The sequence below is a fragment of the Salvelinus fontinalis genome, chromosome 1 (assembly GCF_029448725.1).
Source record: "Salvelinus fontinalis isolate EN_2023a chromosome 1, ASM2944872v1, whole genome shotgun sequence".
NCBI classification, from domain to species: domain Eukaryota; kingdom Metazoa; phylum Chordata; class Actinopteri; order Salmoniformes; family Salmonidae; genus Salvelinus; species Salvelinus fontinalis.
Window position 1 is genome coordinate 90,592,266 of NC_074665.1, and position 66,340 is coordinate 90,658,605.

A 66,340-nucleotide genomic window follows, 5' to 3' on the forward strand; every position below is an offset into this window, starting at 1 on the left:
TAGTACAGTGGTGAACTTACAGGTCTTCACTGTGTGACAGGTTAGTACAGTGGTGAACTTACAGGTCTTCACTGTGTGACAGGTTAGTACTGTGGTGAACCTATAGGCCTTCACTGTGTGACAGATTAGTACAGTGGTGAACCTATAGGCCTTCAGTGTGTGACAGGTTAGTACAGTGGTGAACCTATAGGCCGTCACTGTGTGACAGATTAGTACAGTGGTGAACCTATAGGCCTTCACTGTGTGACAGGTTAGTACAGTGGTGAACCTACAGGTTTTCACAGTGTGACAGGTTAGTACAGTGGTGAACCTATATGTCTTCACTGTGTGACAGGTTAGTACAGTGGTGATCCTATAGGCCTTCTGTGTGTGACAGGTTAGTACAGTGGTGAACCTATAGGTCTTCACTGTGTTACAGGTTAGTACAGTAGTGAACCTATAGGCCTTCAGTGTGTGACAGGTTAGTACAGTGGTGAACCTATAGGTCTTCACTGTGTGACAGAATAGTACAGTGGTGAACCTATAGGTCTTCACTGTGTGACAGATTAGTACAGTGGTGAACCTATAGGCCTTCAGTGTGTGACAGGTTAGTACAGTGGTGAACCTATAGGTCTTCACTGTGTGACAGGTTAGTACAGTGGTGAACCTATAGGTCTTCACTGTGTGACAGGTTAGTACAGTGGTGAACCTATAGGCCTTCAGTGTGACAGGTTAGTACAGTGGTGAACCTATAGGCCTTCAGTGTGTAACAAGTTAGTACAGTGGTGAACCTATAGGCCTTCAGTGTGTTACAGGTTAGTACAGTGGTGAAACTATAGGTCTTCAGTGTGTAACAAGTTAGTACAGTGGTGAACCTATAGGTCTTCACTGTGTGACAGGTTAGTACAGTGGTGAACCTATAGGCCTTCAGTGTGACAGGTTAGTACAGTGGTGAACCTATAGGTCTTCACTGTGTGACAGGTTAGTACAGTGGTGAACCTATAGACCATCACGGTGTGACAGATTAGTACAGTGGTGAACCTATAGGCCGTCACTGTGTGACAGGCTAGTACAGTGGTGGACCTATAGGTCTTCAGTGTGTGACAGGTTAGTACAGTGGTGAACCCTATAGGTCTTCAGTGTGTGTGACAGGTTAGTACAGTGGTGAACCTACAGGTCTTCACTGTGTGACAGGTTAGAACAGTGGTGAACCTATAGGCCTTCAGTGTGACAGGTTAGTACAGTGGTGAACCTATAGGCCTTCAGTGTGTGACAGGTTAGAACAGTGGTGAACCTATAGGTCTTCACTGTGTTACAGGTTAGTACAGTAGTGAACCTATAGGCCTTCAGTGTGTGACAGGTTAGTACAGTGGTGAACCTATAGGTCTTCACTGTGTGACAGAATAGTACAGTGGTGAACCTATAGGTCTTCACTGTGTGACAGATTAGTACAGTGGTGAACCTATAGGCCTTCAGTGTGTGACAGGTTAGTACAGTGGTGAACCTATAGGTCTTCACTGTGTGACAGGTTAGTACAGTGGTGAACCTATAGGTCTTCACTGTGTGACAGGTTAGTACAGTGGTGAACCTATAGGCCTTCAGTGTGACAGGTTAGTACAGTGGTGAACCTATAGGCCTTCAGTGTGTAACAAGTTAGTACAGTGGTGAACCTATAGGCCTTCAGTGTGTTACAGGTTAGTACAGTGGTGAACCTATAGGTCTTCAGTGTGTAACAAGTTAGTACAGTGGTGAACCTATAGGTCTTCACTGTGTGACAGGATAGTACAGTGGTGAACCTATAGGCCTTCAGTGTGACAGGTTAGTACAGTGGTGAACCTATAGGTCTTCACTGTGTGACAGGTTAGTACAGTGGTGAACCTATAGACCATCACGGTGTGACAGATTAGTACAGTGGTGAACCTATAGGCCGTCACTGTGTGACAGGCTAGTACAGTGGTGGACCTATAGGTCTTCAGTGTGTGACAGGTTAGTACAGTGGTGAACCCTATAGGCCTTCAGTGTGTGTGACAGGTTAGTACAGTGGTGAACCTACAGGTCTTCACTGTGTGACAGGTTAGAACAGTGGTGAACCTATAGGCCTTCAGTGTGACAGGTTAGTACAGTGGTGAACCTATAGGCCTTCAGTGTGTGACAGGTTAGAACAGTGGTGAACCTATAGGCCTTCAGTGTGTTACAGGTTAGTACAGTGGTGAACCTATAGGCCTTCAGTGTGTGACAGGTTAGTACAGTGGTGAACCTATAGGCCTTCAGTGTGTGACAGGTTAGTACAGTGGTGAACCTATAGACCGTAACTGTGTGACAGGTTAGTACAGTGGTGAACTTACAGGTCTTTACTGTGTGACAGGTTAGTACAGTGGTGAACTTACAGGTCTTCACTGTGTGACAGGTTAGTACTGTGGTGAACCTATAGGCCTTCACTGTGTGACAGATTAGTACAGTGGTGAACCTATAGGCCTTCAGTGTGTGACAGGTTAGTACAGTGGTGAACCTATAGGCCGTCACTGTGTGACAGATTAGTACAGTGGTGAACCTATAGGCCTTCAGTGTGTGACAGGTTAGTACAGTGGTGAACCTATAGGCCTTCAGTGTGTGACAGGTTAGTACAGTGGTGAACCTATAGACCGTAACTGTGTGACAGGTTAGTACAGTGGTGAACTTACAGGTCTTCACTGTGTGACAGGTTAGTACAGTGGTGAACTTACAGGTCTTCACTGTGTGACAGGTTAGTACTGTGGTGAACCTATAGGCCTTCACTGTGTGACAGATTAGTACAGTGGTGAACCTATAGGCCTTCAGTGTGTGACAGGTTAGTACAGTGGTGAACCTATAGGCCGTCACTGTGTGACAGATTAGTACAGTGGTGAACCTATAGGCCTTCACTGTGTGACAGGTTAGTACAGTGGTGAACCTACAGGTTTTCACTGTGTGACAGGTTAGTACAGTGGTGAACCTATAGGTCTTCACTGTGTGACAGGTTAGTACAGTGGTGATCCTATAGGCCTTCAGTGTGTGACAGGTTAGTACAGTGGTGAACCTATAGGTCTTCACTGTGTTACAGGTTAGTACAGTAGTGAACCTATAGGCCTTCAGTGTGTGACAGGTTAGTACAGTGGTGAACCTATAGGTCTTCACTGTGTGACAGAATAGTACAGTGGTGAACCTATAGGTCTTCACTGTGTGACAGATTAGTACAGTGGTGAACCTATAGGCCTTCAGTGTGTGACAGGTTAGTACAGTGGTGAACCTATAGGTCTTCACTGTGTGACAGGTTAGTACAGTGGTGAACCTATAGGTCTTCACTGTGTGACAGGTTAGTACAGTGGTGAACCTATAGGCCTTCAGTGTGACAGGTTAGTACAGTGGTGAACCTATAGGCCTTCAGTGTGTAACAAGTTAGTACAGTGGTGAACCTATAGGCCTTCAGTGTGTTACAGGTTAGTACAGTGGTGAAACTATAGGTCTTCAGTGTGTAACAAGTTAGTACAGTGGTGAACCTATAGGTCTTCACTGTGTGACAGGTTAGTACAGTGGTGAACCTATAGGCGTTCAGTGTGACAGGTTAGTACAGTGGTGAACCTATAGGTCTTCACTGTGTGACAGGTTAGTACAGTGGTGAACCTATAGACCATCACGGTGTGACAGATTAGTACAGTGGTGAACCTATAGGCCGTCACTGTGTGACAGGCTAGTACAGTGGTGGACCTATAGGTCTTCAGTGTGTGACAGGTTAGTACAGTGGTGAACCCTATAGGTCTTCAGTGTGTGTGACAGGTTAGTACAGTGGTGAACCTACAGGTCTTCACTGTGTGACAGGTTAGAACAGTGGTGAACCTATAGGCCTTCAGTGTGACAGGTTAGTACAGTGGTGAACCTATAGGCCTTCAGTGTGTGACAGGTTAGAACAGTGGTGAACCTATAGGCATTCAGTGTGTTACAGGTTAGTACAGTGGTGAACCTATAGGCCTTCAGTGTGTGACAGGTTAGTACAGTGGTGAACCTATAGGTCTTCACTGTGTGACAGGTTAGTACAGTGGTGAACCTACAGGTTTTCACTGTGTGACAGGTTAGTACAGTGGTGAACCTATAGGTCTTCACTGTGTGACAGGTTAGTACAGTGGTGATCCTATAGGCCTTCAGTGTGTGACAGATTAGTACAGTGGTGAACCTATAGGCCTTCAGTGTGTGACAGGTTAGTACAGTAGTGAACCTATAGGCCTTCAGTGTGTGACAGGTTAGTACAGTGGTGAACCTATAGACCGTAACTGTGTGACAGGTTAGTACAGTGGTGAACTTACAGGTCTTCACTGTGTGACAGGTTAGTACAGTGGTGAACTTACAGGTCTTCACTGTGTGACAGGTTAGTACTGTGGTGAACCTATAGGCCTTCACTGTGTGACAGATTAGTACAGTGGTGAACCTATAGGCCTTCAGTGTGTGACAGGTTAGTACAGTAGTGAACCTATAGGCCGTCACTGTGTGACAGATTAGTACAGTGGTGAACCTATAGGCCTTCACTGTGTGACAGGTTAGTACAGTGGTGAACCTACAGGTTTTCACTGTGTGACAGGTTAGTACAGTGGTGAACCTATAGGTCTTCACTGTGTGACAGGTTAGTACAGTGGTGATCCTATAGGCCTTCAGTGTGTGACAGGTTAGTACAGTGGTGAACCTATAGGTCTTCACTGTGTTACAGGTTAGTACAGTAGTGAACCTATAGGCCTTCAGTGTGTGACAGGTTAGTACAGTGGTGAACCTATAGGTCTTCACTGTGTGACAGAATAGTACAGTGGTGAACCTATAGGTCTTCACTGTGTGACAGATTAGTACAGTGGTGAACCTATAGGCCTTCAGTGTGTGACAGGTTAGTACAGTGGTGAACCTATAGGTCTTCACTGTGTGACAGGTTAGTACAGTGGTGAACCTATAGGTCTTCACTGTGTGACAGGTTAGTACAGTGGTGAACCTATAGGCCTTCAGTGTGACAGGTTAGTACAGTGGTGAACCTATAGGCCTTCAGTGTGTAACAAGTTAGTACAGTGGTGAACCTATAGGCCTTCAGTGTGTTACAGGTTAGTACAGTGGTGAACCTATAGGTCTTCAGTGTGTAACAAGTTAGTACAGTGGTGAACCTATAGGTCTTCACTGTGTGACAGGTTAGTACAGTGGTGAACCTATAGGCCTTCAGTGTGACAGGTTAGTACAGTGGTGAACCTATAGGTCTTCACTGTGTGACAGGTTAGTACAGTGGTGAACCTATAGACCATCACGGTGTGACAGATTAGTACAGTGGTGAACCTATAGGCCGTCACTGTGTGACAGGCTAGTACAGTGGTGGACCTATAGGTCTTCAGTGTGTGACAGGTTAGTACAGTGGTGAACCCTATAGGCCTTCAGTGTGTGTGACAGGTTAGTACAGTGGTGAACCTACAGGTCTTCACTGTGTGACAGGTTAGAACAGTGGTGAACCTATAGGCCTTCAGTGTGACAGGTTAGTACAGTGGTGAACCTATAGGCCTTCAGTGTGTGACAGGTTAGTACAGTGGTGAACCTATAGGTCTTCACTGTGTGACAGGTTAGTACAGTGGTGAACCTACAGGTTTTCACTGTGTGACAGGTTAGTACAGTGGTGAACCTATAGGTCTTCACTGTGTGACAGATTAGTACAGTGGTGAACCTACAGGTCTTCACTTTGTGACAGGTTAGTACAGTGGTGAACCTATAGGTCTTCACCGTGTGACAGATTAGTACAGTGGTGAACCTACAGGTCTTCACTTTGTGACAGGTTAGTACAGTGGTGAACCTATAGGTCTTCACTGTGTGACAGATTAGTACAGTGGTGAACCTACAGGTCTTCACTTTGTGACAGGTTAGTACAGTGGTGAACCTATAGGTCTTCACCGTGTGACAGATTAGTACAGTGGTGAACCTACAGGTCTTCACTTTGTGACAGGTTAGTACAGTGGTGAACCTATAGACCATCACGGTGTGACAGATTAGTACAGTGGTGAACCTATAGGCCGTCACTGTGTGACAGGCTAGTACAGTGGTGGACCTATAGGTCTTCAGTGTGTGACAGGTTAGTACAGTGGTGAACCTATAGGTCTTCAGTGTGTGACAGGTTAGTACAGTGGTGAACCTATAGGTCTTCACTGTGTTACAGGTTAGTACAGTAGTGAACCTATAGGCCTTCAGTGTGTGACAGGTTAGTACAGTGGTGAACCTATAGGCCTTCACTGTGTGACAGGTTAGTACAGTGGTGATCCTATCTGTCTTCACTGTGTGACAGGTTAGTACAGTGGTGAACCTATAGGCCTTCAGTGTGACAGGTTAGTACAGTGGTGAACCTATAGGCCTTCAGTGTGTGACAGGTTAGTACAGTGGTGATCCTATAGGTCTTCACTGTGTGACAGGTTAGTACAGTGGTGATCCTATAGGTCTTCACTGTGTGACAGGTTAGTACAGTGGTGATCCTATAGGTCTTCTCTGTGTGACAGGTTAGTACAGTGGTGGACCTATAGGTCTTCAGTGTGTGACAGGTTAGTACAGTGGTGAACCTATAGGCTTTCAGTGTGTTACAGGTTAGTACTGTGGTGAACCTACAGGTCTTCAGTGTGTGACAGATTAGTACAGTGGTGAACCTATAGGTCTTCACTGTGTGACAGGTTAGTACAGTGGTGAACCTATAGGTCTTCACTGTGTGACAGGTTAGTACAGTGGTGAACCTACAGGTCTTCAGTGTGTGACAGGTTAGTACAGTGGTGAACCTATTGGTCTTCAGTGTGTGACAGGTTAGTACAGTGGTGAACCTATAGGCCTTCAGTGTGTGACAGGTTAGAACAGTGGTGATCCTATAGGTCTTCACTGTGTGACAGGTTAGTACAGTGGTGATCCTATAGGTCTTCACTGTGTGACAGGTTAGTACAGTGGTGATCATATAGGTCTTCACTGTGTGACAGGTTAGTACAGTGGTGATCCTATAGGTCTTCACTGTGTGACAGGTTAGTACAGTGGTGATCCTATAGGTCTTCACTGTGTGACAGAATAGTACAGTGGTGAACCTATAGGTCTTCACTGTGTGACAGGTTAGTACAGTGGTGAACCTACAGGTCTTCACTGTGTGACAGGTTAGTACAGTGGTGAACCTATAGGCTTTCAGTGTGTTACAGGTTAGTACTGTGGTGAACCTACAGGTCTTCAGTGTGTGACAGGTTAGTACAGTGGTGAACCTATAGGTCTTCAGTGTGTGACAGGTTAGTACAGTGGTGATCCTATAGGCCTTCAATGTGTTACAGGTTAGTACAGTGGTGAACCTATAGGCCTTCAGTGTGTTACAGGTTAGTACAGTGGTGAACCTATAGGCCGTCACTGTGTGACAGATTAGTACAGTGGTGATCCTACAGGTCTTCACTGTGTGACAGGTTAGTACAGTGGTGAACCTATAGGTCTTCAGTGTGTGACAGGTTAGTACAGTGGTGAACCTACAGGTCTTCACTGTGTGACAGGTTAGTACAGTGGTGAACCTATAGGCCTTCAGTGTGTGACAGGTTAGTACAGTGGTGAACCTATAGGCCTTCAGTGTGACAGGTTAGTACAGTGGTGAACCTATAGGCCTTCAGTGTGTGACAGGTTAGTACAGTGGTGAACCTATAGGTCTTCACTGTGTGACAGGTTAGTACAGTGGTGAACCTATCGGCCTTCAGTGTGACAGGTTAGTACAGTGGTGAACCTATAGGCCTTCAGTGTGTAACAAGTTAGTACAGTGGTGAACCTATAGGCCTTCAGTGTGTTACAGGTTAGTACAGTGGTGAACCTATAGGTCTTCAGTGTGTAACAAGTTAGTACAGTGGTGAACCTATAGGTCTTCACTGTGTAACAGGTTAGTACAGTGGTGAACCTATAGGTCTTCACCGTGTGACAGATTAGTACTGTGGTGAACCTACAGGTCTTCACTTTGTGACAGGCTAGTACAGTGGTGGACCTATAGACCATCACGGTGTGACAGGTTAGTACAGTGGTGAACCTATAGGTCTTCAGTGTGTGACAGGTTAGTACAGTGGTGATCCTATAGGTCTTCAGTGTGTGACAGGTTAGTACAGTGGTGAACCTATAGGCCTTCACTGTGTGACAGGTTAGTACAGTGGTGAACCTATAGGTCTTCAGTGTGTGACAGGTTAGTACAGTGGTGAACCTATAGGCCTTCAGTGTGACAGGTTAGTACAGTGGTGAACCTATAGGTCTTCAGTGTGTGACAGGTTAGTACAGTGGTGAACCTATAGACCATCACGGTGTGACAGATTAGTACAGTGGTGAACCTATAGGCCGTCACTGTGTGACAGGCTAGTACAGTGGTGGACCTATAGGTCTTCAGTGTGTGACAGGTTAGTACAGTGGTGAACCTATAGGCTTTCAGTGTGTTACAGGTTAGTACTGTGGTGAACCTACAGGTCTTCAGTGTGTGACAGATTAGTACAGTGGTGAACCTATAGGTCTTCACTGTGTGACAGGTTAGTACAGTGGTGAACCTACAGGTCTTCACTGTGTTACAGGTTAGTACAGTGGTGAACCTATAGGTCTTCAGTGTGTGACAGGTTAGTACAGTGGTGAACCTATTGGTCTTCAGTGTGTGACAGGTTAGTACAGTGGTGAACCTATAGGCCTTCAGTGTGTGACAGGTTAGAACAGCGGTGAACCTATAGGCCTTCAGTGTGTAACAGATTAGTACAGTGGTGAACCTACAGGTCTTCAGTGTGTGACAGATTAGTACAGTGGTGAACCTATAGGTCTTCACTGTGTGACAGGTTAGTACAGTGGTGAACCTACAGGTCTTCACTGTGTGACAGGTTAGTACAGTGGTGAACCTATAGGTCTTCACTGTGTGACAGGTTAGTACATTACATTTAACATTTAAGTCATTTAGCAGACGCTCTTATCCAGAGCGACTTACAAATTGGTGCATTCACCTTATGACATCCAGTGGAACAGCCACTTTACAATAGTGCATCTAGATCTTTTAAGGGGGGGGGGGCAGAAGGATTGCTTTATCCTATCCTAGGTATTACTTGAAGAGGTGGGGTTTCAGGTGTCTCCGGAAGGTGGTGATTGACTCCGCTGTCCTGGCGTCGTGAGGGAGTTTGTTCCACCATTGGGGTGCCAGAGCAGCGAACAGTTTTGACTGGGCTGAGCGGGAACTGTACTTCCTCAGTGGTAGGGAGGCGAGCAGGCCAGAGGTGGATGAACGCAGTGCCCTTGTTTGGGTGTAGGGCCTGATCAGAGCCTGAAGGTACTGAGGTGCCGTTCCCCTCACAGCTCCGTAGGCAAGCACCATGGTCTTGTAGCGGATGCGAGCTTCAACTGGAAGCCAGTGGAGAGAGCGTAGGAGCGGGGTGACGTGAGAGAACTTGGGAAGGTTGAACACCAGACGGGCTGCGGCGTTCTGGATGAGTTGTAGGGGTTTAATGGCACAGGCAGGGAGCCCAGCCAACAGCGAGTTGCAGTAATCCAGACGGGAGATGACAAGTGCCTGGATTAGGACCTGCGCCGCTTCCTGTGTGAGGCAGGGTCGTACTCTGCGGATGTTGTAGAGCATGAACCTACAGGAACGGGCCACCGCCTTGATGTTGGTGGAGAACGACAGGGTGTTGTCCAGGATCACGCCAAGGTTCTTAGCGCTCTGGGAGGAGGACACAATGGAGTTGTCAACCGTGATGGCGAGATCATGGAACGGACAGTCCTTCCCCGGGAGGAAGAGCAGCTCCGTCTTGCCGAGGTTCAGCTTGAGGTGGTGATCCGTCATCCACACTGATATGTCTGCCAGACATGCAGAGATGCGATTCGCCACCTGGTCATCAGAAGGGGGAAAGGAGAAGATTAATTGTGTGTCGTCTGCATAGCAATGATAGGAGAGACCATGTGAGGTTATGACAGAGCCAAGTGACTTGGTGTATAGCGAGAATAGGAGAGGGCCTAGAACAGAGCCCTGGGGGACACCAGTGGTGAGAGCGCGTGGTGAGGAGACAGATTCTCGCCACGCCACCTGGTAGGAGCGACCTGTCAGGTAGGACGCAATCCAAGCGTGGGCCGCGCCGGAGATGCCCAACTCGGAGAGGGTGGAGAGGAGGATCTGATGGTTCACAGTATCGAAGGCAGCCGATAGGTCTAGAAGGATGAGAGCAGAGGAGAGAGAGTTAGCTTTAGCAGTGCGGAGCGCCTCCGTGATACAGAGAAGAGCAGTCTCAGTTGAGTGACTAGTCTTGAAACCTGACTGATTTGGATCAAGAAGGTCATTCTGAGAGAGATAGCAGGAGAGCTGGCCAAGGACGGCACGTTCAAGAGTTTTGGAGAGAAAAGAAAGAAGGGATACTGGTCTGTAGTTGTTGACATCGGAGGGATCGAGTGTAGGTTTTTTCAGAAGGGGTGCAACTCTCGCTCTCTTGAAGACGGAAGGGACGTAGCCAGCGGTCAAGGATGAGTTGATGAGCGAGGTGAGGTAAGGTAGAAGGTCTCCGGAAATGGTCTGGAGAAGAGAGGAGGGGATAGGGTCAAGCGGGCAGGTTGTTGGGCGGCCGGCCGTCACAAGACGCGAGATTTCATCTGGAGAGAGAGGGGAGAAAGAGGTCAAAGCACAGGGTTGGGCAGTGTGAGCAGAACCAGCGGTGTCGTTTGACTTAGCAAACGAGGATCGGATGTCGTCGACCTTCTTTTCAAAATGGTTGACGAAGTCGTCTGCAGAGAGGGAGGAGGGGGGGGGGAGGGGGAGGAGGATTCAGGAGGGAGGAGAAGGTGGCAAAGAGCTTCCTAGGGTTAGAGGCAGATGCTTGGAATTTAGAGTGGTAGAAAGTGGCTTTAGCAGCAGAGACAGAAGAGGAAAATGTAGAGAGGAGGGAGTGAAAGGATGCCAGGTCCGCAGGGAGGCGAGTTTTCCTCCATTTCCGCTCGGCTGCCCGGAGCCCTGTTCTGTGAGCTCGCAATGAGTCGTCGAGCCACGGAGCGGGAGGGGAGGACCGAGCCGGCCTGGAGGATAGGGGACATAGAGCGTCAAAGGATGCAGAAAGGGAGGAGAGGAGGGTTGAGGAGGCAGAATCAGGAGATAGGTTGGAGAAGGTTTGGGCAGAGGGAAGAGATGATAGGATGGAAGAGGAGAGAGTAGCGGGGGAGAGAGAGCGGAGGTTGGGACGGCGCGATACCATCCGAGTAGGGGCAGTGTGGGAAGTGTTGGATGAGAGCGAGAGGGAAAAGGATACAAGGTAGTGGTCGGAGACTATGAGGGGAGTTGCAATGAGGTTAGTGGAAGAACAGCATCTAGTAAAGATGAGGTCAAGCGTATTGCCTGCCTTGTGAGTAGGGGGGGAAGGTGAGAGGGTGAGGTCAAAAGAGGAGAGGAGTGGAAAGAAGGAGGCAGAGAGGAATGAGTCAAAGGTAGACGTGGGGAGGTTAAAGTCACCCAGAACTGTGAGAGGTGAGCCATCCCCAGGAAAGGAACTTATCAAGGCGTCAAGCTCATTGATGAACTCTCCAAGGGAACCTGGAGGGCGATAAATGATAAGGATGTTAAGCTTGAAAGGGCTGGTAACTGTGACAGCATGGAATTCAAAGGAGGCGATAGACAGATGGGTAAGGGGAGAAAGAGAGAATGACCACTTGGGAGAGATGAGGATCCCGGTGCCACCACCCCGCTGACCAGAAGGTCTCGGGGTGTGCGAGAACACGTGGGCAGACGAAGAGAGAGCAGTAGGAGTAGCAGTGTTATCTGTGGTGAGCCATGTTTCCGTCAGTGCCAAGAAGTCGAGGGACTGGAGGGACGCATAGGCTGAGATGAGCTCTGCCTTGTTGGCCGCAGATCGGCAGTTCCAGAGGCTACCGGAGACCTGGAACTCCACGTGGGTCGTGCGGGCTGGGACCACCAGGTTAGGGTGGGCGCGGCCACGCGGTGTGAAGCGTTTGTATGGTCTGTGCAGAGAGGAGAGAACAGGGATAGACAGACACATAGTTGACAGGCTACGCTAATGCAAAGGAGATTAGAATGACAAGTGGGCTACACGTCTCGAATGTTCAGAAAGTTAAGCTTACGTTGCAAAAAAAAAAAATAATAATAATAATAATAATAATAATAAAAATAAAAATAAAATACAAGATCTTATTGACTAAAATGATATAGTACTGCTGGCTGGTGAAGTAGCCTGGCTAGCAGTGGCTACGTTGTTGAAAGTGAAGCTGGCTAGGTAACCTCGACAATTTCACTAAATTTCTCTAAACTACACAATTATCATGGATACAAGGACAGCAAAGACAACTAGCTAACACTACGCTAATCAAGTCGTTCCGTTGTAATGTAAGTTTCTACAGTGCTGCTATTCGGTAGAAGTTGGCTAGCTAGCAGTGTTGGCTAGGTAGGAGGACGGCAGCGCGGCAGGCGAAAAATAGCTGGCTAGCTAACCGATAATTACTCAAAGCTACACAATTATCTTAGATACAAAGATAGCAAAGAAAACTATGTAGCTAGCTAACACTACACAAGTCAAGTCGTTCCGTTGTAATGTAATCGTTTCTACAGTGCTGCTAATCGGTGGCTAGCTGGCTAGCTAGCAGGGTTGACTACGTTACGTTACGTTACGTTAGGGCGAGAATACCTGGCTAGCGAACCTCAGCGAACCTTGATAACTACACAATTGTCACCGATACAAAGACGGCTATGTAGCCAGCTAAGTAGCTAGCTAAGATCGAACAAATACAAATCAAAGATAGCAAAGACAACTGTGTAGTCAGCCAACACTACACTGATCAAGTCGTTCCGTTGTAATGCACTCGTTTCTACAATGCTGCTATTCGGTGGCAAGCTGGCTAGCTAGCAGTGATGGCTACGTTGCGTTACGTTAGGGCGAAAATAGCTGGCTGGCGAACCTCAATAACTACACAATTATGTTTGATGCAAAGACGGCTATGTAGCTAGCTAAGATCAAACAAATCAAACCGTTGTACTGTAATGAAAATGAAAATCAGACCGTTGTACTATAATGAAATGTAATGAAAAGTTATACTACTATTCGGTAGACGGTGGACGTTTGCTAGCTGCTGGGCAGATAGCAGTGTGGACTACGATAGACGACGAAATACGATAATTACGCAATTATCTTTTATACACAGACGGCTAAGTAGCTAGCTAAGAAGAAATTGCTAAGGTTAGACAAATTAAACCGTTGTACTATAATGAAATGTAATGAAATGTAATGAAAAGTTATACTACCTGCAGAGCGAATGCAAATGCGACCGCTCGCTCCAAACCGGAAATGGTGGTGAACCTACAGGCCTTCAGTGTGTTACAGGTTAGTACAGTGGTGAACCTATTGGCCTTCAGTGTGTTACAGGTTAGTACAGTGGTGAACCTATAGGCCTTCAGTGTGTTACAGGTTAGTACAGTGGTGAACCTATAGGCTGTCACTGTGTGACAGGTTCGTACAGTGGTGAATCTATAGGCCTTCAGTGTGTTACAGGTTAGTACAGTGGTGAACTTATAGGCTGTCACTGTGTGACAGGTTAGTACAGTGGTGAACCTATAGGCCTTCAGTGTGTTACAGGTTAGTACAGTGGTGAACCTATAGACTGTCACTGTGTGACAGGTTGGTGATTGGATGTTCTGTCTCGCCGTAGGCGAGACAAATACCTGTCGCCCCCCTCCTATCCCCGCTAAACTATGTATAGCAGGGGTCAGCAATAGGTTTGGCAATGGGCCAATTTATTCTCACCTGAAAGTTGGAGGAACAGAACATAATAGCAGCCCAATTCATAGGCCTACACTGCAAATTAAACACAATTTTTAACACATCTCGTTAGTAGGCTATATAATCAGTTCAATGTCAATAACATAGCCTAATATGCGTACATTGATAAAATCACCAATGTCTATTATATTTTTTTTGTTTTTGTTTTTCTTGTGTGCGTTGATTGGGGAAAAACATCTTGTAATCAAAAGAAAATGTTGGCCTGAAAAAGTCTCCAAAGAAAGGAGGATAATGAAAATAGAAGATTCAGCCAAGAATGGACTGTAACGTCAGGTGAATGATGGGTGTAGAGTCAGGCGCAGAGAGAGCAAAAGTTTTACGGGAACAAACCGCTTTAATGTCCACAGCGAAAACAGGAACAGGTACAAAAAGGGTGACGCCAAAACACAGGCGCAAACACAACCCACAGACCACTGTATAAAATAAGCTGGACAGCGAAAAACCCACAATCAAATAATCCACTCCCGACGTAACATGAACACACAAAATAAGCCCGCACAAACACTAGCGGGCGAAACTAACCTAAATAGTACACCTCCCAAAACCCCAACAAGAAACAGGTGAAAACAATTAGACAAAAATAAACGAAAAGGAAAAAGAGATCGGTGGCAGCTAGTAGACCGGCGACGCCGAGCGCCGAGCACCACCCGAACGGGAAGGGGAGTCACCTTCGGTAGTATTCGTGACATGGACAGAGAAAGAGGCATTCGTACCATATTTCTCCAACGTCAAACCAGTGTCTTGTTTGCAACACTGTTTGCAAACAATTCAATCTTAGGCATCCTTATAAATCTAAGCATGGTACTTTCAAAAGTTACCTTTCCACCCAGACAGACGCTCTACTGGCAAAGAAAAATGTAAGCTTCAACTGCTGGTTACTCATCCATTGCATAACCCTAAAACAGAAGTGCTTCCCTAAAAGCTGCCTGGGTTTAAACAAATATCTTCTCTTTTCAGAAAGTGAAAAGCCCAATTAATAGGGACAAAATAGCAAAGTCAATTTGTTTGTCTCCTTGAATATTATAGGCTACAGTTCAGCTTCAGAATGTCAAAGAGAGGAATCCATATATCTCCATATGCATTGTTATAGAACGCTTGATATTATCTGGATACTTTCATGTATACATGTATTCAAATTTAAATATAAAGCTAACAACAGGTATCCTTTTTGCCCTTTTCTTTAACAGAGGGTATGGGATACTCTCACTCAATTTGATCCCAAAAACCCAAACACACCAAGCCCTTCCCAGACACTGAGGTATTTAAAGACTGCATGTGACAGTAGGTATTGAGGTATTGCTCGCCTGAGGTAGAGTACCGTACGATAAGCTGCAGACCACGCTATCCAACAAGAGAGTTCTCAACTACATTATTCGCAGCCGTCTATTTACCACCACAAACCAATTCTGGCACTATGACTGCACTCAACGAGCTGCATATGGCCATAAGCAAACAAGAAAATGCTCATCCAGAATGGCGCTCCTAGTGGCTGAGGACTTTAATGCAGGAAAACTTATGTTCATTTTACATAATTTCTACCAACATGTCATATGTGCAACCAGAGGAAAGAAAACTCTAGACCACCTTTACTCCAAACACAGAGACGCATACAAAGCTCTCCCTCGCCGAGCTAAAGGCTAGAGCTGCCGCTTTCAATGAGCGGGACACCAATCCGGATGCTTATAAAAAATCTGGCTATGCCCTCAGACAAACCATCAAACATGCAAAGCTTTAATATAGGACTGAGATTGAATCCTACTACACCGGCTCTGACGCTCATCAGATGTGGCAGGGATTGCAAACTATTACTAACTACAAAGCGAAACCTAGCCGTGAGCTGCCCAGTGATGCGAGGCCTACCAGACGAGCAAAAAAGTCCTTTAATGCTCGCTTCGAGACAAGCAACACTGAAGCATGCATGAGAGCACCAGCTGCTCCGCACGACTGTGTGATCACGCTCTCCGTAGCCGATGTAAACAAGACCTTTAGACATGTCAACATTCACAAAGCCTCGGGCCAGACGGATTACCAGCACGTGTACTCAAAGCATGTGCGGACCAACTGGCAAGTGTCATCCCTGACATTTTCAACCTCTTCTTGTCCGAGTCTGTAATAACTACATGTTTCAAGCAGACCACTACAGTCCCTGTGCCCAAAAAAGCGAAGGTAACCTGCCTAAATGATTACCGCCCTGTAGCACTCACGTCGGTAGCCATGAAGTGCTTTGAAAGGCTGGTCATGGCTCACATCAACACCATCATCCCGGAAAACCTATTCCCACTCCAATTCGCATGCCGCCCCTACAGATCCACAGGTGACACAATCTCAATCGCACTTCACACTGCCCTGTCCCACCTAGACAAAAGGAACACCTATGTGAGAATGCTGTTCAATAACTACAGCTCAGCGTACAACACCATAGTGCCTACAAAGCTCATCACTAAGCTAAAGATCCTGGGACTAAACACCTCCCTCTGCAACTGGATCCTGGACTTCTTGATGGGGCGCCCCCAGGTGGTAAGGGTAGGTATCAACATATCTGCCATGCTGATCCTCAACACTCAGGACACTTAGGGGTGTGTGCTTAGTCCCCTCCTGTACTCAATGTACCCAAGCACGACTCCAACATGATCATTAAGTTTGCTGACGACACAACAGTGGTAGGTCTGATCACCCACAACGATGAGACAGCCTATAGGGAGGAGGTCAGAGACCTGGCAGTGTAGTGCCAGGACAACAACCTCTCCCTCAATGTGAGCAATGAACACATCACCAATGAACTATCATGGTCCAAACACACCAAGATAGCCATGAAGAGTGCACGAGAACACCTTTTCGCCCACAGGAGACTGAATAGAATTGACATGGGTCCCCAGATCCTCAAAAAGTTCTACAGCTGCACCATCGAGAGCATCCTGACCAGTTGCATCACCGCCTGGTATGGCAACTGCTCGGCATCTGACTGTAAGGCGCAACAGAGGATAGAGCGTACCTCCCATTACATTATTGGGGTCAGACTTCCTGTCATCGACGACCTATATACTAGGCGGTGTCAGAGGAAGGCCCAAAAATTCCACGTTTAGCATACAAAGTTACCGGTGACCTAAAGTTTAAAGTGTCTTCCAAGTTAAGTTAGTTAATAAACAGATCACCGACCATTTCGAATCCCACTGTACCTTCTCCCTGTGCAATCTGGTTTCGGAGCTGGTCACGGGTGCACCTCAGCCACGCTCAAGGTACTAAATATCGATATCATAACCGCCATCGATAAAAGACAGTACTGTGCAGCCGTCTTCATTGACCTGGCCAAGGCTTCCGACTCTGTCAATCATCGTATTCTTATCGGCAGACTAAACAGCCTTGGTTTTTCAAATGACTGCCTCCCCTGGTTCACCAACTACTTCTCAGATAGAGTTCATTGTGTCAAATCGGAGGGTCTGTTGTCCGGACCTCTGGCAGCCTCTATGGGGGTACCACAGGGTTCAATTCTCGGGCTGACTCTTTTCTCTGTATCTATCAGCGATGTCGCTCTTACTGTGGGTGATTCCCTGATTCACCTCTACACAGATGACACCATTCTGTATACTTCTTGCCCTTCTTTGGACACTGTGTTAACAAACCTCCAAACGAGCTTCAATGCCATACAACACTACTTCCGTGGCCTCCAACTGCTCTTAAACACTAGTAAAACTAAATGCATGCTTTTCAACCATTCGCTGCCCGCACCCGCCCTCCCGACTAGCATCACTACTTTGGACGGTTCTGACTGAGCAATAGACATTAGACCGGTGGAAATCTGTCCTTTGGTCTGATGAGTCCAAATTTGAGATTTTTGGCTCTAACCGCTGTGTCTTTGTGAGAGGCAGAATAGGTGAACGGATGATCTCCACATGTGTGGTTCCCACCATGAAGCATGGAGGAGGAGTTGTGATGATGTGGGGGTGCTTTGCTGGTGACACTGTCTGTGATTTATTTAGAATTCAAGGCACACTTAACCAGCATGGCTACCACATAATTCTACAGCGATACGCCAACCCAACTGGTTTGCAATTAGTGGGACTAACATTTGTTTTTCAACAGGACGATGACCCAACACAACTCCAGGCCGTGTAATGCTATTTTTAAAAGAAGGAGAGTGATGGAACGCTGCATCAGATGACCTGGCCTCCACAATCATTCGACCTCAACCAAATTGAGATGTTTTGGGATGAGTTGGACCGCAGAGTGAAGGAAAAGCAGCCAACAAGTGCTCAGCATATATGGGAACTCCTCCAAGATTGTTTGAAAAGCATTCCAGGTGAAGCTGGTTGAGAGAATGCCAAGAGTGTGGAAAGCTTTCATCAAGGCAAAGGGTGGCTGCTTTGAAGAATCTAAAATGTTAAATATATTTTAATATAATAACACTTTTTTGGTTACTACATGATTCATTATGTGTTATTTTTTGGTGTTGATGTCTTCACTATTATTCTACACTGTGAAAATAGTACAAATAAAGGAAAACCTTTCAACGAGTAGGTTTGTCCAAACTTTTGACTGGTACTCTTTATAACACCCAGCATATAGATATATATATAACACCCAGCAGCATGTACTGTAAATATATATAACACCCAGCATATATATATAACTACCATTATATTGATATATATAACACTCAGCATATATATATATATAACAACTATTATATTGATATATATAACATTCAGCATATATATATAACTACCATTATATTGATATATATAACACTCAGCATATATATATATATATATATATCAACCATTGTATTGATATATATATATAACACTCAGCATATATATATATATATATAACACTCAGCATATAGATTTAACAACCATTATATATATATATAACACCCAGCAAAATATAGAGATAAATAACAACCATTATATTGATATATATAACACTCAGCATATAGATATATATAACAACCATTATATATATATAAACAACACCCAGCATATATATATATATAACTACCATTGTATAGATATATATATAAAACACTCATCATATTAAATGTTAAATGTTTTTTTCCCTCATCAATCCACACACAATACCCCATAATGACAAAGCAAAAACAGGATTTTATACATTTTTGCTGATTTATAAAAAATTTAAAACTGAAATATCACATTTATGTAAGTATTCAGACCCTTTACGGAGTACTTTGTTAAAACATGTTTGGAAGCGTTTACAGCCTCAAGTCTTCTTGGGTATGACGCTACAAGCTTGGCTCACCTGTATTTGTGTAGTTTCTCCAGAAAATGCACTGTTAACTGTGGGACCTTGTATTGACAGGTGTGTGCCTTTCCAAATCATATCCAATCAATTGAATTTATCATAGGTGGACTCCAATCAAGTTATAGAAACATCTCAAGGATGATGAGGCTCATAGCAAAGCGTCTGAATACTTACATTTGTAAATAAGGTATTTCTGTTTGTTATTTTTAATACATTTGCAAACATTTCTAAAAACCTGTTTTCGCTTTATCGTTATGAGGAATTGTGTGTAGGATGCTGAGAAGTTTTTTAATTTAATCAATTTTAGAATCAGGGAGTAACGTATATATATATATATATATATACAGTAGAAGTCGGAAGTTTACATACACTTAGGTTGGAGTCATTAAAACTCGTTTTTCAACCACTCCTCAAATTTCTTGTTAACAAACTATAGTTTTGGCATGTGAGTTAGGACATCTACTTTGTGCATGACACAAGTCATTTTTCCGACAATTGTTTACAGACAGATTATTTCACTTATAATTCACTGTATCACAATTCCAGTGGGTCAGAAGTTTACATACACTAAATTGACTGTGCCTTTAAACAGCTTGGAAAATTCCAGAAAATGATGTCATGGCTTTAGAAGCTTCTGATAGACATAATTTGAGTCAATTGGAGGTGTACCTGTGGATGTATTTCTAGGCCTACCTTCAAACTCAGTGCCTCTTTACTTGACATCATGGGAAAATCAAAAGAAATCAGCCAAGATCTCCACGAGTCTGGTTCATCTTTGGGAGCAATTTCCAAATGCCTGAAGGTACCACCTTCATCTGTACAAACAATAGTACGCAAGTACAAACACCATGGGACCACACAGCCTTCATACCGCTCAGGAAGGAGACTCGTTCTGTCTCCTAGAGATGAATGCTCTTTGGTGTGAAAAGTGCAAATCAATCCCAGAACAACAGCAAAGGACCTTGTGAAGATGCTGGAAGAAACAGGTACAAAAGTATCTATAGCCACAGTAAAATAAGTCCTATATCGACATAACCTGAAAGACCGCTCAGCAAGGAAGAAGCCACTGCTCCAAAACCGCTATAAAAAAGCCAGACTACGGTTTGCAACTGCACATGGGTACAAAGATCGTACTTTTTGGAGAAATGTCCTCTGGTCTGATGAATCAAAAATATAACTATTTGGTCATAATGACCATCGTTATGTTTGGAGGAATAAGGAGGAGGCTTGCAAGCCGAAGAACACCATCCCAACCGTGAAGCATTGGGGTGGCAGCATCATGATGTAGGGGTGCTTTGCACTTCACAAAATAGATGGCATCATGACGAAGGGAAATTATGTGGATATATTGAAGCAACATCTCAAGACATCAGTTAGGAAGTTAAAGCTTGGTCGCAAATGGGTCTTCCAAATGGACAATGACCCCAAGCATACTTCCAAAGTTGTGGCAAAAGGGCTTCAGGACAACAATGTCAAGGTATTGGAGTGGCCAACATAAAGCCCTGACCTCAATCCCATCGAAGATTTTTGGGCAGAACTGAAAAAGTGTGTGCGAGCATGGAGGCCTACAAACCTGACTCACTTACACAAGCTATGTCTTGAGGAATGGGCCAAAATTCACCCAACTTATTGTGGGAAGCTTGTGGAAGGCTACCCAAAACGTTTGACCCAAGTTAAACAATTTAATGCTACCAAATACTATGTGAGTGCATGTAATCTTCTGACCCACTGGGAATGTGATGAAAGAAATAAAAGCTGAAATAAATAATCCTCTCTACCAGTATTCTGACAATTCACATTCTTAAAATAAAGTGGTGATCCTAACTGACCTACGACAGGCAATTTTTACTAGGATTAAATGTCAGGAATTGTGAAAAACTGAGTTTAAATGTATTTGGCTAAGGCATATGTAAACTTCCGACTTCAACTGTATATATAAAGTTTGGACACACCTACTCATTCAAGGGATTTTCTTAATATTTTATATTTTCTAGATGGTAGAATAATAGTGAAGACATCAACACTATGAAATTGCTTCTTCAAAGTAGCCACCCTTTGCCTTAATGACAGCTTTGCACACTCTTGGCATTCTCTCAACCAGCTTCATGAGGAATGCTTTTCCTAAATTAATCAATTCAATTCTTAATTGAAATGCATTCCAGGTGACTACCTCATGAAGCTGGTGGAGAGAATGCCAAGAGTGTGCAAAGCTGTCATCAAGGCAGAGGGTGGCTACTTTGAAGAATCTCAAATATAAAATATATTTTGATTTGTTTAAACTTTTTTTGTTACTACATGATTCCATGTGTGTAATTTCATAGTGTTGACGTCTTCAATAATATTCTCCAATGTAGAAAATAGTACAATATTGAAAAACCCTTCAATGAGTAGGTATGTCCAAACTTTTGACTAGTACTGTATATATAACACCCACTATATATGTATATATATATTGCAGATACTGAACAACAAATAAGCCTAGTTAATGAAAGATAGGTGACATAATTTAAGCAATAGCACAGCTCAACACATTTCAGAAGATGTTTAGAAGTGTTGATTCTTATTTGTGATGTCCAGTATGAGAGTGTGTATATTCATTTTTAAGGAAAAATATTTCAGTGTCCTAAGTCATTGAGTCCTCTTCTGTTTTTAAACAGTTGGTCATTCGAAATATACATGTGACTTCCTCTCTTAGTGATGCTGAAGATACTGTAATTAACATATTAAAAGTTGAAATAGTAATGCTGCAAAACGTGTAATTGTTCCTTCTGATTATTTCATTCATTGTAATTAGAAAGTCAAATACATGTTTCTAGGCTGAGTGCCTCCGTGGCATACAGTAGAAGAAAAAGCTAATTAGAGAAGGAAGGATGTCAGATATGGCTACGTTAATAGAAGCTGCAACGTGTCCTCTCACCGAGAGTGCAATGAGAGTCTTTTGTAATACTGCCACAATTTCCTCTCTTCTTCTTCTCAAGCATCATCGTACACATGGGAGTGGCAACCCAGATTTTGAGAAGCTGCATTATGCATGTCATGTAATTACAATGCATTCAATCCCAGAAGTGATAATTGTGCTGGATTGTATGCACCCTTCAATTGTCTTTATGAAATGTGTGTCAACCAAACACTGTGATGAGTGAAACAAAATCATAATGAAGAAAATAAATAAAACAGAATGTTGGATGCACATTGTAGGTATACCATTTTAATTGAAGTTTTGTTTGGATGTTGAAGTCAAGTAAAAAACTTGAATGAGAGTGTAGCCTATACAAGTAATAAATGCATTTTAAAATCATCTCAACAACTATAAACTCATGGCACATATCTGTTCGAAGCTCATTACATCAAGACTATCTTAGCACAATGTTATGTGATCTTCATTCATAAGTGGGCATCTCCATGCCACGTTTCCAATTATTGTCAAGAGTGATTCATTTCCGAACTACTGTGATAGCATCCATCTGTAGGATCCAATAATGTAAACATTATGGCTATCATTGCTATCAATCAATAAAAAGACATGAGACCCCATAAGACATGTATCAACTGTAGGCTCCCTTGGCCAGCCTTAAGTAGCATCTCTATGTGTAAACAGTTAACATATGTGTGTAAAACTGTGCGTAAACGTCAATCAAAGCTTAATTTCTGAAGCAGTTTTCATGATCTGTCACGGTCAGATAATTATTCAGATCCTTGCACTCTGATATTCCATGACACAAAGGTGTCTGCTGGAAAAAAATCCACATGCAACAACATCATCTGAAATTGCACAACCTAAACCCAGCTGTTACTATTCCACATAAAATAAAATACTTAGCTTACAACGCAATTGAAATAATGAAATACTTGATTGCATGTTCCAAAATGTTGATTTAAAAACGTTCTTGACAAGTTGCCTCAAGTTGAATAGGCTACTATCAAGATTTAAGTAGAATTGAAAATAGTTCGTTTGAATAAGCAAAAAATATCCATGGAGTCGGAAGATGACAGCCCCGGTGTTTGAATGTCCACGTTTATACCTAAATGTGAACTTGTTTTACATGTTTAAATGACACCCTTCCCCCCGAACTGTGAAGGAGGGACTCCTTTCACTTGAACATGTACAAGTTATCTTCTGCTCCCAGGACCTCCCCAAAAGTTTGGCATATAAAAGCCCAGTTTACTCATTTGTTTAGGCAGTAGGGAGGTTCTGTCAGGGTCTGGATTGGAGTAACAAAGAACCGGACACTACGTTTTATGGTTGAAGTCTGAGGAGTAAAACCAGGATTCCCCTTGCCTCAAAGAGTCTACATGTCTAATATTTAGACATGTTCAGCTTTGTGGATATTCGGTTAGCGCTGTTGCTGAGCGCAACAGTACTATTGGCGAGAGGTCAAGGAGAGGACGATAGTAAGTATTACTTTATATGAGATTATGGGACAGGGACGCTCGCAGGAAGAATTGGATAGCGGTAAAAGGATGCTGCGCACCTTTCTTTTGTGTTTGGGATGTTACAAATGATGCTTACCTACCCTGTGGGAAACATGGCGTTAAATTGTCAGCAAACATCATCAAAGGGGCTATACCATTGCTTTTGGAGCTCCGAAGCTCGATGCATTGAACAAGGATTTGATATTGTTCTGCTTCCATGGCTGAGCGTTCCCTTGGCGTGCAGACACAGGTTTAGCGCGCCCCTGCCATCGCTGTTCACGCGCTATTCCATGTCCTCGGGCAAGGGAAATTCTAGCTGCTGCAAAAGCTTGGATGCGCAATGATGACAAGATGTTCAGATGGAATTGGAATGAACTAAACATTTACAAACCACTTGAAAAAAGATATATCGCTGATGTAAATTAAATAAAAATAAGCAGTAAGGACATATTTTTCTGAAAAAAAGCTCAGAACAAAAGTTTTTTGCATCTGAGGCCTATCACCAAAATCTAGGAATTATATTATGAACAACGCAACAACGAATTATGCCTGGACTGGAAAAAGCTCCTGAAAGATTAAACAATAGGAAAGCCACGCCTTATTCCCCATTGGCCTACTAGTATAAATGGAAGTTTGTAACCTATTTAACAAACCAAAATGGAATTTGCAATAAGAAGTTTCTATTGCTTGTTTAAGAATTACTTTAATCCAGGGAGTCAAATTAAGTGAAAATAGTTTAACTATGACGTCTTCAATGGAATTGTCTGGACATCAATTGATCAGATTGGATATAGGGAGGGGCATGTGCCTCTGTAGATATTGTCATTGTGCAGGCTGGGAGCGCCACTATGTGGTAGATATTAACAATTACAAGTATAGGGACCCACCGGAACCCCAATTAGAGAGCCTACAGGCCTGTCTGATGTTGGCTATAGGCCTAGGCTTGTCAGATGTTGGTTATAGGCCTAGGCCTGTCTGATACTAGCTAAAACATTGCTTGTAGTTCAAAGTTCAAACATAGGCTTTGGTAATGATGCATGCCACAAAGCATTTCATTGCATTTGGAAACATTTTATGTTTTCGAGGGGGCGGCTCCCCCATTTTCACCGACCACCTTACAACTCCCATTAGACACCCCCATGGCCTTTGGCCAATGCTGGTCTACTGCAAAGGCAACAACCAGTGCAACACAATAGAACATTCAGTTAATTTATGCCTGTAGTAGGGAGTAGTAGGGTCTCTGTAGGCTACTTTTTCTTAAAAATTCTCTAAATAGGCCTACATCTAATAAATATCTAAAGGATTCTCAAGTTGGGCCTTGAGCTTTTGGGATCTTGGTAAGTCTAGGCCTTGCCAATCTTAGACCTATGTCGATTCATTGAGAGTGGCCTCCTAGGATCCTACATTAGGTCTACAGTACCTATGGCAGGACTTCAGTTTCATAGTCATGACTGGTTTGCTCTTTTCTAGTTTTTTCTGCATTGTCACATTTTTATTCAAAGAGGTTTGGGTTTAGCCTACACGTTAGAAGTAGGAGGCCTTCTGTTTAAATTATGTCACTTCTGATTTGTCACTTCTGGTTTATTTATTTGCCATGTGACTTACATTGCGTCTCCAAAACTCCATCTTCCCAGGTGGATTCGGCAGCTGCTCGTTGGACGGCCAACAGTACAACGATAAGGATGTGTGGAAACCTGAACCCTGCCAGATCTGCGTCTGCGACAGCGGAACCGTTATGTGCGACGAAGTGATTTGTGAGGACACAACCGACTGCGCCGACCCTATCATCCCCGACGGCGAATGCTGTCCTATCTGCCCCGATGACTCCGAGACAGAGGGTAGCCTACTTTTGATGACCTTATATTAATTTATTTAACCTTTCTTTAACTAGTCAAGTCAGGTAAGAACAAATTCTTATTTACAATGACGGCCTAGGAACAGTGGGTTAACTGCCTTGTTCAGAGGCAGAATGACAGATTTTTACCTTGTCAGCTAGGGGATTCGATCTAGCAACCTTTCGGTTACTGGCCCAACGCTCTAACAACTAGGCTACCTGCCGCCCACCTGTGCTTTGTGGTAGTGTTCTGGCGCCGCCTAGTGGCACCAGTTGGCTGCAGTGTTTACAGTTACAGACAGACGGGGACAAACCCGAAAGGAACCGAGCAGCCCTTAGGCTCCACTGCCCAGACTGGGCTGGCCATTACTTAGAATGGACTGTGGATACCTTATTGATGAGAAGCAAATCATGCAGTTGGATATTACTAATGCTTTTCTTTTCCCTCCACCTTAATGAATGGATTAACCATGTTCAATGCTGGAGATGTGGATGTGCAGATTCATTTTACACTCACATCTCCTCATGTATAGGCCTTATCAGCATTAAGCCTGTGATGCCTTCGCATTGCTGTATGGGGTCCAGCCATCATGCATTCATTATCAACACAGTGTTATTGTACATTGAGAAACATTGTTTTACAGGATAGTACTACTACACAGTTCATGTTTGATATGAGTTTATAAGGGGTAATAATAATATTATATTTTCCTCTCAATTGATTTCATAGGTCCCCAGGGGCCAGTAGTGCCTGAGACAGAGGTATTTATGCACATTTTACTCCCAAGATTGATTTATGTCGGTGAAAATGTATTAGTGCATGACACAGGAGGTTGGTTGCACCTTAATTGGGGAGGACGGGCTTAGTGGTAATGGCTGGTGGGAATCAGTGGAATGGTATCAAATATATAGAACACATGGTTTGATGCCATTCCATTAGTTCCATTCCAGCCATTATAATGAACCATCCTTCCCTCTGCAGCCTCCATTGGTGCATGACTGTTATCATATTATTGAATAATGACAGTTCTGGCCTGCTTACAGGCATCATAAATGAGCCCAATATGTTCATTATGGGTAATATTTGTTGAAATGTGTGGTGTATTCTATTCATTTCAGTTCATTCAAACTGTGATACCTTTCGAATGTGCTCTAGGCTTACCATTTGACCTTCCACCAAACAAACGTTCAATGCCTTTATTTGTGCTAAGTATACTGCTACCTCAGTAGGACTACACCTCTCTCATTGGTGCCGCAGTAGGCCTACACTTCTCTCATTGGTGCCGCAGTAGGCCTACACTTCTCTCATTGGTGCTTCAGTAGAACTACACCTCTCTCATTGAAATGCCTCAGTATGCCTAAACCTCTTTCATTGGTGCCTCAGTATGCCTAAACCTCTTTCATTGGTGCCTCAGTAGGACTACACCTCTCTCATTGGTGCCTCAGTAGGACTACACCTCTCTCATTGGTGCCTCAGTAGGACTACACCTCTCTCATTGGTGCCTCAGTAGGACTACACCTCTCTCATTGGAGTGCAGTGAAAGGAGCACTGTAGTACAGCTGATTCTCTTCCTCTTGTTGTTTTCTCATAGGGACCAGAGGGAGGAGTTGGCCCCAAGGGTGATGATGTAAGTTTCAAGTTCAACTTAAGAAATAAGTTTGACTTAAGTTCAACTTGAAGTTGTTTTTTTTCTGTAATTAAATTGTATAGCTTGCTACATGTCCTATGGTTTAGATGTTCCATGAGAGGCTAAGGCAAAACATGTTCTGGTACTGTGGATTAGTGTCATTGATTCTTCTGACGAATCATGGCTTTGCAGAAGTGGTGCTTGAAGTGGAGGTTGGGATTTGAACTGTAAAGGATTGTAAACACAGGTGGACATTTTGGAAGGGGAGGAGCAGGAGACAGTCTGTGGCTTATCTGCTGTTTCTGTTCAGTACAGAATCAAATGGATTAACTACACAGTGAAATTAGGTTCTGAGTTTACACACCTATTGAACACACCTATAGAACATACCTATGGAATACACCTATTGAACACACCTAATGAACACACCTATAGAACATACCCATGGAACACACCTATTGAACACACCTATTAAACACAGCAAAGCTAATTTGCAGTCGAGTTTTTACAGTACAATGTTATTGTAACTGTTTAACTTACACCCGTATTTAAAAGTAAAGGTTGACATTAGTTTCTATTGACAGATACAGATTTTTCAAATATTAAACATATTGACCTATTGACCTTTGTTTGAACGTTGACCTTTGCAACACAGGTCAAATGTATGGATCATTGTTCAATGTAGGTTTGCAGCCCATACTGCAGCCTCTACTCTTTGAGTGGCTCCATCAGCACTTGCATACCAACTGGTGTGAATGATTTTAAACACTTTAAAGAAAAAAATCAACAATGCCAGAATTTCTATTCACAGCTAGTTCATCACTTCAACCAACACTTTTAGGTCTTTACCAATTAAAATATAATTTATTTTACGAAGTGCATTAGAAGATAGGCCTGAATTTGTCTAATGCAGTGCACGCACACAGAACTGTATTTATCTAAGTAACTCAGCCTTGGGTTGTTGAAGGCTGAGCTGTTACTGAGTAGCTGTCTGTCAATATATCTGTCTCTGTTACTGACTAGCTGTCTGTGTATCTGTCTGTCCATCTCTTCAGGGTCCTGAGGGTGTTCCCGGTAACGACGGCATGGACGGCCAGCCTGGCCTTCCCGGCCCCCCAGGCCCCCCTGGACCTCCTGGCCTTGGCGGTGGAGTAAGTAACCTCATGACAAGACAATATCCACTGACTATTTCCTGTGGATATTGTCCAGTTACTACCAGTCTTGTACCAGAGTTATTTACATCCATGGTTTTTACCTGAGAGGAAATATCAACAGATATCTGAGTTAGAGAGCAGTGAGTTTACAGTAGCTCCCTGCTCCCTTCAGCACCCGTGGTGAGATTACAGTAGCTCCCTGCTCCCTTCAGCGCCAGTGGTGAGTTTACAGTAGCTCCCTGCTCCCTTCAGCGCCAGTGGTGAGTTTACAGTAGCTCCCTGCTCCCTTCAGCACCAGTGGTGAGTTTACAGTAGCTCCCTGCTCCCTTCAGCGCCAGTGGTGAGTTTACAGTAGCTCCCTGCTCCCTTCAGCACCAGTGGTGAGTTTACAGTAGCTCCCTGCTCCCTTCAGCGCCAGTGGTGAGTTTACAGTAGCTCCCTGCTCCCTTCAGCACCCGTGGTGAGTTTACAGTAGCTCCCTGCTCCCTTCAGCGCCAGTGGTGAGTTTACAGTAGCTCCCTGCTCCCTTCAGCACCAGTGGTGAGTTTACAGTAGCTCCCTGCTCCCTTCAGCACCAGTGGTGAGTTTACAGTAGCGCCCTGCTCCCTTCAGCGCCAGTGGTGAGTTTACAGTAGCTCCCTGCTCCCTTCAGCACCAGTGGTGAGTTTACAGTAGCTCCCTGCTCCCTTCAGCACCAGTTGTGAGTTTACAGTAGCTCCCTGCTCCCTTCAGCGCCAGTGGTGAGTTTACAGTAGCGCCCTGCTCCCTTCAGCGCCAGTGGTGAGTTTACAGTAGCTCCTTGCTCCCTTCAGCACCAGTGGTGAGTTTACAGTAGCTCCCTGCTCCCTTCAGCACCAGTGGTGAGTTTATAGTAGCGCCCTGCTCCCTTCAGCACCAGTGGTGAGTTTACAGTAGCTCCCTGCTCCCTTCAGCACCAGTGGTGAGTTTACAGTAGCTCCCTGCTCCCTTCAGCACCAGTGGTGAATTAACAGTAGCTCCCTGCTCCCTTCAACACCAGTGGTGAGTTTACAGTAGCGCCCTGCTCCCTTCAGCACCCGTGGTGAGTTTACAGTAGCTCCCTGCTCCCTTCAGCACCAGTGGTGAGTTTACAGTAGCGCCCCGCTCCCTTCAGCATCAGTGGTGAGTGGACAGCTCCCTGGTTCTCTGATCTAAGGCAGGGTTATGGAGGAGAAGAGTTAGAGTAGAGGATGGCTCTCCAAGCTTGTTTTTGGTGAGCTACCCTCCTGTAGGTTTTCACTCCAACCCTGTTCCTGGAGAGCTACCCTCCTGTAGGTTTTCGCTCCAACCCCTGTTGAAACCAACCTGATTCATCTTATCAACCAGCTAATTATTAGAATCAGGTGTGCTAGATTAGAGTTGGAGTGAAACCCTACAGGATGGTAGCTCTCTAGGAACAGGGTTGAAGTGAAAACCTACAGGATGGTAGCTCTCTAGGAACAGGGTTGGAGTGAAAACCTACAGGACGGTAACTCTCTAGGAACAGGGTTGGAGTGAAAACCTACAGGATGGTAGCTCTCCAAGAACAGAGAACCTACAGGATGGTATCTCTCCAGGAACAGGGTTGGAGTGAGAACCTACAGGATGGTAGCTCTCTAGGAACAGGGTTGAAGTGAAAACCTACAGGATGGTAACTCTCTAGGAACAGGGTTGGAGTGAAAACCTACAGGATGGTAACTCTCTAGGAACAGGGTTGGAGTGAAACCCTACAGGATGGTAGCTCTCCAAGAACAGGGTTGGAGTGAGAACCTACAGGATGGTAGCTCTCTAGGAACAGGGTTGGAGTGAGAACCTACAGGATGGTAGCTCTCTAGGAACAGGGTTGGAGTGAAAACCTACAGGATGGTAGCTCTCCAAGAACATGGTTGGAGTGAGAACCTACAGGAGGGTCGCTCTCCAGAATCAGGGTTAGATTGAAAACCTACAGGATGGTAGCTATCCAGGAACAGGGTTGGAGTGAAAACCTACTGTATGGTAGCTCTCCACGAACAGGGTTGGAGAGCCCTGGACTAGAAAGAGAAAACAGAGGCCCACAAATCTGTTATGATAGTAGATAGAAAAGGTTCCTCCTCTTTAATAGTGATACTAGTAGATACTTACCCTATTTTCTAATGAATTGTTTGATGTAGCAAGCTGTTATTTTACCCTATATGACTAAAGCTACATCCCAAATGGCACCCTGTTCCCTATATAGTGCACTACTTTTGACCAGAACCCTGAGTTACAGACAGTGTTATTAAAAGTTCTAATCTATTATAAACATGATTTACAGTACAGACAGTGTTATTAATAGTTATAGCAGTTATAAACACGACTTACAGACAGTGTTAATAACAATTATAACCAATTATAAACGTGACTTAGGGACAGTGTTATTAACAATTAAAACCAATTATAAACATGACTTACAGTACAGACAGTGTTATTAACAGTTATAACCCATTATAAACATGAGTTACGGACAGTGTTATTAACAGTTGTAACCAGTTATTAACATGAGTTACAGACAGTGTTATTAACAGTTGTAAGCAGTTATTAACATGAGTTACAGACAGTGTTATTAACAGTTCTAACCAGTTATTAACATGAATTACAGACAGTGTTATTAACAGTTGTAAGCAGTTATTAACATGAGTTACAGACAGTGTTATTAACAGTTGTAACCAGTTATTAACATGAGTTACAGACAGTGTTATTAACAGTTGTAACCAGTTATTAACATGAGTTACAGACAGTGTTATTAACAGTTGTAACCAGTTATTAACATGAGTTACAGACAGTGTTATTAACAGTTGTAACCAGTTATTAACATGAGTTACAGTGTTATTAACAGTTGTAACTAGTTATAAACATATTTTGTTGTTTTGTCATCTCTATGTTGTATGTATTTAGAAACATCCAAAGCTAACTATTTTTAGAAACAAATTGATCATTTCTTTCCTTTCCTCCAGAACTTCTCTCCTCAGATGCACCACGGTTATGATGAGAAATCCAGCGGCGGCCAGGCCCAACAGGGACCAATGGTACAAACTGCTTTTTTTCTACCTCTGTGCTGTTTAGTGTGGAGAGTGAAGCCACATTTCCAGGATAAATGTAATTGAATTGAATTTATTTGCGTAAAAACATATACAGCAAGATATACATGGGCATTGTATTCCCAGAGGATAGCACATAAAAGTAGTAATTAAAACACTTTTTTCCAAAATGGTTCTCGCTGAGACAGACCCCTTCAGGAACCCTGATAAGAGACCGTATCAAAACAGTGATGTTAACAATATGAAACACAGATCATGTGGACTGCTGCAATGCAAAACTGGCCAACCATTGTCTATTACCAAGCATCTGCAAAACAAATGTCAGAGTTAAGCAATCCCATAGCCAGACCCCAGGCAGACCAGATTGGTATTGGTGTTTTTGAAGAAGATCATGGATCCTGTCGACACAGTAGAGTTTATACTAAGCTAGTGCTTAAACAGTACGATGCTTTCAGGTTTGCAGTAGTCCTCTGGTAGTGATCGCTCACAATCATCAACTATTTTATCCTTTAGATAACAATATCTCACAGAATCACTTTATCTCAATCAAAGGATGTAAAGTACTGCTGCAAATGGATTCATTGATTCATTGGTTGTTGTGTTTCCAACAGGGCCCAATGGGTCCCCGTGGTCTCGCTGGCCCACCAGGAAACACTGTAAGTATCCTCTCATTAGTCATTTGATGTGTTGTCAACAACACCAACCTCATTCATCTCGTTTTTTTTTAACAAATAAACATTTATTTGCGTCTGTGTTTATTATAGCAGCTACATTCTCATGTTCCCTCTGGCCATAATGTGTCTATAGTTTGTTTTAGAGACTCCGCATACATTTCTACAGTATACAATGTAGTATATTTATGTCTTAAAACAGTACGTCTTATAGGGCCGGTTTCCCGGACGGAGATTAAGTCTAGTGTGGGACTAAAAAGCATGCTCATTGGAGAATCTCCTTTGAAAAAGCCTTTTAGTACATACAGCATTAGGATTCATTTCTTTCCGGAAAATGTCCCATAATTTGTTATAATAATAAGTCTTATAGCTTATATACCCTGTGTCATATGGTCTGATCTGTGTTCATGTCCAGGGTCCCCCCGGTCATCATGGCCCCCCTGGCGAGCCTGGTGAGCCTGGCGGTGCTGTGAGTATGCAAACATTACAACTTCCTGTGCCCATCAATATCAACTGACACACATTCTGAATGCATCACTTCCTGTCCATGACCATGTTGTAGTAGCCACCTCCCACACACACACACACACACACACACACACACACACACACACACACACACACACACACACACACACACACACACACACACACACACACACACACACACACACACACACACACACACACACACACACACACACACACACACACACACTGACTATTCACACTTGTGTGTATATTATATTTCAGTGAGCCCTGTCAGTTGTGATCTATAACAGTCATAATAAATGTATACTATACCCCAGTAACCTTTGACACAAAGCAACACACACACACACACACCTCCCTTCATACGTGTTTGTTCCTTGTAGGGTCCCATGGGTCAACGTGGTACAATGGGCCCCCCAGGCAAGAACGGAGATAATGTAAGTTATGTTTTCTTACCTTGTGTTAACTTTCCTTCTATCTCATTCAGTTTGTCAGATATGATCTCCACTTTCCTTCTATCTCATTCAGTTTGTCAGATATGATCTCCACTTTCCTTCTATCTCATTCAGTTTGTCAGATATGATCTCCACTTTCCTTCTATCTCATTCAGTTTGTCAGATATGATCTCCACTTTCCTTCTATCTCATTCAGTTTGTCAGATATGATCTCCACTTTCCTTCTATCTCATTCAGTTTGTCAGATATGATCTCCACTTTCCTTCTATATCATTCAGTTTGTCAGATATGATCTCCACTTTCCTTCTATCTCATTCAGTTTGTCAGATATGATCTCCACTTTCCTTCTATCTCATTCAGTTTGTCAGATATGATCTCCACATTCCTTCTATCTCATTCAGTTTGTCAGATATGATCTCCACTTTCCTTCTATCTCATTCAGTTTGTCAGATATGATCTCCACTTTCCTTCTATCTCATTCAGTTTGTCAGATATGATCTCCACTTTCCTTCTATCTCATTCAGTTTGTCAGATATGATCTCCACTTTCCTTCTATCTCATTCAGTTTGTCAGATATGATCTCCGCTTTCCTTCTATCTCATTCCATTAGTCAGATCTGTAGCTCAGAAACAATGATCATTAGTAAAGACAGTTAACTGAACTTAACGTAGACTTCCTCTAGTTTTCCTCCTTTGCAACTTACACCATAATATTTCCCTCCACTGCATATTGACATGTATTATTACATAAATACATACATACTGTATTCATAATATATACAGTACCAGTCAAAAGTTTTGACACACCTACTCTTTCAATGGTTTTCTTTACTTTTACTATTTTCTACATTGTAGAAATTATAGTGAAGACATCAAAACTATGAAATAACACATATGGAGTCATGGAGTAAGCAAAAAAGTGTTAAAGAAATCAAATTGGGTTGAAGTCGGGTGAATGTGGAGGCCAGGTCATCTGATGCAGCACTCCATCACTCTCCTTATTGGTCAAATAGTCCCTGCACAGTCTAGAGGTGTGTTGGGTCATTGTCCTGTTGAAAAACAAATGATAATCCCACTAAGCGCAAACCAGATAGGATGGTGTATCGCTGCAGAATTTCCAGATTTCCACCGGACTAATGTCCATTGCTCATGTTTCTTGGCCCAAGCAAGTCTCTTCTTATTATTGGTGTCCTTTAGTAGTGGTTTCTTTGCATAAATTCGACCATGAAGGTCTGATTCACGTAGTCTCCTTTGAACAGTTGATGTTGAGATGTGTCTGTTTCTTGAACTCTGTGAAGCATTTATTTGGGCTGTAATTTCTGAGGCTGCTAACTCTAATGAACGTATCATCTGCAGCAGAGGTAACTCTGGGTCTTTCTTTCCTGTGGCGGTCTTCATGAGAGCCAGTTTCATCACAGCACTTTATGGTTTTTGCGATTGCACTTGAAGAAAGTTTAAAAGTTCTTGAAATGTTCTGCATTGACAGACCTTCATGACTTAAAGTAATGATGGACTGCCATTTCTCTTTGCTTATTTGAGCTGTTCTTGCCATAATATGCACTTGGTCTTTTACCAAATAGGGTTGTCTTCTTTTATACCACCCCTACCTTGTCACAACACAACTGATTGGCTCCAACGCATTAAGAAGGAAAGAAATTCCACAAATTCACTTTTAACAAGGCACACCTGTTAATTGAAATGCATTCCAGGTGACTACCTCATGAAGCTGGTTGAGAGATTGCCAAAAGTGTGAAAAGCTGTCATCAAGGCAGAGGGTGGCTACTTTGAAGAATCTAATATATGAAATATATTTTGATTTGTTTAACACTTTTTGCTTACTACATAATTCCAAATATGTTATTTCATAGTTGTGATATATTCACTATTATTCAACCATCTAGAAAATATAAAAAAATTAAGAAAATCTCTTGAATGAGTAGTTGTGTCCAAACTTCTGACTGGTACTGTAAATATATATGTAATTTAATCATAATATTTGCAATCTTTCCATCACTTTTTCATGCATTTTTGTACGTCTACATTATTGTCACTGTTTGCCACAGCATTGTTCACAGTGAGAGGACCTCTCTGTCTCTCCATCAACCTCGCTCTCCTCTCTCCTCTGCAGGGTGAGCCTGGCAGGTCTGGTCGCCCCGGTGAGCGTGGCTCCGCCGGCCCTCAGGTGAGTGGCCCTTTAACCCCATAGATCAAGGGTCAGATGCTCCTATCCAAACAGACCTGGCTCTGATACCAAGTATGCATTCCAAATGGCTCCCTTTTCCATATGTAGTGCCAACAGGGCTCTTGTCAAAGTAGTGGACTATATAGTAAATAGGGTGCTATTTAGATGCAGACCAAATATCAGCAGAGAATCTACAGGGTGGGATGTAAAGTAGAGTATCTACAGGGTGGGATTTAAAGTAGAGTATATACAGGGTGGGATTTAAAGTAGAGTATCTACAGGGTGGGATTTAAAGTAGAGTACCTACAGGGTGGGATTTAAAGTAGAGAATCTACAGGGTGGGATTTAAAGTAGAGTATCTACAGGGTGGGATTTAAAGTAGAGTATCTACAGGGTGGGATTTAAAGTAGAGTATCTACAGGGTGGGATTTAAAGTAGAGGACCTACAGGGTGGGATTTAAAGTAGAGTATCTACAGGGTGGGATGTAAAGTAGAGTATCTACAGGGGGGGATTTAAAGTTGAATTAGAACCATTCTAGTATATGGACATTAAAGTAAATAACTACTAATCCAATTGAAGTTAGTTTCAGCACTAAAAGACATACATTACATGAAGAATGAAACTGTATGGTTTATGTCTGTTATGAAGACCAGTCCACAACATTCCTTATCCTGCCCTACAGGGTGCTCGTGGAACCCCTGGAACTCCTGGCCTCCCCGGCATCAAGGGACACAGAGTGAGTAATCGGAGGAGTGACATGAGGATGCTCCAGGGTGAAGTTTCCCCTAGGTACAGATCTAGGATCAGCTGGCTCCCGAAATCCTATCCCTAAACAGTAGTAGCGGAAATGTATAACTGATGCAAGAACAGCGACTAGGGAAAACTTCACCCTACTCCCATGATGATATGACAGCCATGACACTACTACATTCCTACATTAAACTCTTAATCATACAGAATGGCTCCTAACCTAAAAAATGCTCTTTGATTTCCTTCCCAGGGTTTCAATGGAATGGATGGTGCCAAGGGAGATGGTGGCCCAGCTGGCCCTAAGGTTAGAGGTCAATCTAATGATATCTATCACAATGTGTGTCTATCGTTATCTGTTCTGGAGAACTCATCTGTTCCCTCTGACCACAGGGAGAGGGTGGTTCCCCTGGATCCAGCGGTAACCCCGGTGCTATGGTGAGTATCCTGTGCATATGACAAATACAATTTGATTTGAGTAATGCTCTTGTCTCAATAAACATATTGGAGGCCATTAACTCTTAGGAACTTTAAAGACATCAACCTGCCTTCCAGTAGTAGTAATTACTAAATAATGTTTTCTGAACAAAACATTACAGTCAGGTAAAAGTAGCAAGCCTCTGACAATGTTTAGTCATTACTGTATTCTCTAGCTTTACTGAACTCCCACTCTTCCTCCCTCTCGTCCTCCCTTTGCTTCCTCCCTATCTTCCTGCCTCTCTTCCTCCCTCTGCTTCCATCCTTCTCTTCCTCCCTCTGCTTCCTTCCTTTCTTCCTCCTTCTCTTCCTCCCTTTGCTTCATCCCTCTCTTCCTCTCTCTGCTTCCCCCCTCTCTTCCTCCCTTCGCTTCATCCCTCTCTTCCTTCCTCTGCTACCTCCCTCTGCTTCCTCCCTCTCTTCCTCCCTCTCTTCCTCTCTCTCTCTTTCTCCATCTGCTTCCTCCCCCTCTTCCTTCCCCTGCTTCCTTCCTCTCTTCCTCCCTCTCTTCATCCTTCTGCTTCCTCCCTATCTTCCTGCCTCTCTTCCTCCCTCTGCGTCCTCCCTCTCTTCCTCCTTCTCTTCCTCGCTCTGCTTCCTTCCTATCTTCCTCCCTCTGCTTCCTCCCTCCCTGCCTCCCTTTACTTCATCCCTCTCTTCCTCCCTCTGCTTCATCCCTCTATTTCCTCCCTCTTTTCCTCTCTCTCTTTCTCCATCTGCTTCCTCCCTCTCTTCCTCCCTCCCTTCCTCCCTCTGCTTCCTTCTTCTCTTCCTCCCTCTCTTCGTCCCTCTGCTTTCCTCCCTCTCTTCCTCTCTCTGCTTCCTCCCTTTGCTTCCTCCCTCTCTTCCTCCATCTGCTTCCTTCCACTCTTCCTCTTCCTAGGGTGCTCGTGGTCTCCCTGGTGAGAGAGGCCGCCCCGGACCCGCTGGCCCTTCTGTAAGTTAATTGAATGTAATTATAAACTGGGTGGTTCGAGCCCTGAATGCTGATTGGCTGACAGCCGTGGTATATCAGACCATATACCACGGGTATGACAAAACATGTATTTTTACTGAATAGCAGCGATATCGCAAACATTATCTAGAATGACACAGAAAAGTCAGTGACTTGTTGTCATATAGTATAAAGTATTGCTGCAGTATCCCTAAAGATGTTCATGCCCATGTCTGGCTTTTGGAATACTTATTAAAGAATTGTCATAACAGTGTAATACCCTCTTCCTCTAGGGTGGCCGTGGTAATGATGGTAACTCTGGTCCTGCTGGATCCCCTGTAAGTATCTTTATTACTGGTGACTAATCCTACCTGTCGTAGCAAGTCAGAGTACACCACTCAGTGCCATGTGTTAGTCCTGACTATGTTAGCTAAATAATGTTTATTTAATCTCTTCAGGGACCCACTGGCCCATCTGGTTCCCCTGGATTCCCCGGAGGCGCTGGAGCTAAGGTATGTTATAGCCCCCACCCCAAACCCCTAACCCTGAACACCTACCCCTAAACCTCAAACTCCCACCCCAAACCCCTACACCTCAACCTAATCCACATGTTGCTTCCAAATTTTCTCTCAATTGGATAGCATTGGATAGAGCCAGTTTCACCTATATTTCTTACGCCAGTCCTTTCCTCTCAAATCCATGAAGGGAAGTGAACAAGTGCAGACTTAGGGCAGAAGGGTAGAGAATTGTGACACAGATTGAGAACCTGATCTGATACAGGTAGTGGCCACCAGATGGCATATGATGACCTCGTGGAACACCTCCGTCCTGTCCCTTTACTGTAGACTACTGTAATGTACAGACCTCTATTAGAGAGGAAACAGTGAGAGACTACTGTAATGTACAGATCTCTATTAGAGAGGAAACAGTGGGAGACTACTGTAATGTACAGACCTCTATTAGAGAGGAAACAGTGAGAGACTACTGTAATGTACAGATCTCTATTAGAGAGGAAACAGTGGGAGACTACTGTAATGTACAGATCTCTATTAGAGAGGAAACAGTGGAGGAGTGAAAAACTGAAATTGTACTCAATGGGAATAATATAAACATAACACATAAAAACGAACAATGATTAATTATATTCCTACACTCACACACTCACACACACACACACACACACACACACACACACACACACACACACACACACACACACACACACACACACACACACACACACACACACACACACACACACACACACAAAACCTCCCCCCTCACACACACGCAGAGAGATGATAACATCAGTTTCAAAGAATGTGATCATCCAGCACCCTCCTAATGTCCTCTCTGCTGCCCCCTTTAGGGAGAGACCGGTCCTCAGGGAGGCCGTGGCTCAGACGGACCCCAAGGATCCCGTGGAGAGCCCGGTAACCCTGGACCCGCTGGTGCTGCTGGACCCTCTGTGAGTACTGTTGTGCATGGTTGCCCTTAAATGCTTATATTATTATTTGTCCTGGTTGCTTGTCCTTGTAAGTCCTTATCTTATATATGCTTATATATCATTATATTTATATAGGTCATTATCCTTATATAGGTCTTTATCCTTATATATGTGTATATGCGTATGTTTACCCTCATAGTGCACCGTTTAACCTCTGACCCCTGAAGTTTACTGTAATATAATGTCCCCCCCTCTCTTTCCCGCTCTTTTCCTGTAACCAAACAGGGTGCCCCCGGAAGTGATGGACAGTCAGGAGGCAAGGGTGCCACTGTAAGTATGAGTCTTGTGGATACATCTATCTGAAGATCTATGATTGATTATGTTCAAATGAACACTGGTAATACTATACGTAATATACTAATGATAATAAATGCCATTTAGTAGATGCTTCTATGCAAAGCCATTAAGACTGTAGTATGTAGAAAGCCATTAAGACTGTAGTATGTAGAAAGCCATTAAGACTGTAGTATGTAGAAAGCCATTAAGACTGTAGTATGTAGAAAGCCATTAAGACTGTAGTATGTAGAAAGCCATTAAGACTGTAGTATGTAGAAAGCCATTAAGACTGTAGTATGTAGAAAGCCATTAAGACTGTAGTATGTAGAAAGCCATTAAGACTGTAGTATGTAGAAAGCCATTAAGACTGTAGTATGTGCATGCAAACGGGTGTTGGTGCATTAACGTGTGTGTTCTCTTGTCCATCCCATAGGGTGCTGTTGGTATCTCTGGTGCTCCTGGTTTCCCAGGATCCCGTGGCCCTGCTGGACCTCCCGGAGCTGGTGGTGGCCCCGGCCCCAAGGGTAACCATGTGAGTACCACTGTTACGATCACTATCTAGTAAATTGATCAAATAGCATTTCATGTATAAGTTTGCAGCACTAGTCCATTTTGTGATGTGCTTGGGCTGTTTTCATCAAGCAGTGGTGGTGAGTATTGCTTTGTAAATTGATACTACACAGAATTCAATAGAACACAGTCATTTAATGCATATCTATGGATGTGTAAAAACAATTAAACGTGTGTAGCACTACACTCCATTTTGTGATGTGTATATGGACCAGGAATTAGTGGTGAGTGTTAGCTGATGTGCAGTGGAGGCGGCTGAGGGGAGGACGGCTCATAATAATGGCTGGAATGGAGCAAAAGGAATGGCATCAAACACATGGAAACCATGTTTGATGTATTTGATACCATTCCACCTATTCCGCTCCAGCCATTACCATGAGCCATCCTCCACAATTAAGGTGCCACCAACCTCCAGTGCTGATGTGATTTGTTTGTTTTCCCTACAGGGTGAGCAAGGAGCCCAAGGCTCCAAGGGAGAGCCCGGTGTAAAGGGAGAGCCTGTAAGTTGGACCGCCCTTATTTATAACTTATGGAAATATTTATTTAACAAGCAGCTGACCATGTCTCAAAACATTTAGTGCTGATTTCCGGGACATAGATTAAGCAAGCCCAGTTGTGGACCAAAAATCATGTTCACTGGAGATTCTCCAATGACATAGGTTTTTTGTCCAGGATTATACTAATCTGTGTCTGGGAAACCGGACCACAGGTCTCTAACCCAGGGATAGACACCTGTTTCTTCTGGAGGTACTTCTTCTGGAGGTATTGTTAGACAGGTGAGTTCACTACAGGTCTGACTCTATCCCTTCCTCCTCTTTTTCAAACCAGGGTTCTTCTGGTCCTGGCGGCCCCCCCGGCCCATCTGGGGAGGAGGGAAAGAGAGGTGCCCGTGGTGAGCCTGGTGGAGCTGGTGGTGTTGGACCCCCTGGGGAGCGTGTACGTTACCCCCCCCCCGCGACCCCTCAGCCCCCTTCTTCCATGTCAGATACCCCTTCTCTGATGTGCCCCTACTCATAAGAACTATGTCCCTACACAGACAGATTCGTTTTAAAGTTGTGTTTTGTTATCTCCATATGAGTTCTGTAAATGACCATATAGATTTTCGAATATGAAAAAGCAACAACCAACCATCAGAGCCTCAGTCACCGGTCTATACTAGACCATGTGCATAGAATACCTTTCATTCCCAGGGGACACTGATTGTCAGTCAAGCCTTGACTTTGTGATATGGTGTGCCTGTGCCATGGTCCACTGTGTAATACAGTGTGTCGGTCCTGTTTCTTCCAACAGGGTATGCCTGGTATGCGTGGTTTCCCCGGCTCTGATGGAGCTGCCGGTGGCAAGGTGAGTCAATTGTCCAATATAATAATAATAATAATAATGACAGTAATAGTTGAACAGTAAACTATAAAGTCCATGTGAAGAAACATGACCCCTGGTGTTTTGACCATGTTAGGCCATACATGAAATTGCCAAGAGGCATTGGAAGCTTCAAAGCAGAACATTGTATTGAACCAAATTAAATTCAGCCGATGAGCAAAAACATCCTTATCCTTGAAGCTAGAATCCTTAATTGAAACAACAACAACAATGCCGACAGACCGCCTCTGTTTTGGTAAAAAGCTGAGGGATGGGCCTGGAGAAATATAACCACTTTCCAATTCATAGACATGGATGCATGGGCTGACTCTCCACGATATTAAATCATAGTTTTAACCATGTTTTGAGGCTATACAGTGTTGGTTTACCTTTACATTGTTTACAAACATTGGAATATTTTTGCGTTCCGTTGAACTAAGCGCATGAGGCAAGTTATATTCAAGTTATATTCTTCAAGAATCAATGTGTAACGGTTGTTCTCCTCCTCGTCTGAGGAGGAGCATGGATCGGACCAAAACGCAGCTTGTGTGGAATACATAATGAATTTATTTAAACAAGACGAACACGAAGCACACTTGAGAAATTACAAAACAATAAATGACGTAGACCGACCTGAACATGAGAACTTACAGAACACGAAGAACGCACGAACAGGAACAGACTAGACAAACGAAACAGTCCCGTGTGGTACATACACTGACACAGAAGACAATCACCCACAAACAAACGGTGTGAACAGCCTCCCTTTATATGGTTCTCAATCAGAGGAAACGTCAAACACCTGTCCCTGATTGAGAACTATATAAGGCTAATTACCAATGAACCTAAACATAGAAACACATAACATAGACTGCCCACCCAGCTCACGTCCTGACCAACTAAACAAAGCTAAACAAAGGAAAATAAGGTCAGGAACGTGACACAATGGGTATATATCATTCATTTATAAATCAAAAAATGGATGTAACAACTGCAGATTGTAGCTTTAAATATGCTCACTGAATGTGTCTTGGTGGCTTGGTTACCCTCACAGAGCACTATTTCATCTCTAAGCCCTGAAGCTGACCATAATGCTTGCCTATCAAAACTTGACACAGACATCACCAATTAACCTCCCCATGTGATAGGGTGGCCCTGGTGAGCGTGGAGCCAATGGACCAATGGGAGCCCAAGGTGCCACTGGTGAGGCTGGTCGCCCCGGGGAGCCTGGCATGCCTGGATCCAAGGTGAGTGTCACCTGTTCACATCTCTCTCTCTCTCTCTCTCTCTCTCTCTCTCTCTCTCTCTCGCTCTCTCTCTCTCTCTCTCTCTCTCTCTCTCTCTCTCTCTCTCTCTCTCTCTCTCTCTCTCTCTCTCTCTCTCTCTCTCTCGCTATAACACCCACTATAACACCTCTATCTCTCTCTCTCTCTCTCTCTCTCGCTATAACACCCGCTATAACACCCACTATAACATCGGCTATAACACCCACTATAACACCCACTAACACCCGCTATAAACCCGCTATAACACCCTCTATAACACCCGCTATAACACCCGCTTTAACACTCACTATAACATCTGCTATAACACCTGCTGTAACACCTACTATAACACCCGATATTACACCCACTTTAACAACAGCTATAACATCTGCTATAACACCCGCTATAACACCCGCTATAACATTTGCTAAAATGTGTATGTGACAATAAACTTTGGTTTGGTTTGATCTAATGTGTGCTCTTCTCTCCCTGCTTGCTTGTAGGGTATGACTGGTAGCCCTGGCAGCCCTGGCCCCGATGGGAAAGTTGGCCCTGCTGTAAGTACTACTGACCTATTCACCACAAACTCAATGCATACCTAATTACTATATTATTACTATGTATATAATAAACTATATGGGCAAGAGAACATTATCGAGAGGAATAACATGTTTTGACCTCCACCTTCCTTGGTCTACAGTAGAAAGTCGAACAATAATTGTGTTGGTTCAGTCAGGAGAGCACCATACCCTTTGATAGGCTGTGTGATCCTCCTCTCCTGTAGGGTATCACTGGAAACGATGGTCGTTCCGGACCCCCAGGCTCCTCTGGATCCAGAGGTCAGCCTGGAGTTATGGGATTCCCCGGACCCAAAGGACCTGCTGTGAGTAAACAAACAAACATACAAAAAAACTAACAAAAGCATTCATTTCATTCCTAAATGGTGGTTACAAATGTGTTATTTTCACCACTCCACAGTCGGTCTAGTTCATATACTGAACACATGTAAATGAGTGGTAGGGGTGGTGTATTCAGTGTGTTTCTTACTGAGTAGAATATGAATGTACAGTAAGAGTACTCATCGTCTGTCTCTTCCCTAAAGGGTGACAGTGGAAAGCCCGGTGAGAGAGGAGAAGCCGGAGCTGTTGGGGGTGTTGTAAGTGAAGCCATACTAAAACCTGAAACAGATAGGAGCAATCATTCAAACTGTAACATACAGTAACATACAGTATGCTGTGTGAACATGTTTTGACTTGTCCATGTTAAATCAACTTATCTCAAGTCTGTGTCAATAGATCATTGTCCATGTTCTTGGATTTGTAATAGATGGCATCTTCTTGTTTCTAGGGTGCCCCTGGCAAAGATGGTGACTCTGGTGCTCCCGGACCCCAAGGCCCTGCTGTAAGTTTTGACACATCTCATTCTTAGAATGAATGGCACATTTAGCCACATACATCTTCAGTACATTGACGCATTCTGTACAGTCCCTTTTAATGAAACATTGAGACACATACTGTATGAATTTATTCATGAGCCACCCAAACACCATTTTGTTCCAGGGAGGTCAAGGAGAGAAAGGAGAGGGTGGTCCCGCTGGTCCTAACGGATTCCAGGTAGGGTACCAGCCACCATTCTTACCTCTGCTATCATTACTTGTCTAGATATTCACATTGCAGCCAATGATGTTACATGTTGACCTGAAATCTCAACCACACCTCTCCGATCATCCCTATAGGGTCTGCCTGGAACTCAGGGAGCTACTGGTGAGCCTGGCAAGGCTGGTGATCAGGTAAGTAGTGCCCTCCCATCACAGAGATCCTATAGGTTCTAGATGTAATGCTATGCCCTCCATAACATGTTGAATTGAATTGATGAACAATTAGACCCCTTTAAGTAGCTGGAAAGCAAGTTTTTACCCAAATGCAGTTGTTGAAGTGTAATCAGACATTATCTAGCAATACATTTAATTATGCGGCAAATGTTGCTGTAAAAAGGGCTATAAATATATTTGATTGATTGGTTGATTGGTTGGTTGATTGCTCCCCTCTCCTCTGTTGCTCCACAGGGGGTGCCTGGTGAGGTTGGAGGTCCCGGCCCCAGTGGATCCAGAGTAAGTACAGCATCACAGCAGATGGATCTGAACCCCCGCATCTGTCTCTAAGCTGCCTGCTTCAGTAGCTGTTGCATTACAGACATGATGTTCACAGATCTTCTCCTCCTCTCCTCCCCTCTTCTGCTCCTCATCTCCTCCCTTCTTCTCCTCATCTCCTCCACTCCTCTCCTTCTCCTCTCCCCCCTCTTCTCCTCCTCTTCTCCTCCTCTCCTTCCCCCTTCTCCTCCTTGTCTCCTCCCCTCTTCTCCTCCTCCTCTCCTTCCCTCATCTCCTCCGCTCTTCTCCTCCTCCTCTCCTCCCCTCATCTCCTTCCCCCTTCTCCTCCTCCTCTCCTCCTCTCCTCCTTGTCTCCTCCCCTCTTCTCCTCCTCCTCTCCTCTCCTCTCCTCCCCTCATCTCATCCCCTCTTCTCCTCCTCCTTTCCTCACCTCATCTCATCCCCTCTTCTCTTCCTCCTCTCCTCCCCTCATCTCATCCCCTCTTCTCCTCATCTCCTCCCCTCTTATCATCCTCCTCTCCTCTGCTCTTCTCCTCTCCTACTCCTTTCCTCCCTTTTTTTCTATGTCCTAAGGGTGACAGAGGTTTCCCAGGTGAGCGTGGTGGCATCGGCTCTGTCGGCCCCTCTGGACCCCGTGGACCTAATGGTTCTCCTGGTAACGATGGTGCTAGGGTAAGAGAACACTGGAGAACACAGATACAGATGACATCATTGATTAAATAATTCAGTTGGTCCTTATGTTGATCCTAGGACTGAGAATTACATTAGGCCCTATACAACCATATCATTTGTCCTTTTCTTATTTATTTTTGCACCGCAACAAATATTTTTGTACATATATTATTTTGGCACAGAGCAAAAGGAGGTTTAATGTGTGTCTCTCTGTCTACCATCTCTGTTCCTTTTTGTAAATATATTATTTTGGTACAATGCGATTTCAATGCGGTACAATGCGGTTTCATGTGAGTCTGTCTACCATCTCTATTGGTTTAATGTTTCTCTGTCTACCATCTCTGTCCAGGGTGAGACTGGAGTTGCTGGTGCCCCTGGCGGTATGGGAGCCCCAGGTCTGCAAGGAATGCCCGGAGAGCGTGGTTCAGGTGGCAACTCCGGTGCCAAGGGAGAACGAGGTGATGGTGGCCCCAAGGGAGCCGACGGTGGCCCAGGAAAAGACGGCATGCGTGGTATGACTGGACCCATCGGACCCCCCGGACCCACTGGTGCTCATGGAGAGAAGGTAAGTGCAAAAAGCTGTTTGGATTGAAACAGTTTGATTGCCCAGTAAACGGTACAATATCATGTGTAGAAACAACTACTGTGTAGCTACAGCCTTGATGTGTAGAAACAACTACTGTGTAGCTACAGCCTTGATGTGTTGAAACAACTACTGTGTAGCTACAGCCTTGATGTGTTGAAACAACTACTGTGTAGCTACAGCCTTGATGTGTAGAAACAACTACTGTGTAGCTACAGCCTTGATGTGTAGGATTGTTTTGGTAAATCTTCATTGAAATATGAGATAGTTCTCCCCTCCTCTATCCTCTCCCCTCCTCTCCCCTCCTCTCTCCTCTCCCCTCCTCTCTCCTCTCTCCTCCTCTCCCCTCCTCTCTCTCCTTTCTCTCCTCTCTCTCCTCTCCCCTCCTCTCCCTCCTCTACCTCCTCTACCTCCTCTTTCTCCTCTCTCTCCTCTCCCCTCCTCTCTCTCCTCTCTCTCCTCTCTCTCCTCTCCCCTCCTCTCCCTCCTCTACCTCCTCTACCTCCTCTTTCTCCTCTCTCTCCTCTCCCCTCTCTCTCCTCTCTCTCCTCTACCTCCTATCTCTCCTCTCTCTCCTTTCCCCTCCTCTCCCTCCTCTCCCTCCTCTACCTCCTCTTTCTCCTCTCTCCTCTCCCCTCCTCTCCCTCCTCTACCTCCTCTTTCCCCTCTCTCTCCTCTCTCTCCTCTCTCTCCTCTCCCCTCCTCTCCCTCCTCTACCTCCTCTTTCTCCTCTCTCCTCTCCCCTCCTCTCTCTCCTCTTTCTCTTCTCTCTCCTCTCCCCTCCTCTCTCTCCTCTCCCCTCCTCTCTCTCCTCTCTCTCCTCTCCCCTCCTCTCTCTCCTCTCCCCTCCTCTCCCTCCTCTCTCTCCTCTCTCTCCTCTCCCCTCCTCTCTCTCCTCTCCCCTCCTCTCCCTCCTCTCTCTCCTCTCCCCTCCTCTCCCTCCTCTCTCTCCTCTCCCCTCCTCTCCCTCCTCTCTCTCTTCTCTCTCCTCTCCCCTCCTCTCTCTCCTCTCCCCTCCTCTCTCTCCTCTCCCCTCCTCTCTCTCCTCTCCCCTCCTCTCCCTCCTCTCTCTCCTCTCTCTCCTCTCCCCTCCTCTCCCTCCTCTTTTTCTCTCTGTGTTAGGGTGAGGGTGGTCTTGGCGGCCCCCCTGGTCCCGCTGGAGGTCGCGGTTCCCCTGTGAGTAACTTCCAATGACATACTACATGTTCACCTGCTTATGACAGCGGTGTAATGCACACATTGATGGCACGCCATTTCTCTTCATCACACTGATCAAAGCACATTGATGGCACGCCATTTCTCTTCATCACACTGATCAAAGCACATTGATGGCACGCCATTTCTCTTCATCACACTGATCAAAGCACATTGATGGCACGCCATTTCTCTTCATCACACTGCACAAAGTACATTCTGCTTGTTTCTGTATCATTTTTTCATTCCCAACCTCTGACCCTATGTGTTTTCTACCCATAATCCTCCAGGGTGAGCGTGGTGAGCATGGTGCCCCTGGACCTGCTGGATTCGCTGGACCCCCTGTGAGTAACATCATCACCCAGTCTGGTCCAGTCCAGAACACTCTGAAGCTGGTCACAGTTCTGTTTCCAGGTGGAATCCTATAACCCAGCCCTGACCCGTCCGTTCTTCTCCTCCCTCCTTGATCAGGGTGCTGATGGTCAGCCTGGCAACAAGGGAGAGACTGGTAACAACGGCCCCAAAGGTGATGCTGGTGCTCCTGGGCCCGGTGGACCGGTTGGTGCTCCTGGACCTCAGGTATGGCTGTCTGAGGCTGTCCTATCAGCTTTAACTCCTGAACCGACAGATTTGATTGAACTACAAGCTCAAATCTCAAATCTCCAAGAAAGCAAGAAATATACATTTAGCTGTTTGCTGTTTGTTCCTGAATCAACCAATTCAGGAATAGTTTGCAGATATATAGTACAAGTTACTTTTGGCTAACAGGCCACCCTTGTATATCCTTAATGTACTGTAATCCAGTGACCGGCTGAAATTGTCTCTCACCATTAGAAGGTGTTGAGGACTGACTCGGTGATGTGACCATCAGTGTTCAGGACATGTATTTATTGTCATGTGTCCTTTATAGATTTTTTATGGCCTAACTCCCTGATGTTTGTGTCCTCAGGGTCCTGCTGGTAATGCTGGTACTAAAGGAACTCGTGGTGCCCCTGGGCCCCCTGTAAGAACTCTAAACTCAAATCCTCACATCATTCATAACAACACTAGTTTTCATTTATTTTAACTGAATAAAAATGTAAAGTATGTTTTTTTAAGAAAGCTGTTCTGTATTCCTCTGTGTGTGTGTGTGTGTGTTTGTGTGTGTGTGATCATGTCTGTAGGGTGCTTCTGGTATGCCTGGTCCTGGTGGAAGAGTTGGCCCTCCTGGTGGAAGTGTAAGGTCACCTTTGTAACACTTCATATATCACCAATCTATCATTCATCCACACTGAAACATGTCAAGTTTAGCTTTTCAAGTTAAAAATCTTTAACTCACATATTGAAATACTTAAAAGATTTGCTCTAAACAAACTACCCTCATCTCCTAAATGTTTTCAGGGAGCCCCCGGACCCCCAGGCCCCCCCGGCCCCTCTGGTAAAGAGGGACAGAGGGGTGGACGTGGTGAAACTGGTCACGCTGGTCGCCCCGGTGAGGCTGGAGCCGCCGGACCCCCAGGACCCTCAGGACAATCTGGAGCCAAGGGTAATGATGGCCCAATGGTAAGTACAGAGCAATAAACATATAAACATATAAACAACAACAACAATAAACAAATAAACAACAACAGCAATAAACAACTAAACAACAACAATACACACATAAACAACAATAATAAACAAATAAACAACAACAATAAATAAACAACAACAACAGCAATAAACAAAGTAGTAAACAGAGCAACACATCAAGGATGAAGGGATGAAGAGCTGAAGGGCTGAAGGGCTGAGGTGATGAAGAGCTGAAGGGATGAAGGGCTGAAGGGATGAAGGGCTGAAGAGCTGAGGGGATGAAGGGCTGAAGAGCTGAGGGGATGAAGGGCTGAAGGGATGAAGGGCTGAAGGGATGAAGGGCTGAAGGGATGAAGGGCTGAAGGGATGAAAGGCTGAAGGGCTGAAGGGCTGAAGAGCTGAAGGGATGAAGGGCTGAAGGCATGAAAGGCTGAAGGGCTGAAGGGATGAAGGGCTGAAGGGCTGAAGGGATGAAGGGATGAAGGGATGAAAGGCTGAAGGGATGAAGGGATGAAGGGCTGAAGGGATGAAGGGATGAAGGGATGAAAGGCTGAAGGGATGAAGGGCTGAAGGGATGAAGGGATGAAGGGCTGAAGGGATGAAGGGCTGAAGGGATGAGGGGATGAAGAGCTGAGGGGATGAAGAGCTGAGGGGATGAAGGGCTGAAGGGATGAAGGGATGAAGGGCTGAAGGGATGAAGGGCTGAAGGGATGAAAGGCTGAAGGGATGAAAGGCTGAAGGGCTGAAGGGCTGAATGGATGAAGGGCTGAAGGGATGAAGGGATGAAGGGATGAAGGGCTGAAGGGCTGAAGTGATGAAGGGCTGAAGGGATGAAGTGCTGAAGGATGAAGGGATGAAAGGCTGAAGGGCTCAATGGATGAAGGGATGAAGGGCTGAAGGGCTGAAGGATGAAGGGCTGAAGTGATGAAGGGCTGAAGGGATGAAGTGCTGAAGGATGAAGGGATGAAGGGCTGTTATATTATAATTATATTATTATATGTTTATATGTTTCCCAGCATTACGAAACAAAACAACAATATGAAAAAAAGACAAATAATTTAAAGAACTAGATGGAATGTTTAATAATAATACAAATATATAAATTAATACATCCAAATATGTAATGCTACATAAACTTTATGCATATAGTAAAGTTTAAACCATGGTGATGAATCCCTTTATATATGATTGTTCTGGTTGTCCCTGCTGCATTGAAGAATATGTCATCTTTGCCTCGATCTGTTCTTTTTCTGCAGGGAGCCCCAGGAACCCCCGGACCCGGAGGTATTGCTGGACAGCGTGGTATTGTGGGGGGCCCAGGAGGAAGGGGAACCAGCGGTAGCCCAGGAGTTCCAGGACAAGCTGTGAGTGTTCCCATCAACAGCACCCCCACCCCACTCGACATGTTACTATTTAAGGGCATCAAGTAGCTATGTAGGAGCGGCAGGTAGCCTAGCGGTTAAGAATGTTGGGCCAGTAACCGAAAGGTCGCTTGTTTGAATCCCTGAGCTGACTAGGTGAAAATTCTGTTGATATGTCCTTTTTTAATGTATTTTTTATTTAACTAGGCAAGTCAGTTAAGAACAAATTCTTATTTACAATGACGGCCTACCCCCCCCCCCCCCTCCCCCCCGGCCAAACCCTCCCCTAACCCGGACGATGCTGGGCCAATTGTGTGCCTCCCAATGGGACTCCCGATCACGGCCAGTTGTGACACAGCCTGGGAACGAACCAGGGTCTGTAGTGACGCCTCTCGCATTGTGCCTTAGACCGCTGCGCCACTAGGAGATCAAAAGCAAGGCACTTCAACCTAATTGCTCCTGTAAGACGCTCTGGATAAGAGCATCTGCCAAATGACTAAAAATGTATTTAACTCTTAACTTCTATCAAAAGTGTTACCTCACAACTCAAATCAGCTTCATTATTTTTCACACAAAAAGTCCATCAGATCCTTCATGCTTAAGTTTTCTCATGGCTTTCTTTGTCTCTACTTCCAAATCTTAAGAGTCTTAACCCTTGAGCTGCCCATTGTCCTCTCTCAGGGGGAGCCTGGTAAGCAGGGACCTGGCGGCCCCGTCGGTGAGCGTGGATCCCCTGGCCCCATGGGACCCCCTGGCCTGTCTGGTGCACCCGGTGAGGCTGGTCGTGAGGGTTCCACTGGTCACGATGGTGTTGCCGGTCGCGATGGACCCCCTGGTCCCAAGGTAAGCCTCTACTATCAAACCATGTCTTACTCTTCCATGACACTGTTGTTATAAACAACATTGCTGCTGGATAATAGAAACAGCCTACTTGTCTTGAAATTACACACTCAGAGCTCTATTCATTCCGCATCGATGATGTTCAATGCTAGAGCGTGATGGAAATTTAAAGGCAATGTTCCCGCTTTAGCATTCACGGTAAACTCTGCACATATCAGCTCAAATGGGAATTACTATACATTTCTATTGCGCAATCTGTAACACTTCAGCTTGACTTTTTGAATAGAACCCTTACTGTTGGTGTATGTAGAGCTCTTTCAGGTGCTCTTTTCCAGCACTTTACAATGTAAGGAAGGAAACTCCAACACTTGTCCCCATTACTGGTGCTGTTACCCTCATGACTCGTTGTTCCTGTGTGTGTGTGTTCATTGCAGGGTGACCGTGGTGAGAATGGTAATGCCGGTTCCCCTGGTGCTCCCGGACCTCCCGGTGCCCCCGGTCCCTCTGGTGCTTCTGGCAAAACTGGTAGCCGCGGAGAGTCTGTAAGTACCTCTTCTCATCAATTTAGGGGTCGACTATAGTATCTCTGTCACTTTCAGGCCGAACGTTTTGGACATTTGTTGGACTAGCTTACAATGTTACCCTGACATACCCTGAGATTCATCAATGTTACCCTGACATACCCTGATACATCAATGTTACCCTGACATACCCTGAGATTCATCAATGTTACCCTGACATACCCTGAGATACATCAATGTTACCCTGACATACCCTGAGATACATCAACGTTACCCTGACATACACTGAGATACATCAACGTTACCCTGACATACCCTGAGATACATCAATGTTACCCTGACATACACTGAGATACATCAACGTTACCCTGACATACCCTGAGATACATCAATGTTACCCTGACATACTCTGAGATTCATCAATGTTACCCTGACATACACTGAGATACATCAATGTTACCCTGACATACCCTGAGATACATCAACGTTACCCTGACATACCCTGAGATTCATCAATGTTACCCTGACATACCCTGAGATACATCAACGTTACCCTGACATACCCTGAGATACATCAATGTTACCCTGACATACCCTGAGATACATCAACGTTACCCTGACATACACTGAGATACATCAACGTTACCCTGACATACCCTGAGATACATCAATGTTACCCTGACATACACTGAGATACATCAACGTTACCCTGACATACCCTGAGATACATCAACGTTACCCTGACATACTCTGAGATTCATCAATGTTACCCTGACATACACTGAGATACATCAATGTTACCCTGACATACCCTGAGATACATCAACGTTACCCTGACATACCCTGAGATTCATCAATGTTACCCTGACATACCCTGAGATACATCAACGTTACCCTGACATACCCTAAGATTCATCAATGTTACCCTGACATACACTGAGATACATCAACGTTACCCTGACATACCCTAAGATTCATCAATGTTACCCTGACATACACTGAGATACATCAACGTTACCCTGACATACACTGAGATACATCAACGTTACCCTGACATACCCTGAGATACATCATTGTTACCCTGACATACCCTGAGATACATCAACGTTACCCTGACATACCCTGAGATTCATCAATGTTACCCTGACATACACTGAGATACATCAACGTTACCCTGACATACCCTGAGATTCATCAATGTTACCCTGACATACACTGAGATACATCAACGTTACCCTGACATACCCTGAGATTCATCAATGTTACCCTGACATACCCTGAGATTCATCATTGTTACCCTGACATACCCTGAGATACATCAACGTTACCCTGACATACCCTGAGATACATCAACGTTACCCTGACATACCCTGAGATACATCAATGTTACCCTGACATACCCTGAGATACATCAACGTTACCCTGACATACACTGAGATTCATCAATGTTACCCTGACATACCCTGAGATTCATCAATGTTACCCTGACATACCCTGAGATTCATCAATGTTACCCTGACATACCCTGAGATACATCAACGTTACTCTGACATACCCTGAGATTCATCAATGTTACCCTGACATACCCTGAGATACATCAGTGTTACCCTGACATACTCTGAGATTCATCAATGTTACCCTGACATACCCTGAGATTCATCAATGTTACCCTGACATACCCTGAGATACATCAGTGTTACCCTGACATACTCTGAGATTCATCAATGTTACCCTGACATACCCTGAGATACATCAACGTTACCCTGACATACCCTGAGATTCATCAATGTTACCCTGACATACACTGAGATTCATCAATGTTACCCTGACATACCCTGAGATACATCAACGTTACCCTGACATACCCTGAGTTTCATCAATGTTACCCTGACATACCCTGAGATACATCAATGTTACCCTGACATACCCTGAGTTTCATCAATGTAGAATACACACATAATTATCCTTGATTCTCTCTCTCTCTCTCTCTCTCTCTCTCTCTCTCTCGTCTCTCCTCTCTCACCTCTCTCCTTCTCTTTCTCTCACGTCTCTCTCTCCTCTCTCTCTCTCATCTCCTCTCTCTCTTCTCCTCTATCTCTCTCCTCTATCTCTCTCTCTCTCTCTCTCTCTCTCTCTCTCTCTCTCTCTCTCTCTCTCTCTCTCATCTCTCTCTCTCTCTCTCTCCTCTCTCTCTCTCTCTCTCTCTCTCTCTCTCTCTCTCTCTCTCTCTCTCTCTCTCTCTCTCAGGGTCCTGCTGGTCCCGCTGGCCCTAACGGTCCTGCTGGTGGTCGTGGGGGTCTTGTAAGTTTTCTGTCAGCATTTTGTCATCCATACTCCTCAACCTAATGTATTGTAAGGATGTCCACTGTCTTTGCTGAGTACATGTTTGACCTTTGACCTGTGTCTGTAGGGCCCTGCTGGTGCTCGTGGAGACAAGGGAGAGGCTGGAGAGGGTGGAGAGAGAGGCCACAAGGGACACAGAGGTTTGAGCGGCATGCCCGGACTTCCTGGACCCGCTGTGAGTATACCAGCCTTCCAATATCATACAACTCATGCTGTTACAGTTAGCTGCTTCTCTTTACGATAATTTACTGCCCTTTTAAAAGTTGTTTTTATTGATTTGTGGCATTAAGGAAGCATGCACATTGTGTCTGGGTTGAAGATCTGTTGTTCTCTTTGCTTTAACATATATAATGTGTGAATAATGTGATATAATGTGTGATTAATGTGATATAATGTGTGATTAATGAGATATAATGTGTGATTAATGAGATTTAATGTGTTATTAATGTGATATAATTTGTGATTAATGAGATTTAATGTGTGATTAATGAGATATAATGTGTGATTAATGTGATATAATGTGTGATTAATGAGATATAATGTGTGATTAATGTGATATAATGTGTGATTAATGTGATATAATGTGTGATTAATGTGATATAATGTGTGATTAATGTGATATAATGTGTGATTAATGTGATGTATCTGGTTCCAGGGATCCCCTGGAGAGTCTGGGCCTGCTGGACTTAACGGACCTTCTGGACCCCGAGTGAGTATGACTCTGACTCCCAGTTCATCAATAGAACATGGTTGATAATGTAATATAAGTTACACATTGGCCCTGCACTCCACAACACTCTTCAGTTGGATAACATTGGCCCTGTACTCCACAACACTCTTCAGTTGGATAACATTGACCCTGCACTCCACAACACTCTTCAGTTGGATAACATTGGCCCTGTACTCCACAACACTCTTCAGTTGGATAACATTGGCCCTGTACTCCACAACACTCTTCAGTTGGATAACATTGGCCCTGCACTCCACAACACTCTTCAGTTGGATAACATTGACCCTGCACTCCACAACACTCTTCAGTTGGATAACATTGACCCTGCACTCCACAACACTCTTCAGTTGGATAACATTGACCCTGCACTCCACAACACTCTTCAGTTGGATAACATTGGCCCTGTACTCCACAACACTCTTCAGTTGGATAACATTGGCCCTGTACTCCACAACACTCTTCAGTTGGATAACATTGACCCTGCACTCCACAACACTCTTCAGTTGGATAACATTGGCCCTGTACTCCACAACACTCTTCAGTTGGATAACATTGACCCTGCACTCCACAACACTCTTCAGTTGGATAACATTGGCCCTGTACTCCACAACACTCTTCAGTTGGATAACATTGGCCCTGTACTCCACAACACTCTTCAGTTGGATAACATTGACCCTGCACTCCACAACACTCTTCAGTTGGATAACATTGTTCATAGAATGATCCTGTATGTGATGTTGTGTTCTTAACCTTAACAAGAAGATTCCACACATCAGATTATGCAGGGATATCCTATCTAGTCATTTATTTGTTATGTTGTCGCTGGAATGGAAGGAATAGGACCTCTGATGAAGGCTGAGAGGTCAAGTTGTTAATAGTTAAATAATGGTGTGTGAGCGCTGTGACTTTTCCTGTTCAAGGTATATGACTTCTAATGGAGTTGTTGTTCTGTGTCCTACAGGGACCCCATGGTTCTTCTGGCTCTACTGGTAAAGATGGCATGAACGGTCTGCCTGGACCCATCGGACCACCCGGACCCCGTGGTCGCAACGGAGAGATGGGACCTGCTGTAAGTCTCACACTGACCTCCACATTTACCGTGCATACGCACAAGCAGACACACAGATCCTCACACACATAGCACAAGCCTTTGATGCCAGATTTGACCCCTTTCTGTCTTCTTCTTCCCTACCCAGGGTGCTCCTGGTTCTCCTGGTCTGCCCGGACCCCCAGGTCCCGCTGGTGGCGGCTTCCATGTCGCACCGATCTACAACCAGGAGAAGGGACCTGACCCCATGCGAGGAGGAGGAGGATACCACTACCGTGCTGACGAGCCTGACATGATGAACGACCGTGACATGGAGGTGGACACCACCCTGAAGAGCCTCAGCCAGAAGGTGGAGAACATCCGCAGCCCTGAGGGAACCCAGAAGAACCCCGCCCGCATGTGCCGTGACATCAGGATGTGCCACCCTGAATGGAAGAGCGGTAAGTTCCAGGCTCAGTCCAGCGCACGCCCCAGACAAACACTGGTTATTTAAATAGGCATGCTGTGATCAGTGATTGTTTGGTTGGTTGGTTGGTTGGTTGGTTGGTTGGTTGGTTGGTTGGTTGAATGATTGAATGATTTAATGTATTCAATATTTAAAAAGGAAACATCAAAGAGCTAGCAACCTACATTAATAACTCTATCAATATAATAACTTCTACTTTATTGGACCTCTATGGTCACCTGAACCACCTTGATGGCTTATATTCTGTTCTCTCTTAAACCCACAGGCCAGTACTGGGTGGACCCCAACCAGGGCTCTCCTCTGGATGCTGTCCAGGTCTTCTGCAACATGGAGACTGGAGAGACCTGTGTCTACCCATCTCAGGACACCGTCCCCATGAAGAACTGGTATACCAGCAAGAACATCAGGGAGAAGAAGCACATCTGGTTCTCAGAGTCTATGGACAACGGCTTCCAGGTAAGGACCATTCAGCGTAACCATGTGACAAGGACTACAGTCAGAGCTCGGGTAGAAACGACTCAGACTTACACTCAAACTTGGATTACTGGGGACATGGGTCTTGACTTGGACTCAAGTTTTAGTGACCTGCCTTCACTACAAATCTGCCTTCATGATACTAACCCCCCCCCCCCTCCTCCTCTCCCTCTCCTCTCCAGTTCCAGTACGGTAGCGAGGGCTCCAACCCAGAGGACGTCAACATCCAGCTGACCTTCATGCGCCTGATGTCCAACGAGGCGTCCCAGAATGTCACATACCACTGCAAGAACAGTGTGGCCTACATGGACAAGGGCACGGGCAACCTGAAGAAGGCCCTACTGCTCCAGGGATCCAACGAGATCGAGATCAGAGCTGAGGGCAACAGCCGCTTCACATACACCGTCAGCGAGGACGGCTGCACGGTGAGACACCTACTACTACTGTCCACTTTTACTGTCCTCTACTCTTTTCGCTTATCTTTCAACTCCCTTCTGATGTCTGTTATTCTATTCTCTCTTCTACTCTCGTCTTTTACTGTCTTCTACCTCTCTTCTACTCTCCTCTATTCTCTTCTTCTACTCTCCTCTATTCTTTTCTTCTGCTCTCATCTATTCTCTTCTACTCTCATCTATTCTCTTCTTCTACTCTCCTCTATTCTCTTCTTCTACTCTCCTCTATTCTCTTATTCTGCTCTCATCTATTCTCTTCTTCTACTCTCCTCTATTCTCTTCTTCCACTCTCATCTGTTCTCTTCTTCTACTCTCCTCTATTCTCTTCTTCTACTCTCCTCTATTCTCTTCATCTACTCTCCTCTATTCTCTTTTTCTACTCTCCTCTATTCTCTTCATCTACTCTCCTCTATTCTCTTCTACTCTCCTCTATTCTCTTCTACTCTCCTCTATTCTCTTTTTCTATTCTCTTCTTCTACTCTCCTCTATTCTCTTCTTCCACTCTCATCTATTCTCTTCTTCTACTCTCCTCTATTCTCTTCTTCTAATCTCCTCTATTCTCTTCATCTACTCTATTCTCTTCTTCCACTCTCATCTATTCTCTTCTTCTACTCTCCTCTATTCTCTTCATCTACTCTATTCTCTTCTTCCACTCTCATCTATTCTCTTCTACTCTCCTCTATTCTCTTCTTCTACTCTCATCTATTCTCTTCTTCTACTCTCCTATTTTCTCTTATTCTACTCTCATCTATTCTCTTATTCTACTCTCATCTATTCTCTTATTCTACTCTCATCTATTCTCTTATTCTACTCTCATCTATTCTCTTATTCTACTCTCATCTATTCTCTTCTTCTACTCTCCTCTATTCTCTTCTTCTACTGTCCTCATTTTGAATTTAAAATTGTGTGAAATCCATGTTATGAAACTAAAGATGAATGAAGTAACTAAATAAAACAGAAGTTATAAAGAGGTTAGTGTGTTATCAATCATCTTTACTAGGACTGGTTTCTGATTCTGACCTATGCTCTCTCTCTCTTGCTCTCACTCTCTCTCGCTCTCTCTCTCTATCTCTCTCCATAGTCACATACTGGCACATGGGGCAAGACAGTCATCGACTACAAGACATCAAAAACATCTCGCCTGCCCATCATTGACATCGCTCCTATGGACGTTGGTGCACCTGATCAGGAGTTTGGCGTGGAAGTTGGCCCTGTCTGCTTCGTATAAAATCAAAAAGAAATATGGACATGAAATTGTTTGTTTTTTCTAGCAGTCATCTCTAATTCTATTTTCTATGCATTACCTACAAACTATTTCGGCTGCCACTGGTCCACGAGCTTAAAACTACTCTGCTGAAGACGTCGTTTGCATGTTTTTGATTCTGAAGAAAAGACATTTGGGGGACTGCTACTTCAACCGAAACTTACAACAATTAAGGACACTTAAAAAATAATATTTTGTTTCCACTGGCAACAAGAAAATAAGTGTAAAATAAAGTGTAAAATTCCCATGGAGAAACACAATGAGATACAGGTGACTTTTTTGCCGTTTTTTACCACTGCGGAAGGACAATGAAAGCAACAAATGCTATGTACCATTTTCTGGTATTAAATAAATCTTAAAAATGACAGTGAAGTGTCTTCTTGTTCTAAATTCATGACAGAAAAACACCTGAACATTCACATTAATTTTGAATACATTAATGGCTACCTCAGAGAAGAACTCCATGTTACCCAAAATGTTTCACAAGCCCTAGGGCCGATTTTACACTACAGGAATATTATTGGATAGAAAACAAATGTCAAAGGTGCTATAATGCTATAATATGTTTGTTAGAGCAATCCTTTCCTGTCATAATTAGCTAACAACCATCGGATCTTTGGTGCTAACAAATCAACACATTGCTAGTACAATTGTTTTCTTTGTCAAGTGTTGGTTAATTAACAGTTCTGAAATATGTTTTACTGTGGATATAAGGCATGCCAATGGTGTCTGGTGTGGATTTAGGGAAGTGGTTTTGTTTTTAGTTGTATTTCATTTCCCCAGCTGATGTTTTTGTCCACCCTCTATGCTACCCTTGTGATTGTCCCTATCACTGCATCACTAAAGCACCACTCAAACCCTCCTGATGTTTGTGTTTTGTTTGTTGAAGAAAAACTTTTTAGGTTTCTAAAAAAGGAAAAGAGTTTTACAAAATCTGAGAAGCAGACACACTTTCATGGTTTTGAAAAAAAGAGAATCTGTACTGATGTTGTACATGTATAATAAATCAAGATGTTTTTAATTATTTGGATGCTGAATAAAGCACGTGAAGTGGTCTACTCAATGTTTGACATGTCCCCTTGGTTTTCTCCATTCAGCTCACATCAAACCGACAGACAATTCAGCGACCGTGGCTGATTATAACATTTTATATTTTCTTTTGGGCAACTGATAAAATAATCTCCCAAATAACGTAAAAGTTTAACTTTCATTAAAATCTAATATTGTAGGCTTATAGTCAAACACATAACTTCAAAGAGGCCAATGTTGGTCCCGTTCTTGGGAAACATAATATTAAGGCATTAACCAACTTAGCCCTAGTTATTACAACTGACTCAAACCCTGATGAGTGGGACTTGTAGGACATATATCACATTGGTAAGGAGCATTTGGGATAACAAGTGACGTTTATTTAACCTTTATTTAACTAGGCAAGTCAGTTAAGAACACATTCTTATTTACAATGACGTCCTACCAGAAGGCAAAAAGCCTCCTGCGAGGATGGGGGCTGGGATAAAAAATAAAAAAATAGGACAAAACACACATCGCGACAAGAGAGACACCACAACACTACATACAGAGAGACCTAAGACAACACAGCATGGTAGCAACACAACAGCGCAAAACATAGTACAAACATTCTAGTTGGTTTGGTTGAAAAAAACGATTCATTTTCTAAATGTCCAGTGCTCCTAATTTCCAATGACACAGTAATTATGCAAGAATAAATATGAGTTGACCATAAGTTGACCATAATATACCACCATAATAATGACCATCTGCATGTGTAACAATTTTAACTCGCCCCGGGCGCGAACCAGGGACCCTCTGCACACATCAACAACAGTCACCCACAAAGCATCGTTGTCCATCGCTCCACAAAAGCTGCGGCCCTTGCAGAGCAAGGGGAACAACTACTTCGCGCACCACCGCTAACTAGCTAGCCATTTCACATCGGCCACACATGCAGTCACACATTTTGATTGGAGCTTCTGAGACTTGTCACCGTTTTGTTGGGATCCTAGAATTAGTCATGTAGTCTTGTACTGAACCCTGGAGGTTTTCGGTGGAACAGTTCTGAATTAGACTAGGCTACTCTGAGGGCTACTGTCTATCAACCTCACACGGGTCTGTGGTCTACCAACTGCAGGTCTACGTGTTTTTGTTTCCGGCCGTAGACTTCCGGACAGTTCCATTCCAGATGGATAGCCTCCAAACCAGGCTTGGCGCTACACATCCACAAATCCAGTCACAAAAAGAAGACATGCTGAAAAGTGTGGATTATGTGGCTGTGATTCTACAAAATGTACAATGTCCTTTTATAGATCTTCCGTGTTTTTCTTTTGAAAATTAAGCGCAGATGACACGCTGAGTTTTTATTCTGTTATTTACTTTTTTAAAGAGGATGTGTCTTCCTAAAGACGACGTGGATGAAGTGGATAAGAGTCGATGATGCCTCTGTGTGGCTACCCTGTAATTAGTAGTCTATTTGTTGTGCTTTTAAAAAATTGTGTTCCTAAATTGCTTATCTTTGATAGTAGTATGTTAAGTACTAGGCACGTCATTGGCAGCGCTCCTCTGATTAATAAGACATCTTTGGACAAATGTTATTACATGGTAATTACATAATTATTACACAGGCTATTTGGTGATCGAGATTACCATTAAAACAATAATGGAGTCGGTTAGGGGTTTTTATTTCGAAAAAACATGGAATATATATATATATATAAGAAACATTCTACCACTACATGTAGGCTATATGCCTACCAATGATAAGGTACAAAAAAATGCTTTCCCTGCTAAAACAAATTAAGAATTGACCATTATGGTTGAATTTAATAGCAATGATTAGGTTTAGGAAAGTATTTATGAATAATTAAAAAAAAACAGGTCTTGAGAGCCTTTACACACCAAAAGAAAGAAAACGGTGCTTTGATTCATTCTGGAAATTGCCACATTCAGTTCTTTAACCCATGTTATTGTTGGAAGATACGTGTAAAATAATTATAAAGGGAGAATAGTGTACAATAGTGTGCTATACCCTGGTCTATTGCCTGCACTATCCATGGGACTGTGTGATGACACAGCCAAGACGTTCGAGAGTAACCAACACTGCAGGTTAAAGGGCTGTACAATTTAAATGATACACAATGGCACAGCATTTCATCAACTTTACTATGGGAAAGTTGATATGTTGATATGCCTCAGTTTTGTTGCCATATGACTGGTTTCACATTTGTCTCCAGCGATAAGGTAAAATAGATTAAAAAAACAATTGTCATTTATATTTACAATTCCCTTATCCAAACGGATTACTCATTTACCTAGATCTTATCAATAGCTCTAAACAAGTAGTAAATTACAGTGCATGGAGAATGGTGTTATTTATATAGGAAAAAGTAAGTAGATGATTTTCCCTCTTGGAACCAGGAGGTTCGCATGACCTTATTCATCGTTTCCTTGCGTCAGAATACACATAGAGAGAAAAGTGCATAAAATGGGGATTAATTCCCCCATAAGAATGTTGAGCTCAAGGATCAAACTCTCAGCTGTTTTGGTGCCCTGGCTACCACGCTGAAGCGAACGCATTCACATGCGCAGATACTGTGTGTGACCATGTGAGGGAGAATAGTGAAGCCTAACTTATTCTAATATTGATTAAATTAAATGTTGTCTTCATCAATCTACACACAATACTGTAACGTCCGGGGTGTAGTGGAGGAAGAAGTCAGGCGCAGCAAGCAGCGAGTTCAGGGTAGCGATACTTTATTACACCACATCGGTGAAAATGACGCCAACTCAAACAAATGCCCCAAACAGGGGGAACTAAACATTTCAGCAAAAAACACCATACACGAATAACCGTGATTTACAATCGAGTACAAACGTATACTGAAAATAATCCCGCACAACCAGCAGGCGGGCCGGCTGGTAAATAAAGCCCAACCAATTAACCTAACTAAACACAGGTGCTAACAGGCCGGTGACGACGACCGCCGAGCGCCACCCGAACAGGAAGGGGAGCCACCTTCGGTGGGAGTCGTGACAAATACCCTATAATTGCAAAGCGAGAACTGTTTTTTAGAAATGTTTGCAAATGTATAATAAAATGAAAAACAGAAAGGTGAATACATAGGTATTCAAACTATTTGCTATGAGACTCGAAATTGAGCTCAGGTACATACTGTTTCCATTGATCATCCTTGAGATGTTTCTACAACTTGATTGCAGTCCACCTGTGGTAAATTCAATTGATTGGAAATAATTTGGAAAGACACACAACTGTCTATATAAGGTCCCACAGTTGACAATGTATGTCAGAACAAAAACCAAGCCATGAGGTTGAAGGAATTGTCCGTAGAGCTCCGAGACAGGATTGTGTCATGGCACAGAGTTGGGGAAGGGTACCAATATATTTCTGCAGCATTGAAGGTCCCCAAGACCACAGTGGTCTCCATCATTTTTAAATGGAAGAAATTTGGAACCACCGAGACTCATCCTAGCCAAACTAAGAAGGGTTTTTGTCAGGGAGATGACAAAGAACCCGATGGTCACTCTGACAGAGCTCTGAGTGACCACTCTGGAGCTCTGACAGAGCTCCAGAGTTCCTCTGTGGAGATGGGAGAACCTTCCAGAAGGACAACCATCTCTACAGCACTCCACCAATCAGGCCGTTATGATAGAGTGGCCTGACGGAAGCCACTCCTCAGTAAAAGGCACATGACCGCACGTTTGGAATTTTCCAAAAGGTATCTAAAGACTCGCACATCATGAGAAACAATATTCTCTGGTCTGATGAAACCAAGATTGAACTCTTTGGCAAGCGTCACTGAATGGCAAGCGTCACGTCTGGAGGAAACCTGGCACCATCCCAACGGTGAAGCATGGTGGTGGCAGCATCATGCTTTGGTGTTTTTCAGCGGCAGGAACTGGGAGACTAGTCAGGATTGAGGGAAATATGAACGGCGCAAAGTACAGAGAGATCCTAGATGAGAACCTCTTCAAGAGTGCTCAGGACCATAAACAGGGGGAAAGGTTCACCATCCAACACGACAACAACCTTAAGCACACTGCCAAGGCAACGCAGGAGTGGCTTCGGGACAAGTCTTTGAATGTCCTTGAGTGGCCCAGCCAGTGTCTGGACTTGAACCCAATCGAACATCTCTGGAGAGACCTGAAAATAGCTGTGTAGTGACCCTCCCCATCCAACGTGACAGAGCTTGAGAGGATCTGCAGAGAATGGGAGAAACTCCTGAAATACAGGTGAGCCAAGCTTGTAGCGCCATACCCAACAAGACCCGAGCCTGTAATCACTGCCAAAGGTGTTTCAACAAAGTACAGAGTAAAGTGTCTGAATAATTATGTATATGCGATTTTCAGTTGTATTTATTTAAAAATAAATGTGCAAGTTTTTGCTTTGTTATGATGGGGTATTGTGTATAGATTGATGGAAAAAATATATTTAATACATTTTAGAATAAATAATAAGTAACGTGGTAAAATGTGAAAAGTCAAGGGGTCTGAATGCACTGTATACCTGATTTGGAATTTACTGGTACACTTTGAAGTTAATCCACTAGGTGGTGGTATAGACCAAATATCATAATCTACAATCTAAGTGGAATATTGTGCTCTTCCTGTCGTCCTCTATCCTTTCTCTTTTTCTCTCTTTCTCTCTTTGTCTTTCTCTCTCTCTCTCTCTCTCTCTCTCTCTCTCTCTCTCTCTCTCCAATTTAATGGCTATATTGGCATGGGAAACACATGTCATTATGTCTATATACAGTGTTGTAACGATGTGCAAATAGGGAAAATAAATAAACATATGGATTGTATTTACAATGTAGTTTGTTCTTCACTGTTTGCCCCTTTTCTTGTGGCAACAGGTCACACATGTTGCTGCTGTGGTGGCACGCTGTAGTATTTCACCCAGTAGATATGGGAGTTTTTCAAAATTGGGATTGTTTTCTAATTCTTTGTGGATCTGTGTAATCTGAGGGAAATATGTGTCTCTATGGTCATACATTTGGCAGGAGGTTAGGAAGTGCAGCTCAGTTTCCACCTCATTTTGGTGGCAGTGTGCACATAGGCAGACCTGGCTCTCAAGAGAAGACAAGCTATGGCGGCCTTTCACAATAGCAAGGCTATGCTCACCTGAGTCTGTACATAGTCGAAGCTTTCCTTAAATTTGGGTCAGTCACAGTGGTCAGGTATTCTGCCACTGTACTCATTGGTTAGGGCCGAATAGCATTCTGAATTGCTCTTTTTTTTGTTAATTCATTCCAAGTAAATATATTTTTGTTTTCTCATGATTTGGTTGGGTCTAATTGTGTTGCTGCCCTGGGACTCTGTAGGGTCTGTTTGTGAACAGAGCCCCAGGACCAGCTTGCTTAGGGGACTCTTCTCCAGGTTCAGCTCTCTGTAAGTGATGGTTTGTTATGGAAGGTTTGGGAATCACTTCTCTGTATTTGGTTGTAGAATTTAACGACTCTTTTCTGGATTTTGATAATTAGCGGGTAATGGCCTAATTCTGCTCTGCACACATTATTTGGTGTTTTACGTTGTACAGAGTCTCAATTTGGTGTTTGTCCCATTTTATAAATTCATGGTTGGTGAGCGGACCCCAGACCTCACTCACAAACATGAAGGGCAATGGGTTCTATATCTGATTCAAGTATTTTTAGCCAGAACGTTTTTTTGCCAGATCTCTCCCTCTCTCTCATAAGAAGTATGTGTTCTGTGTGGAGTTGCGCTAGCCGGGTCCCATATGTGCTGTAGCAACATTTTTTGACAAACGAGTTGGCTAAAGCCCAATCAAACCAGACCACCAGGCTAGGGCCAGGTTGAGCTACTGTATAGTACTACTAGTAGTAGTAACAGTAGACTACTCCCTGCTGGGTCACCAGGTTGATGTACTGTATTGAGTCTACTAGTAGTAGTAACAGTAGACTACTACTCCCTGCTGGGGTCACCAGGTTGATCTACTGTATTGAGTCTCAGCCTGGTAGGGCATTCTTTTTTCTGAAATTAAGGCCAGTGGGAGGACTAAATAAACAAATATTCACTACTGTCACTGTGTATCTGAAATGGCACTACTTTAATAATGCCCTACTTTTGACTAGAGCTCATAGGGCTCTGATCAAAAGCAGTGCACTATATAGGGAATAGGGTGCCATTTTGAGCCTTGGTCAAAGGTAGTGCCAGTTTCGATGCAGCCACTGTGTTTACATGGTTTAGACTCAATACTCTCCCATTACAGAATACATAAATTCATACCGCTACCTAAGGATGGTAAAGCTCCCTTAATTGGTTCAAATAGCTGACAAATCAGCCTGTTACCAACCCTTAGTAGTTTTGGAAAAAATTGTCAGCACGCTTATAGGGAAAGACATTCAAGAAGAACAGCACTTACACAAATGATTGGCTGAGAGAAATTGATGATAAAAAGATGTTGGGTCTGTTTTGCTAGACTTCAGTGCGGCTTTTGACATTATCGGTCATAGTCTGCTGCTGGAAAATTGTGTTATGGCTGCTATGTTGTGGATAAAGAGTTGCCTGTCTAACAGAACAGAGGTTGTTATTTAATGGAAGCCTCTCCAACATAATCCAGGTAGAATCAGGCATTCCCTTAGGCAACTGATTAGGCCCCTTACTTTTTTCAATCTTTACTAACAACATGCCAATAGCTTTGAGTTAAGCCAGAGTGTCTATGTATGCGGATGACTCCACTATACACATCAGCAACTACAGCGATTGAAATGGCTGCAACACTCAACAAAGAGCTTCAGTTAGATTCAGAATGGGTGGCAAGGAATAAGTTAGACCTAAATATTTCTATAACTAAAAGCATTGTATTTGGGACAAATCATTCTCAAAACCATAAACCTCAACTACATATTGTAATAAATGTGGAAATTGAGAAGGTTGAGGTGACTAAACTGCTTAGAGTAACCCTGGATTGTAAAACTGTCATGGTCAAAACATATTGATACAACAGTAGCTAAATGGGGAGAAGTCTGTCCATAATAAAGCGCTGCTCTACCTTAACAGCGCCATCAACAAGGCAGGTCCTAAAGGCTCTAGTTTTGTCGCACCTGGACTAATGTTCAGTTGTATGGTCAGGTGCCACAAAGAGGGACTTAGGGAAATTGCAACTGGCTCAGAACAGGGCAGCACGGCTGGCCCTTGGATGTACACCGAGAGCAAACGTTAACAATATGCATGTCAATCTCTCCTGGCTCAAAATGGAGGAGAGATTGACTTCATCACTACTTGTATTTGTGAGAGGTGTTGACATGTTGAAAACATGTCTGTTTAAACGACTAGCACACAGCTCAGACACCCATGCATACCCCACAAGACATACCACCAGAAGTCTCTTCACACACCCCAAGTCCAGAACAGAATATAGGAGGCGCACAGTACTACATAGAGCCATGACTACATGGAACTCTATTCCACATCAAGTAACTAACGCAAGCAGTAGAATCAGATTTTAAAAAACCGATACAACTACACCTTATGGAACAGCGGGGACTGTGAAGCAACACAAACATAGGCGCGTACATACACGATATCATACGTACTATAAACACACGTACACATGGATTTTGTGATGTAGCTATGTGGTACTGGAGTAGGGGCCTGAGGGCGCACACTTAGTGTGTTGTGAAATCTG

The 66,340-nt window shown here is 43.9% G+C and overlaps 1 protein-coding gene across 1 annotated transcript; it reads left to right on the top strand.

Moving 5' to 3' along the window:
• Nucleotides 1–23,209: 23,209 nt before the first annotated feature.
• LOC129863615 (collagen alpha-1(I) chain-like) lies at nt 23,210–58,726 on the top strand. The gene is made up of 49 exons (XM_055935729.1): nt 23,210–23,429; nt 25,085–25,288; nt 26,015–26,046; nt 26,877–26,912; nt 27,968–28,063; nt 31,036–31,107; nt 31,731–31,775; nt 32,206–32,259; nt 32,666–32,719; nt 34,865–34,918; nt 35,602–35,655; nt 35,920–35,973; nt 36,060–36,104; nt 37,027–37,080; nt 37,371–37,415; nt 37,536–37,589; nt 38,447–38,545; nt 38,810–38,854; nt 39,294–39,392; nt 39,877–39,930; nt 40,259–40,366; nt 40,721–40,774; nt 41,938–42,036; nt 42,558–42,611; nt 42,839–42,937; nt 43,157–43,210; nt 43,402–43,455; nt 43,614–43,667; nt 43,790–43,843; nt 44,120–44,164; nt 44,738–44,836; nt 45,186–45,401; nt 46,542–46,595; nt 46,904–46,957; nt 47,085–47,192; nt 47,563–47,616; nt 47,777–47,830; nt 47,994–48,155; nt 49,421–49,528; nt 50,207–50,368; nt 50,800–50,907; nt 53,134–53,187; nt 53,297–53,404; nt 53,885–53,938; nt 54,921–55,028; nt 55,156–55,447; nt 55,739–55,929; nt 56,130–56,372; nt 57,481–58,726. The coding sequence occupies exons 1-49, from the start codon at nt 23,348–23,350 to the stop codon at nt 57,625–57,627; spliced, it is 4,383 nt and encodes a 1,460-aa protein (XP_055791704.1). The 5' UTR covers nt 23,210–23,347; the 3' UTR covers nt 57,628–58,726.
• Nucleotides 58,727–66,340: the final 7,614 nt, after the last annotated feature.

Coding starts and splice junctions, on each gene's coding strand:
- LOC129863615 (XM_055935729.1), top strand. CDS start 23,348: ATGTTCAGCTTTGTGGATATTCGGTTAGCGCTGTTGCTGAGCGCAACA. Junction 32,260..32,665: donor CTGGTGAGCCTGGCGGTGCT/GTGAGTATGCAA, acceptor TGTTCCTTGTAG/GGTCCCATGGGTCAACGTGG. Junction 44,837..45,185: donor CTGGTAACGATGGTGCTAGG/GTAAGAGAACAC, acceptor ATCTCTGTCCAG/GGTGAGACTGGAGTTGCTGG.